The sequence below is a fragment of the Loxodonta africana genome, chromosome 19 (genome assembly GCF_030014295.1).
Source record: "Loxodonta africana isolate mLoxAfr1 chromosome 19, mLoxAfr1.hap2, whole genome shotgun sequence".
Taxonomy (NCBI): domain Eukaryota; kingdom Metazoa; phylum Chordata; class Mammalia; order Proboscidea; family Elephantidae; genus Loxodonta; species Loxodonta africana.
The window spans coordinates 48,235,289-48,307,377 of NC_087360.1; the positions used below are offsets into that span (position 1 = coordinate 48,235,289).

At 41.0% G+C, this 72,089-nt stretch overlaps 1 long non-coding RNA gene across 2 annotated transcripts; it reads right to left on the bottom strand.

The window, feature by feature from the left end:
- Positions 1-7,313: 7,313 nt before the first annotated feature.
- Positions 7,314-15,704, bottom strand: LOC111751275 (uncharacterized). Of its 2 annotated transcripts, XR_010318628.1 has the most exons (6): positions 13,655-15,704; positions 13,423-13,456; positions 11,330-11,434; positions 8,529-8,598; positions 7,970-8,196; positions 7,314-7,413 (listed from the first exon to the last, which is right to left on the bottom strand). It is a non-coding gene; the product is annotated as an uncharacterized LOC111751275 (long non-coding RNA). The 2 variants fall into 2 exon arrangements; XR_002786356.2 differs by lacking the exon at positions 13,423-13,456 and having other exon boundaries at positions 13,655-15,307.
- Positions 15,705-72,089: the final 56,385 nt, after the last annotated feature.

A 72,089-nucleotide genomic window follows, 5' to 3' on the forward strand; every position in this document is an offset into this window, starting at 1 on the left:
TCTTGGCACTTGAGCTAGCATCTTACCTGCTGATCTTGGAATTCATCAGCCTCCACAGCTTGTGAGCCAGCAGCCTGCCATCTGACCTGCTGATCTTGGGTTCGGCAGCCCCTACAGCTATGTGAGTCAGGAGAAGCATCCAGCCTGATACCTGACCCACAGACTTGGGACTTGCCAGCTTCTACAACTTCGTGAGCTTTTTCTTGAGATAAATCTTTCTTTTGCTCTGTCCGTATATATTTGTGTGTGTGTGTGTATACATATGTGTGTGTGTGTGTGTGTGTACGCTTCACTGGTTTTGCCTCTCTAAAGAGCCCAACCTAAGACAGTGACCTAGGTAGTATGAGGACAACCATCAGACCATGACTCAGGAGACTATTCACCAATGTCTTAGTCATCTAGTGCTGCTATAACAGAAATAGCACAAGTAGGTGGCTTTAACAAAGAGAAATTTATTTTCTCATAGTAAAGTAGGCTAAAAGTCCAAATTCAGGGCATCAGCTCCAGGGAAAGGCTTTCTCTCTGTTGGCCTGCTCATCAATCTTCCCCCAGACTAGGAGCTTCTCTGCACAGGGACCCCAGGTCCAAGGGATGCACTCTGCTTCAGGCACTGCTTTCTTGGTGGTATGAGGTCCCCACTCTCTGCTTGCTTCCCTTTCCTTTAATCTCTTGTAAGATAAAAGGTGGTGCAGGCCACACCTCAGGGTAACTCCCTTTACATTGGATCAGGGATGTGACTTTAGTAAGGGTGTTACAATCCCACCCTAATCCTCTTTAACATAAAATTACAATCACAAAATGGAGGACAACCACACAATACTGAGAATTGTGCCCCACCCAAATTGATACACATATTTTGGGGGGGACACAATTAAATCCATGACAACCAAGATTTGTGCTTCAGGAGTAGCAAAGAGCTTCTTCCAGAAGGTTCAGGGGCTTGGAGGAAGAAGAGCAAGAAAAGCAGATAAAAGGCAATGCTGTAGAGGAGTGGGAGAAAGGGCGTAGTCATGGCTCTGGGATTAAATGGATTTGTTTCTTCTGGAAGGCCAGGATACTTGGCAGAACAAAATGGAAAGTAGAAATGGATTAGTGAGGAAGGCATCTTCTAGGTACCCACTGACTGCAAATGAAGTGGTGCTCGTCCCTGGTTTGTAGTCTGCACATTAAATAATATCATATATGATTTTTGCTATTAATTAAGGCTCTTTCCATAACTACAGTTTAATAGTCTGTGCATGCAGGGACTTTGGACTGTCCATTTAATGCAGATCATGCTAAACAGATGAGATGGGCTAATGCTAAATAAAGTGAGATACCCCAAACAAAAACTCTTGTGAAAGAGGAGATGTGTGACTTAGGATTATTTTTGACTGCAAGCAAGCTCCAATAAACCTAACAAACAGTGTTTAAATGGTAAGGCACATAACAAGTGTCAGGATAGGCAGTTCAGGGCTAGTGAGGTGCTATCAGGGAATCAAGCTCTCCCCTCTCCCTGTCTGCCAGGCTTAGAAATGCCTGCTGTGCCTCAGCCACTACACTCATTCCAGGCAGGAGGAAGAAAGAAGGCAAAGAGGTCCCACTTCTGCTCATGTTTCATTGTCCACTGTTGTCAGAACATGGTCACTCCTGGCTACAACAGAATTTGGAACATTCATTTATACCTTTCCAAACCCTATATTAAACTCACTGCCATCTAGTAGATTCTGACACATAGCAACCCTATAGGACAGAGGAGAACTGAACCACAGAGTTTCCAAGGAGCAGCTGGTGGATTCAAACTGCCAACCTTTTGGTTAGCAGCTAAGCTCTTAACTACTGCGCCATCAGGACCCTATATTAGACAAAGGGAAATGAAAAGTAGATTTGAAGTGAGCTAACCTACCATATTTGCTACAGTTGGGTTGAAACAAATTTTAGAGTCCTTTTTTTTTATAGTCTGCTTTCATAATGATTTACAGCCTTTGAAACCCGGGGGGGGGGGGGCGCATTTCTACTCTATCCTATAGGATCACTATGAGTTGGAATCAACTCCACGGCGATAGGTTTGTTTTTTTTTTTTCTTTTTGTCTGTCTCTCCTCTGATTACAAACTCCTTGGAGGCAGGGGCACTTGTTTAGTCATCTCAAAACAAACAAGCAACACTAGAAACCTAATACATGTTAATGTTCAACAAATATTCATTGAATTAATGTCTCGTTGATGGTAATGTTTGGAAATAGCCCTAAAGCTGAAAGCTGATGGCCAGCATGAATACTGAAAGCCACATAGCAAAGGCTAGGGTGAAATACCTATTTAAACAGTCATTTATTTTTACCTAAGCCTACTACTCCTCTATGATGCATTGGTGGTTTGATTCCAGGCCAATACACCTCATACACAGCCATCACCCACCTGTGGGTAAAAAAAAAAACAAAGCCATTGCTGTCAAGTTAATTTTGACTCATAGTGATGCTATAGGGTAGAGTAGAACTGCCCCACAGAGTTTCCAAAGAGAACCTGGTGGATTTGAACAGCTGACTTTTTGGTTAACAGCCATAGCACTTAACTACTACGCTACCAGGGTTTCTTCCTATCTGTTGGTAGAGGCTTACATATTGCTGGATGCTGAACAAGTTTCAGCGGAGCTTCTAGGCTAAGATGGACTGGGAAGAAAGGTCTACAAATCTACTTCAGCCAACAAAAGCCCTATGGATCACAATGGTCCAATCTGCAACTGATCATGGGGATGGCACAGGACGGGACAGTGTTGAATTCCATTGTGCACAGGGTCACCATGAGTCTGGGGCCGACTTGACAGCAACTAACAACACAAACCTACTCCTGAAAGGACTGAAGTTATGTTACATAATTAAAACAATTCAAAATAAGACAAATCAAGATTTAAACAAGGTAGAATTATCTGAGAACAGCTTAGGAAGAAGTGCAATCACTTTGCAGGTTAATATAGAAAAATACTGAGCATGAGCCATGCAAAGTGGATGGTCAAGCATTAAGAGGGGTATTTGTAGCTATAGTTTCTGGACATAATGGAAATGTGATAATGCTAAATGAGAAAGGACAAATAAAGGCAAAGAAGCCACATAATGGAGCCTAATGTGGGCATTGAGGCTCCATAATGGACTGTGGCCCAACCAAGATCCAGTAGCTGAAACAGTTTCCTCAGTAAAGAGGTCCATGTTCACAGGAAGATATCTGATGAGTGCCTTGTTCTCCTCTGTGCTTCCTCTCACTGGTCTGGGAAAAGACCCCCACCTTGAGGGATTCAACAAAGTTTAAGAATCTACTATGTGCCATGCATGGTGATAGGTGTTTTCACATATCTCGTGTCATCTGATTTATGAGGCAGCAGATCAGTTGGTAAAATTAATTTTAGTTCTGTACTGGCCTGCCTGAATATTATGCTAGGAACAGGCCTGGACAAAGAACGCAATGAAGCTGCCTTGAATAAAAATAACAAAATAATATAATTATTTGGTACTTGAGTTTATAAAGTACTTTCACTAACACTATCATATTAGTTCTCAAAACAAATGTATCTTGCTAATGAATAATATACTGCAACACTCCTTATATTCAGCATTGATTCATTCATCCATTAAACCAGCATTTATTGAACGTAGGGTGACCTCTGACGTTTGCAGGCCTAGGGCAAGAATATGAACAGAGCCCCGCATACCATATGTCTAAATATTTAAACGTTATAAATCAAGCTAACAAACTGTTAAATAAAATATTGTTTCTTTCTAACTTGACTAGTATATCTTCATAAGAGCCTGGAAATCTGGGTTCAAATTTAGAATTCTTGGGCTACTTAGAAAGCCCCCTGGCCCTGATCCACCCCCCTTCTCTTTCTGCCCCTGACCTGGTCTACACTACAAGGGGCTTTGCACACCTATACACAGACACTGCTATCTGCATGTTCAAGCTTCAGCCACCCTGTCCGCCGAGTGTCCCCGTCAGCTATACCCCAGACCTCAGGGTGAACATACTGACAACAAAGGACACCCTCAGTAAGACTGATTCACAGAGAAGCCTGGAAATGGGCTAGGAACTTGGGCATGGGAATTCCAGGGTCTTAGGTACCCCGAGAAAGGACTATTGGGAGGAGTAACAAGGCCTGAGGGGTCACATTGCCTTGGCCCCATGGACTTCTCACCATGGGGCAGGGAATGGCCAGAGAAGAGGCAGAGCCAGGCTGTCACCGGTGAGGGCCGGACTGACAGTGCACATTTCAGGTATCAAGGGCTATCTAGGTGGATCCTGGTCTCAACCATACAGAACACAGCCCCTACCCGGAGAAGGGGTATGCAGTTGAGAACTCCTATTGAACCCTGAACCTAAGGATGATTGCTGTTACAAAAGCCAAGTATTTTACTTCATGGGAAAGATACACATTTGTGAAGTGTATGTTTTACTAGAGAAATCAAACATACAAACCATTATTTATTATACAAAATAAAACAAGTGCCATAATAAAGGTGAGAGCAACGGGCTCAATAGCTGAAAGAACAAATTCTCACTGAGACACTGGTGGAGGTTTCTTTGAGGAGATAGGTGACTAGGACTTGGATAAGAGTCCCCGAGTGGCACAAATGGTTAAGCACTTGACTACTAGCTGAGACGTTTGTTGGTTTGAACCCACCCAGAGGTGTCTCTGAAGATAGCCCTGGCGATCTGCTTCTGAAAGGTCACAGCCTTGAAAACCCTATGGAGCAGTTCTACGGTGTACACATGGGGTTGCCAAGAGTCAGAATCGACTTGATGGCAACCAACAGGATTTGGATAGACAAAGAAAGTTGGGGACAAGGAGGGAGTTTCTTGGTGAGAGAATAACATGACTTAAGATCATCCAGTTGTTAGGACCTGGTACATCAAGAAATTACAATTCATAAGGAAGACAAGGGGAGAAATGGCTGAGTTGGCCAAATCATAACACTGTCTGAGTCCATTCCACAAAGGGCCAACAGCCCTGAACACTTCCCTGAACCCTGAGGTCTTCACTATATTACAACTCCCAACAATAATTATCTGAATTTAGACTTCACATCATTAAGGAAAGATTAGATTGTGATAAGAATTTCACAAATAAAAATTTGCACTCACTGAGTTAAGTTCTATTAACAGAACAATTCACTTGAACGGAAGATTCATTCTCCAAAACTATATGAAGAATTACTGAATCCCCATCTCTCTATCTGCATTGCACACACAGACAGGCTGGGCCTCAAACTTCCAGGCAGCCATAAGACTGCTAGGGATGAAGCGCATACCCACTGGCACCAACGACTCCATGGATGCTATGTTATCTGTGATCGAGCCAGACATACAAGACGCTTGCACAGTGCTGGCAAAGTGAAGGCCATTATTATTATTTACATAACACAAGTGGTAAACAATAACAATAGATTCCCCAAGGTGAAACGATTACCCTTCCCTATAATACCCATATTCATTCTTATGTAGCTGGGTAGCCGTGCCGTGGTTCAGGTCAGGTGCTGTTTTCATGTCACTGGTGCCTCCACCTACCACCACACTGCCTGGGGAGCCTACATGGCTTGAGAGGCTTACGCTTTGCCACTGGGCCTCGCTGGGCCTTGCCTCACAGGCAGAAAGATCCCTGCACGGGATTTTCTGAGCCTCCGCCACTGGGTCTTTCTAGGCCTCTGCTGCTTGCTCCCACCATGCTACCTACGTCCACGGGGTTCTCTCTGTTGCACTATGCTACCTGGGCCTGCGCTGCCTGAGGTCCCCCATGGCTCCCTCCCTGCTGCCCAGGGGCGAGGCATATTGCACAGGGCACACTCAGGCCTCTGCCGTGCACGAGCAAATGTTACAGCTCTTTACCCAAACCAAACCAAACCCATTGGCCGTCAAGTCAATTCCAACTCATAGTGACCCTATAGGACAGAGTAGAACTGCCCCAGAGAGTTTCCAAGCAGCAGCTGGTGGATTCGAACTGCCGACCTTGTGGTTAGCAGCCAGGCTCTTAACCACTGCGTCACCAGAGCTCCACTATAGCTCTTTAAAACAGACAAACCTCTTCCCTCTTGCCCCTTAAACCTTTCTAAGAGGTGCTGAGGTACTCCACCCTCTTACCCAATTTCCATCACCCATTGCTCTCCATCTAAATTGCTCTGCTCCTCACTGATCCATATTGCCAATCTACCCTCACGCTATTGAAACATCATTGCCCTGTGTCCTTCTCTTAATGGCCAAGCTCCAAATTCTCAAGGAGTTAACTGAGCTAACTGGCTAATCTTATAAGCTAACCCATGCAAATATGCTACTGAAGACTAGATAGCTCTTTTCCTGATAACACATGTATACTTAATTGTATTAGCAAAGAGCAAAAAATAGAATTCATCCATAATCCTATTACCCAAATATACCCACTGTTATGCTTTTTATAGTAGGCACTTCCAGGCTGTATGCAACAGAAAAAAAAAAAAAAAAACCCGTTGCCGTCAAGTCGATTTCAACCCATAGTGACCCTATAGGACAGAGTAGAACTGCCCCACAGAGTTTCCAAGCAGCACCTGGTGGATTGGAACTTCCAACCATTTGGTTAGCAGCCGTAGCACTTAACCACTACACCACCAGGGTTTCCATATGCAACAGATAAGTAGATATATTTTACTTAGCAAAATAGGATCATGAAAAACAAACTATAACTTGCTGTTTTCACAACTGTATTAGTAATGCTTGCTTCATTGCAAGTAGTAGAAATAAACTTCAAAATAGCTAAAGCAAAAAGGGAAAATAAGGCATGAGATGGAATTCAAGGAAAAACTTAACAGCCAGGCTGCCAGAGTGGCAGGAACAAGGGCCTGGCTTCTCCCTCTCCCCCATCCGCCCTTGCGTTCTTGGTCTCTTTCCCCACATCTCTCTCAATGTCTGCTCCATCCTTCACTAATAATGAAAAAGTTTATTTGTGTTTATATCTCCTTTCTCAGGCCTAATGTTAAATACTTTTCTTTGTCTTTTTTTTTTTGTTACTTAGATTTTCTTAGTGGTTTGCCTTTGCCCCCTTTTCAAAGAACCAGTTCTTGGATTGTTTTAAATCACTTCTACCATTTTCTGTTTTAGAGTTTTTTTTTAACTTATTGAAATTTATTAATTTCTTCCTTCTAGTTTTCTTGGGTTTATTTTGTTATCTTTTTTCTCTTCTCAGTTATTTCCAATCTTCCTTTAAAAAAAATAATAATAAAAGGCACATGTGAATGAAGTTTAATCAGGCACCTTCTCTAGATGACATTCAGTCTTCACTTTCTGACTCAAGTAATGACTGATGTGGGATTGCCGAAGGACATTTGAGAGGCAGCTAATGTGGAAGCTTCTTACCGGTTGGGCTCCTGAACACAGACTCAGAGTTCTTCAGATTCTACTTCCTCCTTATGGTTCTGGAAGGTTCTGAATTTAAAAAGGAAATGACACTAGCAATTATCGCAGGTCTACTATTTGCCATACATTGTGCTAGTCACATGGATACATCTCCACAAAGGAAGATAACGTTATCTCCGTTTTACCAAAAGAACTGTATATGGTGACCTAGCTACTTACATGGAGCCCTGGTGGCACAGTAGTTAAGAACTCAGCTGCTAACCAAAAAGTCACAGTTCGAATCCACCAGCCGCTCCTTGGAAACCCTATGGGGCAGTTCTACTCAATGACAACAGGTTTTTTTTTTAACCACTTGCACAGCTAGTAAGTGACAGAGTTAGAGGGTGAACTACTTCTCTAACTCCAAATTCCAAAATAAATAAATAAATAAAAATTCTTTCCACTATCACATGACATCTTCCAAAGAATTCTGAAAAAAGACACAATAAAACCATACAGGAAATACCTCCTTAGAGCAGCACTGAGGCCAGTAAAACTTTTTAGAGTACTTATGTTTAAGGTTTTTTTTATGTTTAAATCTCAGGCATCGAAAAAGCAAGTATTTTGTATCTGTGTCTATACCCACCTCCAAATATATAGATAGAGGTCTCTGTGTATAAAATAACCATCTGTCTTTCCATCCTCTCTCTCTCTCTCCGTATTTTTCTTGATTTGCTGATAAGATGAGCTATGAGGATGCAGTAGAAGCAGCTGTTTTGGAAATATTGCCTTTTCTTTGTTCTGAATGCTATTTAAACATTGGCAGGGGGCCTCATTAAAGATGAATCGTTGAATTAGCAAGTAGTGTTGTAGCTAGAAGAGACAGCATGTGCTCCTGTGGTGAAAACAGATTTGCACAAAGGAGGGAAGGTTCTGGGGTGTGTGGGGGCGGGAGGTAGACAGAGGATGAAAAGGCCAGAGACATGGCAAAGTCAAGTGCTTTACAGTGTTCTCCAACCTGTCCCCTACAGCAGGGAGGCAGAAGAAGGCAGAAAGGGGGCTGTGAGAAGCTCCATCTTTTTAAATATGAAAGAGAAAACGGAGCCCATTTCCCCCACTTTATACTGACTGGTATCCTGTAGTCTCAAATATTCTAAGACTTGGGCACCAATACTCCTTTGTACTATGCCAATAGCACTACTTACCAAAAAAAGGAATGAATGAGTCTAAGATAATCTCTCTCCCTGCTCTCCTTCCTTCATGCCTTCTCTGTATCTGGGAGATGGCAAAGAGGTATTAGCAGTTTTATTTCTGTGAATCTGTGTCACAACTTCTACAATGTTTTCTCACATTACAGTGGCTTCAATTTACCTATGGGTTTAGAAATGAGACAGTCATACTAATGGGGACTCCTGTGGGATTGAATTACCTAACCCATGAGGTGAGCAATTGTCCTGGATACTCTCTGAAGTTGAGACTAACCCCTCAATAGCGTTTCACAGAGGGTGTCATGTATTCTTTCCCTTGAATTTTTGATGCCTCTGAATTTGAGGAGGTAGAAGGGAAGAGTGGGAAATAGACTAAGGAAGAAGGGGTAAAAGGAACTAACCATTACTGATTCTCTAACACATATTGGTTGCTGTCCTAGGGGTAATGACATACATTGTTTATTCCTCACAGAAACTCTGACTAGAGAGTTTTAGTCCCATTTTACAGGCAAAGAAACTGAGACTCAGAGAGAATAACTTGCCCAAAGTCACATAGCTTAAAAATAGCACAGCTAGAACTCAAAGTCAGATCTGTCAGACTCCAACACTGTGCTCTTGATCTGATAATTCTCATACTCACGGATATGCTCAGAAAAAGAACTTGTGTATATGAAGCAGTTGCCTAAATTAAGAATCCTTAAAGACCTCGTCTCCAATTAACTCTTCCCCATGGGCTGAGACTCTAATAGGAACTCATCTTGCTCCCTTTCTTTAACTCTTGCAGTCCCAGATCCTGAGGCCACTATCTGTTTGGGCAGAAAGGCAGAAAGTACAAAAGAATCAAGGTCGGAATAGCCAGGGCCTCAATAGCAGAGGCATCCAGAACTGTTCCACTTGCAGGATTAAGCTTCCTGCCTTGCTGACCTTCTGGGCTCCAGACCTTTAGCTTCTCCCAGTCCCTAACACATGCTCCCTCCCCTACCAACCTGAAGGAAACCTAGTGGCGCAGTGGTTAAGAGCTCAGCTGCTAACCAAAAGGTCAGCAGTTTGAATCTACCAGCCCCTCCTTGGAAACTCCATGGGGCAGTTCTACCTTGTCCTTTAGGGTCATTATGAGTTGGAATCAACTCAACAGCAACGAGTTCAATTTTGGAGCCCTGGTGGTACAGTGGTTAAGAGCTTGGCTGCTAACCAAAAGGTTGGCAGTTTGAATCCACCAACTGCTCCTTGGAAACCCTATGGGGCAGTTCTATTCTGTCCTATAGGATTGCTAAGAGTCAGAATCGATTGGATGGCAACGGGTTTGGGTGTGTTTTGGTTTTGGTTTTTACCAACCTGGCTACCCTCTTGGGTTTCCCCTCCAGAAACCCAGGCACTCAAAGTACAGACAGGGCTTGATCTACAAAGAACAGAGTGAGTAATCTGTATCAATCACCTGAGTTGAGAGAATGCCGGACAAGGACCCCTGTCCCAAAATATCAAGCATACTGTCTATCATGCTCCCTTTATATCTCATAGGCTTGAGACTAGCAGCCTTTGGGTAGTGGTATCAAGCCCTGTGTGTTTATCTCAGTGCAAACACAGCTGTGAGACAGATCACACCTCAGACTTTCATCCAGGCCCTTGGTTCATCAGAATTGAGCTGGGGTTATTGAAGTGGCTGAAAACAGAGACACAGACCAAAAGACAAATCTTGATTTCCTCACAATTGTGCTCCGAGATGGCCCCACTAGTTACAACTCTCTTTTGAGGCTCAAGCATGAACCCCAATCAGTATTACCAGTCTGTTCTCAACAGCAGCAGGAGTGAGAGTGGAGGGTGCAAAGGAAACTCTCTGTTGCCTCTGGTAGCAAAGCCTTCACAAACCTGTGGAACTCTCTTCCCTTTGTCAACTAGTAAAGCCCACTTCCGATCAGCAGCGTCAGCGACTTCAAGGCCCTTTAATCACGCCCACACCCCACTCAGGTCATACCAAGGAGCCAGGAAACACAGATGACTAGCTTGCCAACCGTTCAACAGAAATATCCCAAATGGCCCTGCACATCTGAAACCCTAAGGCCTTCAGTGGATGCAACTCAATGTATTGCCTCTGATTCTGGGACTTTCTGCTTTCTGCCATTCACAGGTATGCTTTTGAGGGCTTTTCTTTCTGCTCGCCCACTGCAGAACTCCTATCCCTGAACTCTCTCTTTTCAGGCTACCCAACACTTAATGGTGCTTTCTTGGGGCTCCAGGTGCAGACCGGCCAGGAGTCTGCCTTCCCCCAAATCCTGGGGAGTTAACAGAGTTTCCTGGCTACTGTTTGTTATGATGTTCTTACTAAAAGATATTCTAAGAAGGACCTCTCTGCTCTGAGTCTGTGCACTCCTTGAAGCTCACTGCCCTTTATCATCTGAAATGTAAAATGAAACCATGCAATATACTCCTCAGACCAAAGTAGAGAGATTTAGGTTGAGTCTTAGTTCTTAACACTTTATTAGCTGTGTGACCTTGACAAGTTTACCTGTTTGAGTCTCAGTTTATTCATCTTGTAAATGAGAGGCAGTACTACACAGCCCAGAGTACATCTTAAATGTACTTAAACACATCTGACTCAGCATAAGCCTTCTGGTTTGTTTGTTGGTTGGTTGGTTGGTTTTGAGAGTAAACTACGTATTTAGGAATTTTGCTGAGGTTATGTAGTAGAAATAGGGAAATTATTTGTCACAGCTTTGGTAGTTGGTATAAAGATGGAAAAATCAAAATGTTCTCCTTTTGAAAGCAAGTACAGTATTAAACTTGTCCTTCGATTTCTTTACCTGAAAACCTTTCGCCTCTGTGTCTTGAGTTCACTATTGCTTTAATTTTTCTCAGTGTTTCAATAAGTGCTTGCTCTTATTTTTGAAATGCAACCAACTCATTTTCTGTATATAGGGAGAAAGGAGAAGGAAAAAGGTCACATACATAGAAATAAGTATACACATTTATCTTCTTTCATTTTAGATTGAATACCACATAACTTTACAGCCAGTAATAAATGAAGGTGCAACTTTAATCAGGAGACATGGAAAGGGGAAACAGTTGATGATTCAAATGAAAAGGCTTTACCAGTGACCAAAAGCATTCCAGGATGACAATCTTGCTCCAGCTGCACTGTTTTGTTGCTCCTGTAAAGAACTTGTCTCTCATAAACTGACATTGCACGACATGTCTGAGCAGACAGGCCTTCGGTTAGGAAGGTTTTGTTTCATACTGTTCAGTACTTCTGCAGGTTGGGTCATAAAGAAATTTTTTTTTTTAAATTGTACCAAGAAAAAATGTACTAGAAACTATTGATTTCTGTTGTGCTAAAGCCCCTGACATTCTGGTGCGATGAAGATATTGCTCTGGACCCTATGAGCCTTCTCATACTTCTCTTCTGCTTATGACGGTCTCTGAGGATGGTATTAAAGATATTGTAGTTCCCACTTTCTGACTGTGGGATATCAGCAGGGTCTCTCCTGTGTAAAGAATAATTATCAGCACTGCTGTTACCTCTAGTAAGTGTGTAATTACATGCTCGGTTTTGTGGGCTCTAGGCTGTGCAATTTTAAATTATACAATAATGTCAAATTCTCTCTCATACACTCTCCTCCCCCCCCCCCCACACTTTTTTTTTTATTTGAAAGGGGAGGTGGTAGTTTTTTTGTTTTTTTAAGAGACAGAAGGAGGAGAGAGTGTGAGAGAGCCTTTCTACCCACACCGGCAGAATTGACAGTGTGGTAATCAGGGAAGGTCAAATGCTGCCTCTTCACACCAGGATTTCAACCTAAGAGGACACCTCTAAAAACCAGAACTTATTTGGCAGAGAGGGAATGGGGTGAAATGAAAGGGGAGGGGATGGCCTGAACAGGGAGCCAGGAGTAAGGAAGGCAAGGGAGACAGTTGGAGGTGGGTGAATACAGAATCCCCAGCAATATCTCATCCAGAAAATGAGCATGTGGGAAGCCTTGTCTAATCACTGAATCCCAGCCAGAAATTAAAGTAGCAGGAGTGTGCCTCAGTGTGAGGTTTTGAGGCCGATAAGTATCAGCTGTCCACTAAGGAAATTATCCTGACCGTGATAAACAATCTGCGGTGTAAAGGGCAGGCAATCAGAGGTGGGATCAGGATTCATGGTCTCCCCACCTGACCCGCTGAGTGGCCAACCAGCAATGAAGGTTTACGAGCTGAAGATGCCCCAGGCACGTGGGCCGCTCCAACCCTGGGCTTCTGCATCCCCACATGGGGAAGCGTAGCCCTCAAGCAGAGAAAATGGGCCATTTGGACACTAACAGTCCGAGTTCTGGTTCTTCTGGAATCTAGTCCTCTCTTCTCTCACTCCTCTCCTTCCCAGAGCCTCAGGCACTAGGGCCTAGTCCACAACCGTGAAGGGGTGGCAACCTTTCTGTCCACCTCAATCCCTGGGACCATCCACAGAATCCTCTTGGTCAGAACACTGGTTTATAGACACCTATTTTATAATCAATTCAGTCATCCGTGATTTATTCCACAGACCTTTTTAACAACTGTTACTATCTGGCATCTTCCATTCCTCCTACACCTCTAAAAAGGCTGCCCACAGTCCCCAGTCCTGCACCACCCCCATACTGCCCTGTCTCTGAAGGTCTCACACATGCCTCACTTCACCTCTGCCAATCTCCCTACCAACCCTCCTCCCCTCCCCCACATTGGCCATTGCTTCTGCTGTCCTCATTTCTTTGTATTACCTATGTGCCTTGAATATCCCGGATGTCCAGTACATATTTGGTTGAGAACACAGCAACCCACATTTCACAGATGAGAAAAACAGGACCAAAGAAGCTAAGTGACTTGCTCCAGGTCACAGAGCTGTCTAGTGGTAGAACGACTAGAACCCAGGTCCCCCACCTACCTTCATGACTTATTCCAATTTCACCATACTGCTTCTGCAAACACCAAGAATAGAAAATGCCAATAATCTCAAGCAACTGAAAGAGTTGGACTGACATAGGAGACACTGCACATAATAATAATATCTAACATTTATGTCTTATTTGATCTTCACAATATTCCTTTTAGGTACATATTACTATTATCGCTATACAGATGAGGAAACTGAGTCACAGAAAAGGAAGGTAACTTACTCTGGCCCCTGGGTAGTTAGGATTTGAACTCAGGTTTGCCTGACTCCAGAATCCACATGTTTAACTTCTATGCTTAGGGCTTCCACAAGGTACATCAGTATTATGTTGAGCTGATGGTTAAGAATAAGTCCAGGGCCTTCAGTGAATATTTCTCTCTTTGTCTGTCCTGCTTTCTTTCATCCTGCAAAGTATAGTTCACTAATTCTCTCCTGCACAGTCCCAGATTGATTTTTTTTTTGTTGTTTGGGGCAGTTCAAGTGCATGGTCATTAAATCATCTCAAACTGACAAGGAGTCATTCAGCAGGCTTAACAAAAGCTAGGTTTCCATCTCCGAATGCATAGCCTGTCATCAGACTCTAACACACTTCCTCCTCACAGTCCATCCATAAAGCTTCCTCAACCTGAAACAAGATAACTATATCAAGAGATTGCCAACCAAAACAGATTGGGTCAGATTGAGTTTCTGAATTTAATCATCACATTCTGTGGTTCTTTTACTCCCAGCAGTTTCTGTGGAATGTGATAAAGGTAGGCAACTGGAGCTGGGCAAACATCATTTAAAACCGTAAACAACAATCTCTTGCATTTAAATAAATCTTTTCATTTCATAGTGCTTTCACATATATTATCCCAGTTGATACATCATCAACCCTGTGAAAAGAAGAAGGCAGTTATTTTTATTCACCTCTATTCCCACCCAACCACCATCATTTGCAGAGAAAACAGAGACAAAAAGAGATTTAGATACTTGGTAAAAATCCAAAAAGGAATGGAAGACTGGATCCAGAACCCTGGGAAGTATTGAATATCATATGACTTCTCAGAAATGACCACCCTCTACCTGTGTATAGCGGTGTGTAGTTTACCCAACACCAGCACATTCATTATATCATGTTAAAGAAAAATGACTAAAGCTCAAAGAGCTAAAGTGACCCTTCATGGAATGCAGACAGTGTGGAATTAGGAAAACCCACAAGAACATTTTCCTACCTGCCACCTCATCCCAGTGCTGTCTCCAATCTATGTACTATTTTGAAGACCTTATCCCAGGTTGATTTTTTTTTCCTTTTATTTCTCCTGCCACTTTTATCTGCAACTCTGACCTTCAATGATAACATTTCTCCTGCACATGTCTTATTGACTCTCCTTTGTAGGTGACTTTTCATTTATCCCTAGCTGCTCTTAAAGTTTTATCTTTAATTTTGAGAAGTTTGATTAGAATATGTCTTGGTGACTTTCTTTTGGGATCTACCTTGTGTGGGGTTTGATGACCATCTTGGACAGATATCTTTCACGATATCACGGAAGTTTTCTGGCAAGAAATCTTCAACAATTCTCTCTGTATTTTCTGTTACCCCCTCTCCCTGTTCTGGTATTCCAATTGCTTGTAGGTTATAATTCTTAGGGTTCCTTCATTTTTTTTTTTTAACTCTTTTATCTGATTTTTCCTCAAACATGTTGATGTCAAGGGTTTTATCTTCAATCCCCCTAATTCTGACTTCCATTTCCTCAATTCTGCTCTTATGACTTTCTCTTTAGTTGTCTAATTCTGAAATTTTATTGTTAATCTTCTAGATTTCTGTTTGCTATCTCTCTATGGAGTCTTGCAGCCTATTTGTCATTATGCTCTTCTCTAATCTGCTTAAGTTTCTCCAGTGCTTTGTCTGTGTGTTCCTTGGCTTGTTCTGCGTTTTGCCTGATCTCTTCAAGAGTTCTGTGTATTAATCTTCTATGTTCTACCTCTGTAATTCCAGGAAATTATCTTCACCTGGGAGATTCCTTGATTCTTTGTTTTGGGAGCTTGCTGAAGCCATAATGGTCTGCCTTTTTATGTGATTTAATACTGACTGTTTTCTCTAAGCCATCAATAAGTTATTGTATTTACTTATTTTATGTTTTCTTACTGTGTCCTAGCTTCTTGTTTTGTTTTGTTTTGATATACCCAAGTAGCAATCTAGTTTTATTATTGGTGCCTTTGTAGCTCTAATGTCCTGTCACCAGGTGGTTAGAGCTGTTACTAGGTATATGAGCCCAGGAGTCTCTTTACTTTTCTTGTACAGATTCAGCTCGGGTGTTCACATAGTTGGTCACCAAGTGTGTGGTGCAAGCTTTCACCTATAGTCTTAGATGAGCAGGGGTGATTGGTGTAGGCACAGGTATCTGGCTGCAGTAGGGGGCCACGCACTGAGCAAAGCAGGGGGCTGACTATTGCCCCTGAGTGTCTGTGAGGAAAGCATGTCTCTGTTCCCTAGAGCACGTGGGTGAGTGGATTTTGCTGTCGGACTATCAGCACCCAATACTGTTGGCCGTAAGGCCTGGGAGGCACCATTTATCCTTGGACTCCTGTTGCAGGTGACTAGGTGTCATGGGTGGAGCTACCAGTCCTCAGGCCCCTGATGTGGGTAGGTGAGGACCCTGCTTAATAGGCAGAGCAGTGTCAAATGTTACAGACCTGCCTTTCCACCATATAGCTGAAACAGTTGAAGTTAGATTTCAGGCATATACCCTGTTATACTGTGTTAACGAAGGCCTGCCCTGCTGCAACGGGCCCATATAGGTCTATAAAGGGGTGAAAGGCATTCAAAGTACATGGACCCCTTATGCTTGTACCTAGGCTAAGGAGCTGTTTCTGTCCTGAGTTCCTGGCTTAGAGGAGCCAGCAGATTATTTTTTCTCTGTTTGTTAATTTGTTCCCTCTCCAAGGCCAGGAGAATGGCTCAGGGCATGTGACACATCCTACTTCCACCCAGGAAAAGTGGCTATCACTGAAGCCAGCCTGGGACCTAGTGCAGAGGGGGGAGAGGTCAGGTAAATGGGAGAGTTTTTTTTTTCAAAGGGGTGTTTTTTGGTTCGTGTGGTAGATTAGACACATGTACTTACCTTTTGCCAAGAGCACCACTTTTTGTTGATTCTGGAGGTGTGGGTGGACTTTCTGTTACTCAGTCTCTCCCAGTGTGGAAAACTCATCCCGAAATGCCACTGCTTGCCTTGCCATGCTCACACCAGCGAATCCGGCCTGCACAGTGCTGGTTCTCGCCAGGTCAAGTCTGGCAACCCCTTGCTGCTTCTGAACTATCTCTCCCTCCCCCTGGTGCTCAGTCTGATTCCTCAACTTTGCCTTTGATATTCAGGGCTCCTAGATTGTCATATATAATTGATTCACTTGTGTTTTTGGGTACATCTTGTAAGAGGGACAACAGGAAGCGCCTGACTACTCTGCCATCTTGGCCCCACCTCCTCTCCTGCATGTGTAATACAGGAAGATGTTACCTTCACAGTTCATATGATATAAACTCAGACTAATTATTAAATCATATCCCTAAAGTTTGAAAATCAAATCAATGCTTTAAAAAAAGAAATAACAGTGCTGGGAAATTTTGAAGTTACGAGAAAAATGGCCATCTAATACAACTATTGGTCTCTACTTGTATGGAACAAAAGAGAATGAAGAAAACTAAAGGCTATAAGAAGACATTTTTTCATAGGACTAATAGCCCACACAAACCACGGCCTTTTCTAAACTGAGACCAGAAGAACTAGATGGTGCCTCGCTACCACTACCAACCATTCTGGCCTCAGACATAATAGACGTTCCAGGATAAAATGGGAGAAAAATGTAAAACAAAATTCAAATACCTAAAAAAGGTTAGACCTACTGGACCAATAGAGATTAGAGGAATCCCAAGACTATTGCCCTACAGATACCCTTTGAACATGAAACTGAAGTTATTTCTGGAAGTCACCTTTCAGCCAAATAATAGATTGCCTTATAAAATAAATAATAGTGCTCATGAGTAAAGTGCTCCCTTAAATAATCAACTATATGAGACCACACAGTCAAGATTTACCCAAAAACAAAGATGAGAAGGCGAAGAGGGGAAAGGAAGCTAGACCAATGGAAACAGGATAAAGAGAACGGAAATAATAAGAATGCTAATGTTGTGAAAATTGTAACCAATGTCATGGAACAATTTATATAAAAATTTTTAAATGGGAACCTAATTTGCTGTGTAAACTTTCACCTAAAACACTATAAAATATTATTTAAAAAAAAAAAAAAGGAAAGAAAAAAGAGGGGACAGTTCCTATCACCAAGGAGGCTGCAGACTAGTTGAAGGGAAAGAGGCAGTGATGGTTCAGTGGTAGAATTCTTAACCTTCCATGAGAGAAATCCAAGTTTGATTCCCAGCCAATGCACTTCATGGGCAACCATCGCCTGTTTTGGGTGTTGCTATGATGCTGAACAGGTTTCAGTGGAACTTCCAGACTAAAACGGACTAGAAGGAAGGTCAGCAACTGAAAACTCTATGCACGTTCTGATCTGCAACAGTCATGAGGATTGCACAGGACCAGGCAGCATTTAGTTCCATTGTCCATGGCAGCTAACATCAACAGCGAAGTAGTTAGGATTTATATAAAAATGCAAGAGAGTAGGAGAGGTCCCAGTGAGTACACAAGTGGTACACTACTAGACCTTCAGGAATATAATGGTGAGCAGGAGAGACCCAATCCTGCCCTCCGGGGAGAGGCAGTCTGGGATCAAATCTTCACTCAAATAAATACAGTTACAAACGTGCTAAGTGGGATGAAAGACAAGTATGGGGCACTATGAGCGCTTATCAAAGGGGATCTGATCTATCTGGTAGGTCTGGGAAGATCTGAGATCTGAAGGGGATATCAGAGTTAATTAGGCTCTATAGGGAGTAGGGAGGCTATGCATAATAGGTGGAATGCATCCCAGAGGAAGGGAAAACCACTTAGCCTGGTGATCTTAGAAGTCTGAGGAGATAAGATCGGAACTGGATCTTGAAGAATGGGCAGATGTAGAAAAGGGGTAGGTGTAGGAGCCATTTCTGGAGAGAATAATGATTCCAGTGGAATACGAAAGCAGTAAAACACAAGTACTTCTAAAGTGTAGTATTATACTGGTATCCTGTGAAGGCTGTGCAAGCCCTATTTCCTGACAATAGCAATATGAAGGTGTCCTTTTATATCCATTTTCTTTCTCCTTGTCCAACCGCTCCTCTACCACCCTAACTTACCTATGCCACCAAGGACAACCTAAACTTTTGTCAAAAGTACCTCAAAGTAAGTTCACAGTGAAGCTGGTTACATGAGAAGGGCAAGGACCCAGGCACAGTCGATGGAGGGAAGCAGGACAGATGTCCAGAAAGCATGTGACTAATAGACATTCAGCTGGGGAAAAGCATGGCCACAGGGAACCTGGAACCCACAAGGGCTGGAGTTCCAGGCATACCAGGTAGCAGAGAGCAGACCCCACTGGGGACCTGAGGTTCTGGACAGGACTCCAGTTCCCAAGGGAGAAGCCAGTACCTGTTGCCAAGTAGATACCAACTTGTGGCGATCCATGTGTGTCAGGGTAGAACTGTGTTCCACAGGGTTTTCAATGGCTGATTTTTCAAAAGCAGATCACCAGGCCTTTCTTTTGATGTGCCTCTGTGTGGACTCAGACCTCTAACCTTTTGGTTAGCAACCTAACACATTAACCGTTCGCACCACCTAGGACTCCCCAAGGAAGGAACGAGTTAACAATAACAAGGAGGAGCTGGAGCAAAGAAAGGAGCCATAGCTGCTTATTAGCAGTAAGCTTTCCCCCAAGGAGGTATATGCTAATGTCTATAATGGCATGTTGAATAAGGAAGACCATATGAACAAGGAAGACGGAAGAAGAATTGATGACTTTGAATTATGGTGTTGGCTAAGAATACTGAATATACCATGCACTGCCAGAAGAACAAACCAATCTGTCTTGGAAGAAATACAGCCAGAATGCTCATTAGAAGCAAAGATGGTGAGACTTCATCTCACATTCTTGGGACATGTTATCAAGAAGGACCAGTCCCTGGAGAAGTACATCATGCTTGGTAAAGCAGAGGGTCAGTGAAAGAGGAAAACCCTCAACAAGATAGATTCACACAGTAGCGGCAACAATGGGCTCAAGGATAATGATAGTGAGGATGGCACAGGACCAGGCAGTGTCTCCTTCTGTTGTACACAGGGTTGCTATGAGTCAGAATGGCACCTAACCACAACAACAATAATGGCATATGTAAATAGGCCATTGAAAGGTGCTTGTGACAATAGTAAAGGTAAAAATACAAATGTTTAGACACCCAAACAAGTACTCCTAAAAAGCTCATTTAGTTATTAAACTTACATCCTTTTAGAACTAATAAGGACCTTAGAGATTATCTGATATACTCTCTTTTAACAAATGAGGAAACCGAGATCCAGAAAGGTTAAGTCACTTGGCAAGGTCACATAGCTAATTAGCTGCAGAGCTAGAATAAAAACCCAGGTCTCTTTACTGTGAGTCCAATTCTCTTTTCGCAATATACTTTTAATTTTTAATTAAAAAAAATTAAGTTCAAATTAGTAAAGAAGCAATCTATGATCAATCCTGTAATGAGCAGTGAATTTCTTTCTCAAAGCTGACATGGACTTTTATTCTGAGAATAGTTCACTTTTAGTCTATGATAAGTTATATCTCATTTTGTAAAATTGTGTAGAGAATTTGTTCCAATTATTAATAGAATTGCTTTTAAATATCATTAGAGACTGTTTGTGTATCTATAGCCAACTTTATTAATGTTTTCATTTTGCCATGGCTTTAGGAAGATGAAATATAGACACCTATATCCACATATGTACATTCTCATTGTGCGTACCTGGGTAGAGACACAACTATGCATAGACAGAGTGTCCTGGAGAGTTCAGCTCGTCCTCTATCAGAAGGTCTGTTTTTGAATCCCAGCTTTGCCACTTTTACCAGCTGAGTGAACTTGGATAACTAACTAAACCCCTCAGAACCTCACCCCATCGTCCCCAAGTTAATGGTGATAGGAGTCTCTGCCCTGACTAACCCATGGAATTATTTTTAGGTTCAAATGTATATGAAAATGCGTGTTTGACCATGACACTCTCTTCTTTTGGAGAATCCCATAGTCTAGGTCTCTGTGGAAGACACTAAGGGCAACTCTGCCTTAGAACAAATGGATGACATCAGTGCTCCAACAGACCACCAGTTCTGCATCAAGGCCATCAGGTCCCTGATACACAGGTAGACACTTCAGAAATGTGCCCCAGCATTCCTGTATTCCTATGCTGCCAGAAAAGATCAAGAAAAACTTGTTTATGCATTGAATTTCAGCAGAAATATATGTATGAGCCAACCCGTTGCCATTGACTCAATTCCGACTTATAGCAACCCTATAGGTCAGAGTGGAACTGCCCCATAGAGTTTCCGATGAGCGCCTGGTGGATTCAAACTGCTGACCTTTTGGTTAGCAGCCATAGTTCTTAACCACTATGCCCCCAGGGTTTCCATGTGTAAGTTAGGCCGTCATTATATAGATTTGTCCAGGGTCTCTTATATCTTACCAAAAAAATCTGAAGTAACTGAGAAACACCCTAAAAGAAATTAAAGGTCTTAGACATATGTTTAATAGAATAACTATGGTCAGGATCAGCATCTCCAAATCCTTACAGTGGCCACTGCCTCCCCAGCTTGCTTCTCAGGATCATACTCACATGATTTACTTGAGATGTGTTCAGTCATTAATAATTAGGGTTTGTGCCTCAAATTCCTCATATTCTGGTATAGTGAAGTGGACCAAATCGGAGCCTGAAAGGCCCCATTTTCTCTTTTGCCTAAAGTCTTGACTAGAGACAGGCTTTAAAGACTTATTCCCTGCCTCCATTCCAGTAGACCTGTATGTTCTACAGAGCACTAGTCCTGTGAAATGATACTGGGAAAATGCTTTTGTGATTGAATAACATTGGGAAAATGGATTTTTTTCTGATTACTTTTTCATTTATTCAATAAATGTTTATTAGTTTCTTTCTAAAGAGGTCCCCAGTGGTGCAAACAGTTTGTGCTCAGCTGGTAACTGAAAGGTTGTTGGTTCGAACCCACCCTGTGGGATCTTAGAAGAAAGGATCTCACTGCTTCCATAAAGATTACAGCCAAGAAAACCTATGGAGCAATTATACTCTGTAACACATTGGGTTGCCATGAGTCAGAACTGATTCAACAATACAACAAAAATCATCTCCTTCTATGTGTCAGGGCCTATTCTAGATAATTTGCCACAAAGAATGAAGCAAAGTTCCTTTCCACACAGAGTTCAGCAGTGTCACTATGGCGGTCCAGGGGTTATGAACTGCATTGTCAGAGGGGGTGACACCAAAATGACTGTCTATAAAACTTTTGTGCACTGTTTCAGCAGAAATTTATTGTTTTTTATTTAAAATATCCCTATAATTAGTTATAACAACAAAAAAATTTTTCATAAGCCCAGCTTACATGTATCCATATACCTACGAGGTTAAAACTCTAAGCTAATTTATTTTTTGAGTTGGAACCGATTCGATGGCAACTAACAACAACAACAATGTGCACTGGTCAGAGCTGTCATTATTATCCAATTACAATGAAGTTTCAAATCACATGGTGTGGTCTACACGCGCTACAAGCATGCGCTGTTGTTTTCATTGCTGCCGGTGTTTTTATAGTTGCTGATTCTGTCAAATTTCCTGGTGTTTTAGCTACAGTATTGTGGTAATTAGCATGGTGAGGTGATACTGCAAATTCCCAAACTGAGTCATACCAATCCTAGTGATGCCACTGTAGAGTTTATATGATAGCCTTCAATGCTTAGCAGCATCTACAAAGGTTTGAGAAATCCTGCCATAAAGAAATGTGCCTAACTTGGTATAATCCAATATTTCTCCAAATTATTTGAACATAGAACCTTTTTAACATTTTGTGGACACAAATTAAGAAAAGCTGTCCTAGACCCCATTTTTGTTTTCACTTGACTTTCTAAGGACAGGGGCATTTTGCCAACAGAAGTTAGTTGCCTATAGATCTAAATTATTGCAGCTGTAGCATGGAAGAAGGGAGAAGGGGAGAGATAGATGGAGAAGGAGGTGATCAAAGAAAGAGAAACACTCCTGTCCATTTCTACTTATAACCTCTCCAGTCATATGTAAGTTGGCTTCAAGATTCCTTCCTTCCTCAAGGACTCTTTCATGACCACCCATCACCTGGATCCCATTTATTACCTGTAGTAGCAATCTCCTCCCACTCTGTCTCAGGCTTCTATTCCTTCCGTCTTGCTTGGTCCTTCACTTTAAATCTGCTTCTAGCTCTCAGCCTCCTCCCTTGGATTTGATGTTGTAGATCTCTGCTGAGCCCTCTATCCAGGATGCAGATTCCATCTCCTCCTTCTACTACATCTGGTAGGCATAGTCCAATCCCACTTTCTCACTGTAAGGATCACTGGGACCTCACTGGTGTTGAAGAGAAAGGCTGGCATGGCTCCTGCCCACCAGGGCATCCTCTGGTCTGGCCTCATTGCCTAGCCTGGCCAATTTTCATACAGGTGTAAACACAAACTCTCACTTTCTCCCAGTTTGGTTCCTACCTGGCTTTTGAGGGAAGGTTTCAAACTCTAGGCCTGGGCTTCACAATTCTGGGCTACCTATAGTCACCTCCCAGCACCCTCCAATGGCTCTTGATGGAGGCAACAACTGGCAATAGATTCTAGTCTCTTGTCCACTAACAATACTTCCATTCACAGGTGATACAACCACAGGTGAAGGAGCTGTCATCTGAACTCAGGAACTCAACATATCCTGGTCTCAGCAGCATCCTCCAACCCCATCTCCTTCACCAGAGACTCTCCTGTCTGTTTCCCGCAGATTCACATTTATCTAGAGGTTCACAATAGAGAAGCACAGGTGGCTTTCTGGGTTCTATACTGGATAGGAAAAGGGCAGACTTTCTCCTCAGCCCCTGTTCTGATGTCCCACTAAATGTGATGAGATCTAGAATATCAAATCCAAGGGAGGAGGCTGAGAGCGAGAAGCAGATCTAAAGTGAAGGGCCAATGCCACTTCACTTATGCTTGACAACACTCCTGCAAAATTGGTATTGTTGATCCTATATAAGGAAACCCAAAATGTATACACAGGTGCTTAGGGACAGGACTGCCATTCGAGCCCAGACCCCCTGATTCTGTGTCATGCCCACTCCAGGACACTAAGCTGTATACAGCGAGAAAACTGCCTGTTACAGGGCCTTGTCTGCAAGGGTTTCCATGTGCTAAATGCACCCTAGGTATAGGATATCATCCCCAGGTTCCCTATTCCAAAGCTAATTCTAAGCAGAGGGAGTTACTGTCTGCTGCTCATGGGAGACTTTCAAGCTGGTAGAATGACTTCCCTAGAGAAACCCAAGGAAATCCCACTGACTTGTGCATTTAAAGTGCGATTAGCTAAAGCTTCCAGAAACATTCCAAAGGGACAAATCTGTAATTGGGAAAGAAAGAAACAACCAAAATGGCCCTTCCAAACTCACGTATCTGTCATTAAGTTTCTCCTGGGAGAAAGGTGCAGAAAAAAGCAGGACAGATTTGGGGAAAGGTTGATCTAATTCTTTTTATTTCCTCATTATAGAAGTTCTCTAGTTCTAAGTCAGTGGAGAGATGCCACTGTTAATTGCCAGTAGAGGAACTTGTTCACCACTGTGCTGCCCCTCCACATGCAAATTTCCAAGAGGAAATTCAAAGTGAGGATGACTTTGCCAGCCCAGAGAATGGAAAGAGGGTTACTCCCCTGGCCTAGAACGGTAGTTCTCAAATGTGGTCTCAGGACAGTCATACACTAATCCACCGTGGTGTATGTGAAAAGTAATTTGTTACTGTTAATGTATACAAAGGTTTGCAAATATTTTTTCCTATAAATTAGAACAAATTCAAATTTTTTCCATCATTCTCACTCTAAAACACTTTCAAGAGTAGGATAGAAAGGGGTAGGGTAGAAGTCAATGACAAGAGATGCTCATGGCTTTGTCATGAAAATATGTTGGGAACGTGAATATATCATTTCAATCTACATGGGAAAACATTTGAGGGCTACATATGCCTAAAATTATTTCTTTCCCCAAGACCATTAACAACCTCCTTTAGTTTTCGTATTGAATGTAATTATCAGTATAACTTCTTTATGTCTAAATAAATAAAATTCCAAGAGTAGACATTTCCGTCTACGGCCAAGAAACATAAAGACAATATTTTAGACTCACTTCCTACCAATGGATTCATTGGATGCCTTTGGATAAGTCATACATGCTTCTGACTGTATAAAATGAGTATAAAATGCCTGCTCTGTGTATGCTATGGGGAGGATTGTTTGAATAAGAACTGGTGTTTGTTAAGCACTTACTGTGTGCTAGATGCAAAACATATATCATCTCAGTTAATTCACAGAAAAGTACTATGGGATAGCGGTTATTACTTCCCTGCACAGAGGAAAACTGATGCTTAGAGAGGTGACCCATGGGAAAGTACTTTGACATGTATAAAACCAAAAATCCGTTGCCACTGAGTCAATTCCAACTCATAGTGACCCTACAGAACAGATAGAACTGCCCTATAGGGTTTCCAGTGAGAGGTTGGTGTATTCGAACTGCTGACCTTTTGGTTAGCAGCTGAGCTCTTAACCACTGCACCAGCAGAGCTCCTTGACAAGCATACAGAGCTGTAATTAAATGTACCAGTACCAGTTAGCATCAAGTAAAATCCAACTCATGGTGACCCCAGGCATGTCAGAATAGAACTGTGCTCCACAGGGTTTTCAATGGCTGGTTTTTCAGATGTAAATCACCAGGCCTTTCCTCTGAGGCACCTCTAGGTGGATTTGAACTGCCAACTTTCTGGTTAGTAGCCAAGCACGTGAACCCCTTGCACCACCCAGGGACTCCAATCAAATGTAAGCTCTGTCCTTATTAGCACTGTCAACTACATGCAAGTCTAAAAAGTAAGAATTAAATATAGAATGAAGCCATCTCAAAATGTAAATTAGACTTGTCTGATGATCCAAACACACACACGCACCATCTTTGGAAGAATATTTTCAGAGGTTAAGAGAAGCTTCCTTCATCCACACCTTTATTCTTGGCACTGGGGTAGAGTAGTGACCAAAAACAGCTTACAGAATTTACATTTCTGTGGTAGAGAGAGACAACAAACAAGTACATATGTAAAAAGCAGAGTATGTCAGATGGTGATAAAAGCTAAGGAGAAAAATAAAACAGGAAAGGATAGGAATTATGGGGGAGAAGGGAGTTGCAAGTTGAATAAGTGGTCAGGGAAGGTCTCACTAAGAAGGTATCATTTGAGCAAAGACCTGGAAGAGACAAGGACTGATTCGAGCAGATATCGGGGGAAGAACCTTCCAGACAGTGCTGTAGACCAAGGGATGAATAAGCCACCAACTCAGCCCAACCAATTTGAAGTTCCTGTGGACATTTCTGAGGGTAAGACCACACTGCTAAAGCACTCGAAGGATCTTGAGCTTAGTAATGGGAAGAAACAGTTTAGCCATTCAAAAGCCTTGACCATCCAGGAAGTTAATTTTTTTTTCTTGCCCTCATATTTTTAATACTGATATCAACCCATCTTGTTATGCACAGATGCTATTAATCCTCATCTGGAAAACACCCAAATGCAAATGACTCAGATTGGAATCCTATTTCAAAGGCCCGTGCAAGAAATAAACATTTTTTTAGGAATACACAGAAGCCGCTACATTTTTCCTGCAGCTCTCTGGTATCTACAAAACTGAGTGCAAGAGTTTGCCCTTTGGGGCTGACAAAGCTACCCCTTTGAGATTCTGTTGCTAAGCAAGGCAACCTGTTTTCAAATCCTAAGCATTTCAATCCCGAAATGAAAGCCCAGCACATAATTGTCCAGCCCGGCCATAGCCTGGCTGTCCTGGAAGGGGCAGAGCCACTGTCCTAGGCTGCTCCCCACCCCTCTGCCCAGCCGCTCCCCGTCTTTGCCCCTCCCCCCACTCTGTTGTTAGGTATGCATTTCAGATTTTGAATGGATCTCCTTGTCTGGTGTTAATTGACAGTGAAAGCCCGGTTTTCAAAGCCAAGGTACAAGCGCTGAAGGTAAGTGATCAGAGGACTGCCCTCGTAATAAATCACCGTGGCCCAGGTCACTGTTTGGAGTGTGAATGCAGTGTTCAATAAAGAAACACACTCCACCTTTCAGCTTCAAGCCGACCCTGGCTAATTGACCTCATTGTAGTCCCTCCATTAATCATTCTGGCACATGGGGCAAGAGGCGGTTTCACTGCTTAGGTTTGCAGGGAGGAGGGGGACCGAGTCCATGTGGGGGTGGGTAAGGGTTGAGGGGGCACTTATAATGTAAAAGCAAATCATAGACAATTCTGCCTTAATTAACTCATTGGATTTCCAGGTTGGCCAGATATGGTTTACTTTGCTAAAGGAATGTGGGTAATAATGCAGGGGCCTTCATTAACTTCACACCAGGATGCAGGAGTTTGGGTCTGTAACAAAAGCAGATGTGAGCATCTGTACCCCATCCAGAGAACAGCTCTGCCAAAGGACCAGGGGGTTAGCCTAATGCTACATAATCATTCAGTGTCATCGATCTCCCCAGCCCCTGATTAATAAATTGCAGCAGAAGTCTTTTACAGGGGTGACTACAATTTTATTTCACCTATTAGAAGCACGTCACAGCACACACCAGCCATGTGGGACTGGCTTACTTTCCCCTGGACTCCATCCCTCCCACCCTTGCTGTCCCGTTCATGGCTCTGCATTTGCTTTACCAATGTATCCTTCATGGATCTGTTTTGTTGGACAGATATGGGGTACTTTTGGTCAGGCCCCTCCATCCTGCCAAACTCACCCCAAGCTGACCACAGCAAACAGAATGGGAGCTTCAGCATGGGGCCGGTTTAAATTGCAGCTGAAGACTTGTTTTTTCAGTGCAATTCAACAACGATTTGGGCACCTGTTATATGCCAAGAATTGCATTGCACTAGAATAACACACACACACACTATGACTTGGTCCTGATCCTCAGGGAACTTAGAGTCTGCACTGATCCCTTTGTATTTCCAAAACGCAAGATCTGCCTTTTTGTATCAAGCTGCTTTAAATTATGCCTCTTTGAAAGGTCTTTTCTTACATGAGATTAGTTGCTATTATTCAGGAACGCAGTTAGTTCACAATTCACAGGGGTAAACAAAGCCCAGAGGGTCAGCAACTTTAATTCTGAGAGAAAGAGAAGGGGAAAAAAGAGAGGAGGGAAAGAGGATGGAAGGAAGAAGGGTGGAGGGAGAGCTATTGCTCATTTTACTCTTGTGCTTTTTCCTGCTGCTTATCTTCCCTGTGTTCCGTTACTCTTAATGAACTTAATTGTTTGGTTTCAAAATCCCAGCCTGAAGGCATCACTCTCCATCCCCCTCAGTGTTGAGATTCAGTCTTGCTGATGTCCAAATTAACTTGTAAGCAAATTCTTCAAGCCCCTGTCCTTCCCTGACAAGTACCTGGAGGGGAAATTCAGGCCAAGATTCCAGGACAAAGTCAGATGGAGCTTCGAGAAAGACCGTGAGCGCTTTCAGATCCCCCATTTGATATTGTGTGCAATCCAATTCCACTTAAATATATTTATTGTGTGAAACTCTATGGGGCAGTTCTACTCTGTCCTATAGGGTCACTATGAGTCAGCATTGACTCAACAGCACTGGGTATCTACTATACGGTCCAGTAATTATGCTAGTCATTGGGTTTAGAAAGTTGATAAAACACAGTCACTGACCTCAAGAAGGTTGTTATGGATTGAATTGTGTCCTCCAAAAATTTGTGTTGTAAATCCTAACCTCCATGCCTGTGGTTATAATCCCATTTGGAAATGGGTTGTCTTCGTTATGTTAATGAGACAGTATTAGTATAGGATGTGTTTTGAGTCAATTTTTTTTATATATAAAAGAGGTTCAGCAAGCAAGCAAGAGAAGCAGAGATGTGGGAAGTGAGATGCCAGGCCACATGAAGAGGACTCAAGAGCAGAAGCTAAAAGAGACAAGGACCTTCTTCCAAGGCCAACAGAGAGAAAGCCCTCCCCTAGAGCCAGCCCCCTGAATTCAGGCTTTTAGCCTCCTAAACTGTGAGAAAATAAAGTTCGGTTTGTTAAAGCCACCCATTTGTGGTATTTCTGTTATAGCAGCACTCGATAACTAAGACAGAGCTCCTGGTTTATTAAAACCCAGCCCCAAAATAGATCAAATTTCCTTGGCTCTACTATCAACAACAAAACCACACCTACAGTATCCAAGACTTAAGGCAGCTCAGTGTAGTCACCAGATTTGGAGTCACACAAATGTAGATTAGAACCCAAAGTTTGTCCATTCACAATCTGTGCACACTTGTCCACATTACTTGTCCTCTCTGAAGATAATGTTATCTCCCTCCTCGTGTTATTGTGAAGATTAAATGAGTTGATATGTGCAAAGTGCTGGTACTGTCCCACTGTGAAGACTATGCTTTATATAGGAAAATTCTGAAGGACTATCGCAGAGATTGCCTGCAAAGACAGTAATATACCAGACAAAAATAACAAATCCATTTTAATATGCCCATTACCTTACTCCTTCTGCTGGAAACAAACCACTTTGTCACCTTAGCACGTGACCCAGAAATGGCACTCTCCAGCCCCCAACAGGAACTCCCTTGGGACACTCACCATTCACACTTGACTTGCCTTCCACCTGCTTCCAGCAGTCTTTGATTTCATTCAGTGTCTACACCATCCATTTTTACCTGTGGAATAATCAAAAGCAAGAATGTCAAGACAATGAGAAGAATAAGAGGTCATTAACCTCAACCTCCTCACGTAAGGAGACTGTAACTTAATAAAGTTACAGGCATAGCTTGTTTTATTGCATTTTGCTTTATTATATTTTGCAGATATTGTGTTTTTTACAAATTGAAGGTTTGTGGCAACCCTGCATCTAGCAAGTCTATCAGCATCATTTCTCCAACAACATGTGCTCACTTTTTGTCTCTGTGTCTCATTTTGGTAATTCTTACAATATTTCAAACTTTTTCATTTTTGATTTGTGATCTTTGATGTTACTGCTGTAATTGTTTTGGGGTGCCACAAACCATGCCCATATAAGACGGTGAATTTAATCAATAAATGTTGTATGTGTTCTGACTGCTCTACTGACTGGCCATTCCCCACTCTCTCTCCCTCTCCTCAGGCCTTCCTATTCCCTGAGACACAACAATATTGAAATTAGGCCCTGGTGGTGCAGTGATTGAGAGCTATGGCTGCTAAACAAGAGGTCGTCAGTTCAAATCTACCAGGCACTCCTTGGAAACCCTATGGGGCAGTTCTACTCTGTCCTGTAGGATCACTATGAGTTGCAATTGACTACATGGCTATGGGTTTGGTTTTTGGCTTTTAATCACCCTACAATGGCCTCTCAGTGTTCAGGTGAAAGGAAGAGTTGCAAATGTCTCACTTTAAATAGAAAGCTAGAAATGATTAAGCGTAGTGAGGAAGGAATGTCGAGAGGGAGACAGGCTGAAAGCTAGTCCTTTTACAACCAGTTAGCCAAGTTGTGAATGCAAAGGAAAAGTTCTTGAAGGAAATGAAAAGTGCTACTCCAGTGAACACACGAATGATAAGGAAATGAAACAGCCCGATTGCTGGTATGGAGAAGGTTTTAGTGGTCTGGATAGAAGATCAAACGAGCCACCACATTCCCTTAAGCCAATGCCTAATCCAGAGCAAGGCCCTAACTCTCTTCAATTCTATGAAGGCTAAAAGAGGTGAGGAAGCTGCAGAATCGAAGCTAGCAGAGGTAGGTTCATGAGGTTTAAGTAAAGACACTATCTCCATAGCATAAAAGTGCAAGGCAAGGCAGCAGGTGCAGCAGGTTTTCCAGAAGATCTAAGATTACGGTGACCACACTAAACAATAGATTTTCAGCGTAGATGAAACACTGCAAATATTGGAAGAAAATGCCATCTAGGACTTTCATAGCTAGAGAGGTGAAGTAAATGCCTGGCTTCAAAGCTCCAAAGGACGGGCTGTCTCTCTTGTTAAGGGATAATGCATATATGGCGATTTTAAGTTGAAGCCTATGCTTATTTACCATTCTGAAAATCCTGTGCTCTGTAAATGGAAAATCAAAGCCTGGATGACAGCATATCTGTTTACAACATGGTTTACTGAATATTTTCAACCCACTGATGAGACCTACCACTCAGAACAAAAGATTCCTTTCAAAATATTACCGCTCATTGACACTGCACCTGGTCACCCAAGAGCTCTGATGGAGATGTAAAAGGAGATTAGTGTTGTTTGCGTGCCTGCTAACACAACATCCATTCTGCAGCTCATGGATCAAGGAGTAATTTTGATTTTCAAATCTTATTAGTTAAGAAATACATTTCATAAGACTGAGGCTGTCATAGATAGTGATTCCTCTGATGGATCTGGGCAAAGTAAATCGAAAACATTCTGGAAAGAATTCGTCACTCTAGGTCCCATTAAGAACATTCATGATTCATGGGGGGAGGTCAAAATATCAGCATTAACAGGAGTTTGGAAGAAATTGATTCCAACCCTCGTGGATGACTTTGAGGGGCTCAAGACTTCAGTGGTGGAAGTAACTGCAGATGTGGTGGAAATAGCACGAGAACTAGAATTAAAAGTGGAGCCTGAAGATGTGACTGTGTTACTGGAATCTCGTGATAAAACTTTAACAGATGAGGAGTTGCTTCTTATGGATGAGCAAAGAAAGTGGCTTCTTGAGATGGAATCTACCCCTGGTGAAGATGCTGTAAATATTGTTGAAATGACAACAGAGGATTAAAAATATTACATGAGCTTAGTTGATAAAGCAGCAGCAGGGTTTGAGAGGACTGAAAGAAGTTCTACTGTGGGTAAAGTGCTATCAAACAATATCACATGTTACAGAGAAATCATATTTGAAAGGAAGAATCAATATCGATGTGGGAGACTTCACTGTTGTTTTATTTTAAGAAATTGCAACAGCCACCCCAACTCTCGGCAACCACCACCCTGATCAGTCAGCAGCCAATAACATCCAGGCAAGACCCTCCATCAGCAAAATGATTAAGACTGGCTGAAGAATCAGAAATAAAGTCTTTTTTCCCCATTCCTTATACTTTTATGTATTTATTTTAGTTTCTTATTCAAAAATTTATACACAAATTGTTTTGTGACATTGGTTCCAATCCTCTCATTGTGAAAGCACTCTTCACCTTTCCCTTTCCACCCCAGGTTCCCCGTGTCCATTTGTCCAGTTTTCCTGTTCCTATCTTCTCCTCTGCTTGGGCAGGTGTTTCCCATTTGGTCTCGTATACTTGATTGAACTGAGAAGCACGTTCCTCATGTCTGTTTTTGTTTGTTTCGTAGGCCTGTCTAATCTTTGGCTGAGAGGTGGACTTCAGGAGTAGCTTCAGTTCTGAGTTAGCAGGGTGTCCAGGGGCAATAATCTTGGGGGTTCCTCCAGTCTCTGTCAGACCAGTAAGTCTGGTCTTTTCGTGTGTGTGTGAATTTGAATTTTGTTCTACATTTTTCTCCTGCTGTATCCAGGACACTTTCTTGTGATCCCTGTCAGAGGAGTCCATGTTTGTAGACAGGCACCATCTAGTTCTTCTAGGCTCAGGCTGGTGGAGGCTATGGTTCATTTGATCCATTAGTCCTTTGGGCTAATATTTTCCTTATGTCTTTGGTTTTCTTCATTCTCTTTTGCTCCAGTTGGGATGGGACCAATAAACGTATCTTGCTGCTTGCAAGTTTTTCATACCCCGGATGCCACTCACCAAAGAAGGATGTAGAACATTTTCTTTATGAACTATGTTATGCCAATTGACCTAGATGTCCCCCAAGACAATGGTCCCTAGCTCTCAGCCCCAGTAACTTGGTCCATCAAGGTGTTTGGGTGTGTCTAGGACACTTTTATGACTTTGCCTTGGTCAAGTTGTGCTGACTTCCCCTATATTGTGTGTTGTCTTTCCCTTCACCAAAGTTATCACCTGTCTGCTATCTACTTAGTGATTTCCCCTCCCACTCCTGCCTTCCCTTGTAACCATCAAAGATAGTTTTTTTCTGTATGAATAGTGGTCTCGTAACAATATTTGTCCTTTTGTAATTGACTTATTTCACTTAGCATAATGCCCTCCAGATTCATCCATGTTGTGAGTGGTTTCATGGATTTATCATTGTTCTTTATCGTTGTGTAGTATTCCACTCTGTGTATGTACCATAGTTTGTTTATCCATTCATCTATTGATGGGCACTTAGGTTGTTTCCCTCTTTTTGCTATTGTGAATAATGCTGCAATGAATATGGGTACACAAATGTCTATTCATGTGATGGCTCTTATTTCTCCAGGAAATATTCCTAGGAGTGAGTTTGCTGGATTGTATGGCGTTTCTTTTTCTAGCTTTTTAAGTAAGGGCCATATAGTTTTCCACAATGATTATATCATTTTACATTCCCACCAGCAGTGCTTAAGAGTTCCAATCTCCCCACAACCTGCCCAACATTTGTTATTTTCTGTTTTTTTGACTAGTGCCAGTAATGTCAGGGTGAGATGTATCTCATTGTAGTTTTGATTTGCATTTCTGTAATGGCTAGTGATAGCAAGGCTTTCTCATATGTCTGTTAGCCGACTGAATGTCTTCTTTGGTGGTGTCTTTTTATATCCTTTGCACATTTTTAATTGGATTATTTGTCTTTTTGCTGTTGAGGTATTCTATAGATTTTAGAAATTACACCCTTGCTGGATATGTCATAGCCAAAACTTTTTCTCTTTGTTTTTTTTTTTTCTTTCTACTCTTGGTGAAGTCTTTTGAGGAGCATAGGTGTTTAATTTTTAGGAGCTCCCAGTTACCTAGTTTATCTTCTCGTATTTGTGCATTGTTAGTTATGGTTTTTATTCTATTTATGCCATGTATTAGGGCCCCTAGCATTGTCTCTTTTTTTCTTCCATGGTCTTTATCATTTTAGGTTCTACATTTAGATCTTTGATCCATTTTGAGTTACTGTTTGTGTATGGTGTGAGGTATGGGTCCTGTTTCATTTTTTTACAGATAGACATCCAGTTTTGCCAGCATTATTTGTTAAAAAGACTGTCTTTTCCCCTTTTAATGGAATTTGGTCCTTTGTCAAAATCAGCTGACCATAGGTGTATGGATGAACGTCTGCATTGTCAATTCTGTTCTATTGGTCTATATGTCTGTCACTCTACCAGTACCAAGCTGCTTTTACTACTGTGGTTGTACAGTAGGTTCTGGGAGCAGGTAGTGTGAGGCCTTCTACTTTGTTCTTGTTCTTCAATGATGCTTTGCTTATCCAGGGCCTCTTTCCTTTCCATATAAAGTTGGTGATTACTTTTTCCATCGCGTTAAAGAATGTTGTTGGTATTTGGATCAGGATTGCATTACATCTGTAGATCTCTTTGGGTAGGACTGACATTTTCACAATGCTGAGTCTTCCTACCAGTGAGCATGCTATGTTTTTCCATTTACGTAGGTCTTTTTTGGTTTCTTGCAATAGTATTTTGCAGTGTTCTTTGTATAGGTCTTTTACATCCTTGTTAGATTTATTCCTAAATAAGTTGGATATAGGAATCCAACTGATTTTTGTATGTTGATCTTGTATTCCGCTACTCTGCTGAATCTTTCTATAAGTTTCAATAGTTTTCTTTTGGAATCTTTGGAGTTCTTTATGTTTAGGATCTATCATCTGCAAACAGGGATAGTTTTACTTCTTCCTTTCCAATTTGGATGCCCTTTATTTCTTTTTCTTGCCTTATTGCTATAGCCAGGACTTCCAGCACAATGTTAAATAGGAGTGGGGGTGATAAAGGGCACCCTTGTCTTGTTCCCATTCTCAGGGGGAATGCTTTCAGCCTCTCTCCATTGAGAATTATGTTGGCTGTTGGTTTTGTATAGGTGCCCTTTATTATGTTGAGGAATTTCCCTTCTACTTGTAATTTTTTTAGAGTTTTTATCAGGAATTGGTGTTGGACTTTATCAAATGTCTTTTCTGCGTGGATTATTAACATGCGATCTTTTTTCTTTTGTTCTATTTTTGTGGTGGAAATCCTGGTGGTGTAGTGGTTAAGTGCTACGGCTGCTAACCAAAAGGTCGGCAGTTCAAATCCACCAGGCGCTTCTTGGAAATTCTATGGGGCAGTTCTACTCTGTCCTATAGGGTCGCTTCAGCAATGGGTTTGGTTTTGGTTTTGGTTTTATGTGGTGGATTATGTTGATTGAGTTTCTAATGTTGAACCATACTTGCATAACTGGTATGAATCTCACTTGGTAGTGAGATTGATACTGAATTCTATTGGCTAGAATTTTGTTGAGAATTTTTACATCTATATTCATGAAACATAGTGGTCTGTAATTTTCTTTTTTTCTGGTGTCTTTGCCTGGCTTTGGTATCAGGGTTAGGCAGGGTTCATAGAATGGATTTGGGAGTATTCCTTCCTTTTCTAGGCTCTGAAATAGTTTTAGCAGTAGTAGTGCAAGCTCTTCTCTGAAGGTTTGGTAGAATTCTCCAGTGAAGCCATCCAGGCCCAGGCTTTTCATTTTGGGGGGGAGTTTTTTTTTATTACCTCTTCAATCTCATCTTTAGTTATGGGTCTGTTCAGATTTTCTATCTCAGTTTGTGTTAATTTAGGTAGATGGTATGTTTATAGAAATCCATTTCCTCTAGGTTCTCAAATTTTTTGGAGTACGATTTTTCATAGTATTCTGTTATGATTCATTTTATTTCAGTTGAGACTGTTGTAATGTCCCCCATCTCATTTTTATTTGGGTTATTTGTTTCCTCACCTGTTTTTTTTTTGTCACTTTGGCCAGTGGTTTGTCAATTTTATTCATCTTTTGAAGAACCAACTTTAGTCTTATTGATTCTTTCTATTGTTTTTCTGTTCTCTATTTTATTTATTTATTCTCTAATCTTTATTATTTCCATTCTTCTAGTGCCTGTGGGCTGCTTTTGCTGATTTCTGCCTGTTCAAGTTGTAAGGCTAACATTTTTATTTTGGCCCATTCTTCTTTTTTTGATATGTGTGTTTATTGCTATAAGTTGCCCTCTGAGCACTGCTTTTGCTGTGTCCCAAAGGTTTTGGTATTATGTGTTTTCATTCTCATTTGATTCTAGAAATTTTTTGATTACCTCTTTGATTTCTTCTATTACTCAATTATTTTTAAGCAAGGTGTATTCAGTTTCTATGTATTTGATTTTTTTTCTTTGTGAATTTTCTTTTCTTTTCATTCATTATTATAGGTTTTGTATTTACTGAGTCTTTATGTTTTTCGGAAACCCTGGTGGCATAGTGGTTAAATGCTATGGCTGCTAACAAAAGGGTCAGCAGTTCAAATCCGCCAGGCACTCCTTGGAAACTCTGTGGGGGCAGTTCTACTCTGTCCTATAGGGTCGCTATGAGTCGGAATCGACTCGACAGCACTGGGTTTGGTTTGGTTTTTGGGTTATGTTTTTCTTCTTTTTTATTCTGATGAGTAGGTTTGTTAACTTTCGTAGTTGTTACCTTGAAATTTATCCCTGTCTTCCTAATTTGAGCCAGTCTTTTATTGCCTTGACTTCCTCTCCATTTGTAAGTTTTATACCTACATCTTTTATTCCTCCTTTAATTGTTTTGATGTTGTCAACATTTACAGAGTGATGTCTCTGTTTCTCTGTGTTAATTCTTTTAGTTTTGTTTCATTATTGAGAATTCTTTACCTAGGTTGGTATCTGACTGATGTTGGCCTGTGTTTTAGACTCAGACTGTTGTCTGATGTTGTTGGTTCTCTAACCAAATGACTCCCTTTAGTATTTCTTGTAAGTCTGGTTTGCTTTTTACAAATTCCCTTAATATCTGTTTATCTGAAAATGCCCTAATTTCACCATCATACGTGAGAGATAGTTTTGCAGGATATATTATTCTTGGTTGGCAGGTTTTTTTAATGCATTTCTTCCCATTGTCTTCTTGCCTGCATAGTATCTGATGATTAATCAGAACTTAGCCTTATTTTTTCCCCTTTGTATGTGATTTTATGTTTTTCTCGAGCTGCTCTCAGGATTCTTTCTTTCTCCTTGGTTTTGTCAAGTGTGATTATGATATGTCTTACTTCTTTTGGGGTCTATCCTATATGGGGTTATTGAGCTTCTTGGATAGTCAGCCTTTCTTCTTTCATATTTAGGAAGTTTAGGAAGTTTTCTACCAGCAAATCTTCAACAGTCTTCTCTGTGTTTTCTATTTTCTCCCCCATTCTAGAACTCTGATCATGTGCAAATTTTTACTGTTGTGTCTCACATAATTCTTAGGTTTTCTTCATTCTTTCCTCTGATTTTTCCTCAAACAAAGTGACATCCATGGACAGATCTTACTGATTCTGTATACCATTGTTTCATATTTGCTCCTAAAACCTTCTGTTGAGTTCTCCATTTCTGAAATTTTGTTGGTTATCTTTTAGCTTTCTAGTTGCTGCTTTTGTATGATTTCTAATTGTTTATTTTGACATTTTGTTCTTGTTTTATTTTCCTGAATTCTTCTATTGCTTTGTTGGAGTTTTCCTTGATCTCTTTCCTAATCTCTAAGAGAGCCCTAAACATTAGTCTTTTGAATTTTGTATCAGGTAGTTCCACTGCCTTTCCATCTACCAGAAGATTACCTGATTCTTTGTTTCGGTCACTTGCCAGAGCCATCTTGTCCTGTTTTTTAATATGTTTGGATATTGTCTGCTGTCTCTGAGATATTAAGGTATTATTTTCTTTCTTTATTGATTTTATTTATTTATTTATTTTATCCTGCTTTTTTGTTTTGTTTTGATATGTCAGGGCAGGCCGGACAGGAATGCTTTGGTTCTTACTCATTTGTGGGCACAGTAGCTCTCACCACCTTGTCCTGGTGGGCTCAGCAGCAGCAGGAAGGGGAAGCCTGCTTCCCTGTTCACTGGTTTAGCGATGCAGCTGAAGGTGGGTTGGGTGCTGTCGGCCTTCTGATGTTGGCTCAGTGGTATGGGAGAGTTTACAGCCCCTCACCAAATGAAAGGGCGTGTCAGATGGGGAGCAGTAGGGGCTTGCTTCCCACCATTCAGCAGCTGGTCAAGAGGTGGAAGGTGACGGGCAGTGCAGGCCTAGTGCAGCAGCAAGCCTAAGCACCAGGGGTTGTCTAGCTGTAGTGACATGGCAGGGGCTAGGGGAAGGGGGTAGAGGCGGTGTATGGGGCTAGGGGGAAGGAAGAAAGAAAAGAAAGAGAAAGAAAAAAAGGGGCAGCATGGGAGTAGCTGGTGGGTGGGGACAGAGCAGATCCCAGGGCCAGTGGAAAGGGGAGGGACAAAGAAAAGAAAGAGAGAAAATGGTGACACAGTGGGGACTGGTGAGTGGGTGCAGGTTGGACCCGGGTTTGGTGGAAAGGAAGCGGAGGTGATATATGTGGCTAGGTAGGAGGGAGGAAGAAAAAGAATGAAAATAATAAAAAAAAAAATGGCAGTACAGTGGGGGTGAGGCAGACCTGGGGCAGCAGCGTGTTGGTGCGTAGGTGGGTCTCTAGCCACAGCGGCACAGTGGAAGCTGGCAGGAGGAGGGGGGGAGGTGGATTGTGGGGTTAGATGAGAGGGAGAAAGAACAGGAAGAAAGAAAAAAAAAGAAAAAAATGGGTGCCCAATGGGGGCCAGTGCATGGTGGTGGGGCAGACCCGGGGGCCAGTGAGATGGGAGGGGAGGTGATATACAGAGCTAGGTGCAAGGGGGAAAAGAAAGAAAGAGAAAAAAGGCAGCCATGGTAGGATCCGGCAGGTGGGAGCAGGGCAGACCCAGGGCGGTGGTGGGCCAGTGGCTCTCTAGCCCCTGCAGCACAGCAGGGGTTTGGTAGGGGGTGGGAGGAAGTGCTATATGGGCTTAGGTAGGAGGGAGAACGGGAAAAAAGAAAATAAGCAAATAAAAATGGCACAACAGGAGCTGGCAGGTGGTGGCGGGGTGGCCCCAGGGTGGCGGCAAGTAGGTGGCTCTCTGGTCACAGCAGTGTGGCACGGGACTGTGGGAGGGGAGAAGATGGTGTATGGTGCTAGTTGAAAGGTAGAAGGAAAAGGAAGGAGGGGGGGAAGTCACACAGCAGGAGGGCATGGGACAGACGGGGGTTGGGGGGGAGCGGTTCTTACTGCTACTTACCAGAAGGGTGAGGCATGGGAAAGCATGTTGCTCTGGTTACCGGGTACTCTGTCTCCTGTTGGGAGCTCCATGAAGTTGCCTTACCATACTCCCTGTCTGGGGTCATTGCTCGCTATGCTCCAATATGGCAACGCTGTGCCCTGTTAGTTGGCAGGGGACTTCCATTCCATATCGCTCCTCGTTCTCTGTTTTCCATCCATTTCTTCTTTCATTCCGTGTTTGATCTAGTTCTTTATCCTTTCATTTGATGCTTCGGGTTCCAGGATTCATGTTTGTATCTGTTTCACTTAGTTTTTCAGGTCTTTGCTGCAGAGGGATGGCATGGTGAGGCCATCTAGGGTTCGATGTTGGCTCCACCTCTCCGCAATAAAGTATTTTTTAATTAAGATATGTACGTTGTTTTTTTAGACATAATTCTATTGCACACTTAACAGACTACAGTATAGTGTAAACATAACTTTTGTATACACTGGGAAACCAAAAACTTCAGGCTACTTGCTTTATTGAGTTATTCACTTTATTGCCGTGGTCTAGAGCTGAACCCACAGTATCTCCAAGGTATACTTGTATAAATAAGAGTTTTTCAAGTTCGCACAGCTAGCTAGAAACAGAACTAAGGTAAAAGCTCTGATATCCTGATACCAAATCCGGTAATCCTACTACTACATCAGGTTGGTTACATACAATTATATTCAGATTAGTGCTTTATTTTATGCTGCATTAAAGTGTTTTCAATAGTTTAATGTACTGTAATAACTTCCTTACTGGTCTCCTTGTGTCCCCTCTTGTATTCCCTTTTATCCAAAGCTGCATGTCACTCTCCTGATATCAATGTTCAAAGAACACAAAATTATATTAGATTTCCAGTTTAAGATGATAATTGATTCTGGTTTTCAGTGCAGTCTCTTTCAACTTTCCTCTAAAATATCTATAAATAAACTTTAACAAAAGGAAAACTCACAATCAGAAGAAGAAAAAAAATCTAGCAGACAAATAATGCCAAAATCTGGGAGGAATCCCCAGGCCCTACACAAAAATGGAGTTTTGTTAAATAACATTTTCCCAGTTATTGCCTCATGAATACCAGTCTTTGCCTCATAAAGAGTAGATCATCTTGAAGGAAGGAAGGAAGGAAGAAAAGAAGGATGGGAGAAAGGGAGGGAGGGAGAGAGGGAAGAAGGAAGAACAGAAGGAAAGAAGGAAGGAAGACAAGTTATATCTCTCTCCTGAATCAGAGACCATGAAGTTGTAAGATCCAGAAAACTAAGGAGTGGCCCTCCACCAGGGCCTCTTAGTCTGGCCAGAGTACTGTTCCTCTCTCTCATGCTCTCACCCAACATTTGTTCGACAACCATTCAGAGACAGAAAACACCTAGAAAGGAGATGTGAAGACATGCTGCATCCTAGGCCAAGTCTCCACAAATAAAGCCCTCGAGGTAGGAGCAGTAGGAAGAAACAAGGTGGCTGTGTCTTCTAGTTGCAAAGCAGTCATGTACTCCATCAGTTCAGAAAACCATAGAACCAAGTGGAGGGAAGAAGATGGCACCTTTATAAAGCAGTATTCACCAGGTGAAACCTGAACAGAACTGGGAACTGGACTGTGAATTATGCAAATCACCAACCTGCCTCAGGAGATTCAGCCTTAACCCAAAAGTTACAAGGACAACCCAATCTATCTGTCAACAAACTATGAGTCTGGTTAAAATCCATCTGGGAGGAATAAATGGGCTAGGTAAGATGGCCCTCAAAATGATCAAGTGAAGGATACAGAAAAATATTTTCAGGAAATTGTTTGACATTCTCAATAAATGGCAAGAAAATATGACCTCTATAAAATAAGAAGAAAAAAATTCCATGAAAAATTAACATTTATTGGTTGCTGGCTATATGCCAAATTCTCAGGTAAGAGCTTTTGCATGGATTATCTTTTTAATCTTCACAGCAACTATATAAATATCATTATTGTTTTCATTTTGCATATAAGGAAATACGGTTTAGAGAAATTGGATAACTTACTCAAGGCCATACACCTGAGTGGGAGAGCAGGGATTCAAGTTCAGGAGTTCTGACTTTAGAAACTTTTTAACTCACTCAGAGGATGACATTAAAAGAGAGACTGATGACATTAGCGAGTAATGAAAAAAAAAAAGTGAAATATTTTAGGCAGTAAAAAGCATAACTAATAGCACAAATGATTAAGCACTCAACTACTAGCCAAAAGGTTGGCAATTCGAAACCACTCAGAGGTGCCTCCGAAGACAAGGCTGGTGATCTGCTTCTGAAAGGTTATAGCCTTGAAAACCCTATGGAGCACAATTCTACTCTGCACACATGGGGCCACCATGAGTCAGAATTGATTCAACAACAAACAACAATAATGGTGTAAAAAACTTCAGGTCAGTGAATTTGAGGACTAGCCTAAGAAAGCTCTCAAAATACAGAGAAACAAGATTAACCCTATAAAATAAAAGAATGTGGACAAATAAGAGAGTTTGGAGACCCAACATATAAATAATTGATATTCATATGGTAAACTCTAAAATGAATACAATAGAAGTAATGGTCAAAAACACAATAGGGGAAAAAAAAAAACTCCTAGACTGGCAAAAGGGTTGCCAAAAAATGCTCAATAAATTATGAAAGGGAAAATTAAAATTCCAATTGCAGATTCTTTAGAAAGAAACAAATGAATGAATACAATAGAATTTTAGTAAGCTGGTTTATACCAGTGGTTCTCAATCTTTGCTTCACTTTAAAATTACCTGGGAAGCTTTTTAAACCTACTAATACTGGAGGTTTACCCCAGAAAGTCTGATTTAACTGGTTTTGAGTGGGGTCTGGCTCTGTGTATTTTTTTTTTTTCTATATGTTTCCAAAGCTCCCCAGATGATTTTAATGTGCATTCAAACTTGATATAAACATATAAAATAAAAAAACCAATAGATTTTTCTTTATGTCATCATGAAACAATTATAAAATATGATGAAAAGAAAATTCAAACAACAGTAATATAAAATACCTAATAATAAATTTTACAAGAAATGTTACATGACAAATGTTATACCTATGTTAACAACAATTGAAATCTTTATTGAATTACATGAGAAGAAATTTTCTAATGGAAAGATAAACTGCATTTTTTTCATGTGATGTTCAGTATCAAAAATGCTCATTACCTTTAAATTAATTTATAAATTAGATCCAATAAATCTCAAGCATATTTTTGTGTGTGTGACTAAGCAAAATAATTCTCTAGTTCGCTGAAAAGAATAAACACCTGTCACTAGACAAGAAAAAAATAGGACTATGAGTTGACTTGAATTACCCAATATTAAAATGTATTAGAAAGATAAACTACTTAAAAGAATATGATAATAGCACAGGGAATGACAGATAGATCATTAAAATGAAATAGAAAACCCCCAAACTCTCCCATACACATAACAATTTATGATAAAGTTAAAAATGGAGTAGGCAAATTATTTTAATAAGCTATATTTTTATAATTGATTAATCATTTAAGAGAAAAGTAAAGCTAAATATCTACCTCACTGCTGAGTGAAATCGGTCAGTTGCAAAAGGATAAATATTGCATGAGACCACTATTATAAAAACTCAAGAAAATGTTTATGCACAGAAAAGAAAAAAATCTTTGTGGGTTACAAGGGAGGGAGGGAAAATCACTAACTACATAGTGGACAAGTATGGAATGGAAAAACAACACACACTATGGGGAAGTCAGCACAACTTGACTAAGGCAAAGTCATCGAAACTTCCTAGACACATCCAAACACCTTGAGGGACTGAATTACTGGGGCTGAGGGCTGGGAGCCATAGCCTCAGGGAACATCTAGGTTAATTGGCATAACATAATTCATAAAGAAAATGTTCTACATCCTACTTTGGTGAACAGCATCTGGTTTCTTAAAAGCTTGCGAGTGGCCATCTGAGATACATCCCTTGGTCTCCTTCCATTCTGAGCAAAGGAGAATGAAAAAAACCAAAGACACAGGGAAATATTAGTCCAAAATATGAACCACATGAGCCACAGCCTCCACCAGCCTAAGCCTAGAAGAACTAGATGGTGCCCAGCTACCACCACTGACTGCTCTGACTAGGATCACAATACAGGGTCCTGGACAGAACAAGAGAAAAATGTAGAACAAAATTCAAATTCACAAAAAAAGTCAGGCTTATTGGTCTGACAGATACTGAAGGAACTCCCAAGACTATGTCCACTGGACACCGTGCTAACTCAGAACTGAAGCCACTCCTGAAATCTGCCTTTCAGCCAAAGATTAGACAGGCCTATAAAACAAACAACAATATACATGAGGAACATGCTTCTTAGTTCAGTCAAGTATACAGACCAAATGGGCAACACCTACCCAAAACCAAACAGACGAAGGCAGAAAAGGACAGGAAAACTGGATGAATGGAGATGGAGAACCCAGGTGGAATGGAGTAAATTTCATATGAGCTAAAAATAATAAAGTAAAAAAAAAAGAATAACAAATTTAGAAAAAATATAGATGGATATTTTAAAGGAACTCAAGGTAAGAAACACCTTTCTAAGCAGTCTCTGGAAAAAAAAGAAAACCTAAAGATCAAACAGAAAGTTCAGGCCTGGATACGGGGAAGGAGAATGTCAGAGGGGACTCAAACAATTATATAGACCTAAGAGCTAAGGGTGGGGCTTTATACTAAGATCTTTTATATTTTAAAAGGCTATGGAAGCAGCTGGTGGCATGGTAGTTAAGGGCTATAGCTGCTAACCAAAAAGTCGGCTGTTCAAATCCACCAGCTACTCCCTGGAAACCCTATGGGGCAATTCTACTCGGTCCCATGAGTCAGAATCAGCTTGACTGCAATGGGTTTTTTAATGAAAGGAGAAGTCAAGAAATCAAATGACGTACTGCATTGGGCAAATCTGCTGCAGAATGCCTCTTTCAAGTGTCAAAAAGCAAAGATGTCACTTTGAGGACTAAGGTAAGCCTGACCCGAGCCATGACATTTTCAATCACTTTATATGCATGTGAAAGCTGGACAATGAATAAGAAAGACCAAAGAAGAACTGATGCCTTTGAATCATGATGTTGGCGAAGAATACCGAATATACAATGGGCTGCTAGAAGAACAAACAAGTTTGTCTTGGAAAAAGTACAGCTAGAGTGCTCCTTGAAAGCAAGGATGGTGAGACTTCATCCCACATACTTTGGACATCTTATCAGGAGGGAACAGTCCCTAGAGAAGGCATCATGCTTGGCAGAGTGGAGGGTCAGCAAAAAAGAAAAAGACCCTGAACAAGATAGACTGACACAGTAGCTGTAACAATGGGCTCAAACATAGCAACGATTGTGGGAATGGCACATGACCAGGCAGCCATTTGGTTGTATCATAGGGTCACTCTAAGTCAGGACCGACTCAACGGCACCTAACAACAACAACCTCTTCAGTGAAGAGGGGACTTTAAAATTTCACTCAGTAGCCTAGAGAAGAAAATTCATTATTACCTATGACTAGGTTTCTAGCGGAAAAAATTCTCCTAAAAGAGTGAAACCTCAAGTCAATGCCCTATGCAGGCATGGAATACAGATTTGCATTACTCTGTTTGTGAAAGAAATTCCAAGTCAATGATTTAAAAAAAAAAAAAAGCATATGTGGCTCTTGTAAGAATTAAAAAAAAAAAAATTCCTCACTATAGATGAACTTCCAAAAATATTAAAAAACCACAAAAGAAAATAATACTCCATAAGCAATAATCAACAGACTCAAAAAGGTGTAGGATTACCACTCCTCAAAACTTCAGATAATAGAATCATCAACTGAAGAATATAAACTATGTTTAAGACTGTTAAAAGATTAAAGAGTGAAATAATTGAAATGAATAGAAAGAACAGGACATTAAAAAAAAAACAGAAAGATTTGAAAAGACAATAAAATAGAACTTCTAGAATTAAAAATATATATAGTCATTGGAATAAAACTTCAAAGAGTGAATTCAACAGCAGATAAGTCCCAGATAAAAAGAGAATTGAAGAGTTGGAAGAGAGTTCTATGATAATTACCCAGAACAAAGTATGGAGATTTAAAAAAATGGAAAATATAAAAGTGATTATGAGATAGGGAAGATGGAATGAGAAAGTCCAACATACATTTAATAGGAGTTCCAGGCAAAGAGAATAGGCAGACTTTTTCTTAGGTGTCGTTGAGTCAGCTCTGACTCATAGTGACCCTATGTACAATGGAATGAAATACTGCCTGGTCCTGTGCCAAGGTAGACTAGGGAGAGGCAATAGTTAAAGAAAAAATGGCTAAGAATTTTCCAGAATATATTCATTCATACCACATATATTCATGAAGCTCTACCATGTGCCAGGAACTATTTTAAGTGCCAGAAAAAAGAATAATGAACAAAGCAGACAAAAGTCTTGCTTGAATGGCATACACTTTCTAGAGGAAAAAAGATTTTTTTCTAAGTACAATATGCTGTTGTTGTTTTAGCTGCCATCAAGTTGGCACTGACCCATTATGACCCTATGCACAATGGAACAAAATGCTTTCTGATCCTGCACAATCCCCATAATTGGTTGCAGATCAGCCCATTGTGATTCATAGGGTATTCGTTGGCTGAGTTTTCAGAAGTAGCTCGACAGGACTTTCTTCTTAGTTTGTTTTAGTCCGCAAGCTCTGCTGAAACCTGTTCATCATCACAGCAACACACAAGCTCCCACTGATAGACTGATGGCAGCTGCAAAATACAATACATATTGTACGTATTGGTAAGCTTTTTGCTGTGGTAACAAATGACCCCAACATCTCAGTGGTTTACAATGACATGTATTTCTTGCTCATGTCACATAAGTGCTTCAGGTTATCTACAACTCTGCTCCAACATGTGGGCTGACTGGATTTACTGCATGTATCTTCTCATTCCAAGACACAGGCAGAAGGAGAAGCCCCTAACTGTGATATGATTTGTAGTTGGAAAGGGCAATATACAAGACTACAAGACAATTATGCTATTGTATTTGAAGCTTCAGCTTAGATGTGACATATGTTATGCCTGCTCACATTCTATTGTTAAAAACAAGTCATATGCCCAAAACTGACAATGGTATGAACAGTTTATTATACTAGTAACGAGCATGGCAAGGGTGGGTATTTACAATCCTCTTAAAGAGGAGGAAATTAATAATTGTGAACAATAATATAATTTACCATATGTTTGGTAGTGGTAATTTCTATGGAGAAAAATAAAACAAGGAATGGGGATAAAATTCTTAGGGAGGTAGCAATTCTAAACTGGCTGGTTATGGAAGGCACAAAAAAATTAACATGTGATTATGACCTGAGGATTTGAGGAAGTGAATCATGAAAATACCTTGGGGAAGAATGTCTCAGGCAGAGGGATGACAAACGCAAAGGCTCCAAGTCAAGAACAGTCCTGATGTATTTGAGGACCATAAATGAAACCTCTGAGACTGGCATGAAGTGAATGAGAAGTCAGGAAGATACCAGGGGCCAGATTGTGTGAGGCCCAGTAGGTCACTGTAAAAGCTTAGTTTTCACTTGGAGTGAGATGAAAAGCCATCTGAGGGTTTCGAGCAAAGGAATGACGTGACCCGATTTACGTTTTAACATGGCCACAGTGTTGAGAATGGCCTGAAGGTAAGCAAGGGAAACAGTTAGGAGGCTGTAGTAATAACCAGGTGAGAGATGCTGATGGCCTGGACCAGGGTAAAAGTAGTAAAAGTGGTTGGAATTTGGATATATTTTAAGCATGATTTGCTGATGGATTGGGTGTGGGCTACAAATGGAAGAGAAGAGTCAAGCATGATGCTCACAGTTTAGCCTGAGCAACTGGAAAGATTGTTGCCATGAACTATGATAAAGAAGACTAGCATAAGCAGACAGGGAGGGTGGCTGCCAGAACACAAAAGCTCTTTTTAGATATGTTAAGTTTGAGATGCATATGATACATTCATGTGTAGATATCCAGTGAGTGGGTGAATAAACTCACCTGGAATTCAGGGGAGAGGTCCAGGCCACAGATACAAATTTGGGAGCCATACCATACTATAACTCAGAGATCAGCATACTTTTTCTGAAAGGAGCCAGCTGTCTTTGTCTTTGCAGCCACATATGATCTCTCTTGAATATTCTGTAAAAACCATCCTTAGCTCATGACTATAGCTTAGAGTGTAGTTTGCTGACCCTACTATAGATGATATTTAAGACCATGAGACTGGGTGACATGACTATTGGAGTAAATGCAAACAGAAAAGAGAAAATGTCCTGGGGCACTTCAAAGTTAAATAGTTGAGGAGATGATGATAAGTAGACCAATAAGTAGACCAAGGTACACAGAAGTACAATAATAAGTAGAAGGAGCTTTCAGTGAAGTAGGAAGAAAGCAAGGAGAGTGCGATGTCCTGAGAACCCAGTGAAGGATGGCATTCAACCAGAAACAAGGATTAACTGTGCCAAAAGGTCAAGTGGGTCAAGTGTGATGAGAACTGGGAAATGGCCATTAAATTTAACAACATGGAGGTCATTACTGACCTCCTGATTAGAATATGTACAAAGAAGAATGGTAGAATAATTTTGTCAAAGAATATTGACAAGTGTTTCAAAGAGTTTTTCTGGAAAGGGAGAGAGGAGAATGGGGTACCAGCTGGGGGGGAAGTGCAGTCAAGAGAAAGTTTTTGTTTTGTTTTTCAAGATGGGATAAATAAAAACATATTGCTAATAGGGAACTCCAGTAGAAAGGTGTAAGCTGATGATGTAGGATAAAGAAGGGAGAGTTGCTGGAATGGTGTCTATGAGCAGGCAAGAAGGGATGACATCTAGAGCACAGTTGAGGGGTGGGCTTTACTCAGGAACATGGACAGTTCTTCGAAGATAACAAAAAAAAAGATGGTGTACATGGATAGCGATGTAGTGGATGGACAGGTTGGGAAGAGCTTGGGGAAGTTCTCTTCTAACTGCTTCTGTTTTCACAAAACACAATGAACCCCAAAAAGAATAAATGAAAATAAATCCACACTAAGATACTTATAGTGAAAGTTTAGAGTTAAAAAAAAAAAATTAAAGTTATCTAAAATCAAAGACAAGTTAGATTCACCGTTCAGCAGCAATATTAGAAGCCAAATGATAATGGAGTATCTTCAAAGTGAAATAGTAATTAAACTTTTATACTGAGTCAGGGTCAACTACTGACACTTTTTTTAAGGAGCCCTGGCGGTGCAGCAGTTAAGCACTAGGTTGCTAACTAAAAAGCGGTCGGTTCCAACTCACCAGCTGCTCCACAGGAGAAAAGACCTAGTGATCTGCTCTTGTAAAGATGACAGCCTAGGAAACCCTCAGGGCAGCCCTACTGTGTCCTATAAAGTCATCAAGAAGGGAAGACTAGGAGACAAGAAACAATGGTGAGCAAAGACACTAAGCATTAAAGGTAAGAATTTTGTGAGCATCAAAAACAAGGTGGAAGTTAAATACCAGGCCTTACTACCAGAAAAGAGGGAAGAACAATCAGAGTCAAAGCAGTTTATGATACCTGATTATTCTGAAGGACAGTAGGTAAAATGATAAACCTAAGATTTTCTTAAGTCAAAATGAACAACTGGATCTCTACATTACCTAACACCACACTCAAAATTTAACTCAAAATGGATAATAGGTCTAAATGTAAGAGCCAAAACTATAGAACTCTTAGAATGAAATACAGGAGTAAATCTTTGAGACCTTGGGTTAGGTAAAGACTCTTAGACATGACACCAAAAGCACAAATGACAAAAGAAAAAGATAAATTGGACTTCATCAAAATTAAAAACTTTTGTGATACAAATAATACCATAAAGCAAGTGAAATATATCAACCCATGGAATGCGAGAAAATATTTGCAAATCATATATCTGATAAAGGACTTGTATACAGAACATATAAAGAGTCCCTTCTGAACTATATAAAGCCTTCATGCACAGAGATGTTTATGACAGTGTTGTTTATAATAGCAAGGAAAAAAAAGCTAATTTAAAAAAAGAGAGAGCTGCTACAGCTTAATAATAAAAGGATAAGTAACCCAATATAAGAATGGGCAAAGGATCTAAAGAGACGTTTTTCCAGGGAAGATAAACAATGACCAAAAAGCACATGAAAAAAAGCTCAACGTTATTAGCCATTAGGGAAACAGAAATTAAACCTACAATAAGACACCAACTAGGATGTCTCTGTCTCTCTTTCTTTCCGTGTATATGTATGTATGTATATGTATATATATAAAATCACAAGTGTTAATGAGGATGTGGAGAAATTGGAATCCTCATATTTTGCTGGTGGGAATGTGAAATGGGAGCTGCTGTAGAAAACAATTTAGTGGTTCCTCTAAAAGTTAATCATAGAGTTACCATATGATCCAGCAATTCTACTCCTAGGAATATACCCAAGAGAAACGTACCTGCATGCTTATAGCAGCATTATTCATAGTAGCCCCAAAATAGAAACAACTCAAACGTCCGTCAACTGTTGAATGGATAAATAAATGTAGTTTATCCATACAATTTCATTGTGCTCATGAGGAACCTGTACATAGACTGTGAGGCAGTCATTTGAGCAGAACAAAGGGGTATTTAGTGTGCATCAGGGCTGTATCCTTTCACCACATTTATTCAATCTGTATGCTGAGAAAATAATCCGAGAAGTTGGACTATATGAAAAAGAACTCGGCATCAGGATTGAAGAAAGACTCATTAATAACCTGCAATATGCAGATGATACAACCTTGCTTGCTGAAAGTGAAGGGGACTTGAAGCACTGATGAAAATCAAAGACTGCAGACTTCATTATGGATTATGCCTCAACATAAAGAAAACAAAAATCCTCACAACTGGACCAATAAGCAATATCACTATAAACAGAGAAAAGATTGATGTTGTCAAGGATTTCAATTTACTTGGATCCATAATCAACGCCCACAGAAGCAGCAGTCAAGAAATCAAACAACATATTGTATTGGGCAAATCTGCTGCAAAAGACCTCTTTAAAGTGTTAAAAAACAAAGATGCCACCTTGAGGACTAAGACACCCCCAACCCAAGCCATGGTATTTTCAATTGCCTCATATGCATTTGAAACTTGCAAAATGAATAAGGAAGATCAAAGAAGAATTGACCCTTTGAATTACGGTACTGATGAAGAATATTGGATAGACTATGGACTGCCAGAAGAAAAAAAAAAACCTGTCTTGGAAGGAGTACAGCCAGAACGCTCCTTAGAACGAGGATTGCGAGGCTTTGTCTCACATACTTTGGACGTATTATCAGGAGGGCCCAGTTCCTGGAGAAGGACATCATGCTTCGTAAAGTAGAGGGTCATCAAAAAAGAGGAAGACCCTTAATGAGATAGCTGCAACAGTGGGCTCAAACATACCAAAGATTTTAAGTACGGCGCAGGAATGGGCAATGTTTCATTTTGTTGTACATAGGGTCGCTATGAGTCAAAGCTGACTCAATGGCACCTAACAACAAATAATAACAACATCTGTACAACAGATTATTATTCAGCCATAAAAGAAGTGAAGCATGGATACATGCTACAACATGGTTGAGCCTCGAAAACACTACGCTAAGTTAAAGAAGCCAGTTACAAAAGATCACATATTACATGATTCCATTTACATGAAATCGCCAGAATAAACAAATCTGTAAAGACAAATTGGATTAGTTGTTGCCAGGGGCTGAGGGGAGGGAAGAATGGAGAGTGACTGATAATGGGTACAGGGTTTCTTTTGGTAGTGATACAAGTGTTCTAAATTTAGACTCTGATGATTGCACAATTCTGTAAATATACTAAAAGCCATTGAATTGGACACTTTGAATGGGTACATTGTATGATGTGTAAATTATATCTCAATAAAGTTGTTTTTAAAATTGTAAGGGTAATGCCTAAAAGGATACAGTTATCTGTATAATTTCTAAACCCGTATAAAGAAAGGGGGACTGACAAAAACTGTTCAGTTGAAGAGATGGTAGGAAAAGAGAAAAAAAAGAGTCAAAGAAAACACAAAATAAGGTGATATAAATAAAATTTTAAAGAAAATTAAAATAACTCTGTCCAGAAAGGTGATCCAACAGAATGTGGAAATTACAGAACAATATCATTAATATCACACACAAGTAAAATTTTGCCGAAGATCATTCGAAGGTGGCTGCAGCAGCATATCAACAGGGAACTGCCAGAAATTCAAGCCAGATTCAGAAGAGGACGCGGAAACAGGGATATCATTGCTGATGTCAAATGAATTATGGCTGAAAAGCAGAGAATACTGGACGTTTACCTGTGTTCTATTGACTTATTGACTATGCAAAGGTATTCGACTGTGTGGATTGTAACAAACTATGGATAACATTGCAAAGAATGGGAATTCCAGAACACTTAGTTGTGCTCACAAGGAATCTGTACTTACACCAAGATGTTTGAACAGAATAAGGGGATACTGCATGGTTTAAAGTCAAGAAACAAACAACAGGTGCACCTGCCCCAAGCCATGGTATTTTCAATCACCGCATATGCATGTGAAAGCTGGACAATGAATAAGGAAGACTGAAGAAGAACTTATGCATTTGAATGGTAATGTTGCCAAAGTATATTGAATATACCATGGACTGCCAGAAGAACAAAGAAATCTGTGTTGGAAGAAGCACAACCAGAATGCTCATTAGAAGTGAGAATGGCAAGACTTTGTCTCGCATACTTTGGATGTGTTATCAGGAGGGCCTAGTTCCTGGAGAAGGACATCATGCTTGGTAAAGTAGAGCAAAAAAGACAAAAGACCCTCAATGAGAGGGACTGACACAGTAGCTACAACAATGGGCTCAAGCATAACAAGGATTGTGAGGCTGGCACAGGACGGGGCAGTGTTTCGTTCCATTGTACATAAGGTCACTTTGAGTGGGAACCAACTTGATAGCACCTAACAACAATATGTTCAGTATGATACCATTAAATAGGTGTATTTTTAAAACACAAACATTACCATGTGTTGTTTGGATATCTGTAAGTAGTAAAAGTATAAAAATAAGCACAGGAAGGATGCACATCTTTTACAAAATACTGGGAGAGAGAAGGAGATGAGTGGGATGGGGAAGTTCGGGCAGTTGGCTTCTGCTATGTCTATCACATATTCTTTATTAAAAGAAAAGATCTGAAACACTGGCAAATTATTATTATCTGTTAAATCAAGGTACTTAAGTTCACAAGTGCCTATTTTTTCCTGTACTTTAAGTTTAAAATATTTCTTAACTGAAAGGTAATGAAAATAGAACAGGCAACAGTTTAGGGAAATGGTACTCCCCCACTGCTGTAGAATTATGCTGTGGTTGCTGGGTGCTGTTGAGTCCATTTCCACCCATAGTGAACCCACGTGATAGAGTAGAACTCCCCCATAGCATTTTCTAGGCTGTAATCTTTATGGGGAAATGGTGGTGGTGTAGTGGTTAAGTGCTATGACTGCTAACCAAAAGGTCGGCAGTTCGAATCCACCAGATGCTCCTTGAAAACTCTAGAGGGCAGTTCTACTCTGTCCTATAGGGTCACTATGAGTCGGAATCAACTCAATGGCAACAGGTTTTGGGGTTTTGATACTCTTTACATGAGCAGATCACTAGGTCTTTCTCTCAATGATCCACTGCATGGATTCAAACTGCCAACCTTTCAGCTAGCAGCTGAGCTACTTAACTGTTACGCCACCAGGGATCCTTGATAGAAGTGTAGATCTGCACAAATTTAGAGAGGGAATTTTGGCAATATGTAGCATGAGTCTTTAAAACATTCACATTCTTTGATGAAGCAGTAACTCTTCTAAGACTTTAATAATCACGTGTGTGCACAAAGACTTTACACAGATAATTGCTGTAGTGCCATGTATAAAAAAAAATACATATATGTAAATGTATATGTGTATATATATATATCCATTGTCATTGAGTCAATTCCAACTCTTATCAACCTTATAGGACAGAGTACAACTGCCCTATAGGGTCTCCAAGGAGCAGCTGGTGGATATGAACTGCTGAATTTTCTTGGTTAAGAGCTGAGCTCTTAAACACTGTGCCACCAAGGCTCCATATATAGGGTCATTCTAAGTTGGAATCAACTCACCAACAATGGATTTATATATATATATATATATATATATATATATATATATATATATATATACAAACAAAGCAAACCAAACCCGTTGCCGTTGAGTCAATTCCAACTCATTGCAACCCTATAGGACAGAGTAGAACTGCCCCATAGGGTTTCCAAGGAATGGCTGGTGGATTCGAACTGCTGACGTTTTGGTTAACAGCCGTAGCACTTAATCACTGTGCCCCCAGGGCTGCATATATGTGTGTGTGTGTACATGCATATGTGTATATATATATATTAATATGTACATATATAAATAGATATTATATTAGCTATTACATATATAATATATATTGTGTGTATTTGTATATATATATATTAATAGATATTCCATTTCCCCATATATACCCAATTAATAGATATTCCATTTCCCCATATATATATTACGGGGAATATGGGGAAATGGAATATCTACTACTTGGATACTGGTACTATATTTAAAAGTAGTGTGCAATTAATCTAAATAGCTAATTGAGGAAGGGGGGGTCTTGAGCACCTTTAAGAATCTGATGAAAGTTATATATCCTTTCCAGAGAAAGCCAGATGCAGTACATACAGTACACAAATTTGCTGACAATTTCAGTCAGTCCTAAAATACTTAAAATTCACACTTGTTATTGGAGGGAGAAGGGGACCTGCCAACTAACTCCTGATTCTCCTCCAGGAGCCACATCTTCCAGGCAACCTTTGCCATGCCCCTGCCCCTTCCATCCTACCCAGCCTGGGATAGGCACCTGTCTTAGTTATCTAGGGTTGCTATAAGAGAAATACCACAAGTGGATGACTCAACAAACAGAAGTTTATTCTCTCACAGTCCAGTAGGCTAGAAATCCAAATTCAGGGAGTTGGCTACAGTAGAAGGATTTCTCTCCCTGTCAGCTCTGGAGGAAGGTCCTTGTCATCAATCTTCCCTTAGTCTAGGAGCTTCTCTGTGTAGGAACCTTGGGTCCAAAGGACGCACTCTGCTCCAGGCACTGCTTTCTTGGTGGTGTGAGGTCCCATGTCTCTCTGCTTGCTTCTCTCTTTTATATCTCAAAAGAGATTGGCTTAAGACACAATCCAATCTCGTAGATCGAGTCCTGCCTGATTAACATAAACCAAAAAAAAAAACCAAACCCAGTGCCTTTGAGTTGATTTCAACTCATAGCGACCCTATAACTGCCGCTAATTCCATCTCGTCAACATCATAGAGGTAGGATTTACAAACATAGGAAAATCACATCAGATGACAAAATGGTGGACAATCACACAATACTGGGAATAATGGCATAGACAAATTGATGCACATATTTTTGGGGGACACAATTCAATCCATGACAGCAACTCTTTCTTAAGACCTTGTACAAATCTGTACCATGCATGTCACATCACTTTGTTTTGTGGTTATCTATTTTCTCTCTTTTCCACCAGCCTCTTTGAGAGCAAGGCACAAAACTGACGTGGCTTCAAACCCTCAGCATAGCACAGGGCCTGGCACACACTTAAATAAACATTTATTGACCAGATGACCAAATGAATGTTCCTTGAGGAGAGAGACATTGCTGTGTACTGCCTTTAGATGATGGCTTGCAAAGAAAAGCATGTATTTCTCACGTATTTATTAATCCAGAGTCAGCCTCAACAACCTCTGAACAGATTATATACACACCCCAGCTTTAACGAGTTGCCTTTTGAAATAGGCTAGATTTTAAATGTAGACTTATCTCAAAGGATGAGATATACTATATTAAAAAATAATAATAATAAAAAGTTACCATCACATCAACTCCGACTTATGGCAACCCCATGTGTGCCAGAGAAGAACTGTGCTCCATGGAGTTTTCAGTGGCCAATTCTTCCAAAGTAGATGGCCAGGCCTTTCTTCCAAGGCACCTCTGGAGGGGCTCCAACCTTCAATCTTTTTGTTAGCCAAGCACTTTAACTGTTTGCACCACCTATTGACCAAACCAAACCTGTTGCCATCAAGTTGATTCTGACTCATAGTGACCCTATAGGACGGACTACAATTGCCCCATAGGGTTTCCAAGGAGCAGCTGGTGGATTTGAACTGCCCAACTTTTGGTTAGCAGCCGAGCTCTTAACCACTATACCACCAGGGCTCCTTAGACTCCTTATTCTATATGTTGGGTGCAGTCGAGTCAATTCTGACTCATAGTGACCCCATGTGACAAAGTAGAACTGTCCCATAGGGTTTTCTTGGTTGTGATCTTTATGGAAGTAGGTCACCAGGTCCTTCTCCACAGATCCATAGGGTGGGTTCAAACTGCTAACCTTTCCTTCACTAGCCAAGTGCTTAACCATTGTGCCACCCGGGCTCCTTCCTTATACTACATACTATGGGTATATAGGGTCGCTATGAGTCAGAATCGACTCGACAGCATATGACAACAATGTGTGTAAATTATGAATGAAGCGCCTAAGAAGCAAAGTCTCCCACTTCCTGCATGACTCAGCCTCATGTTCAGCTCTACAGAAGCCCCAGCAGTAACTTGGTCAAATTAGCTGCAGCTTGTTTTCATTCCAGAGGACCAGCTCTCCAATCTGTTCTGAAGGTATTTTGCTTCCTTTCCCTTCCTGTTATTACCTATTTCCATCAAGCAGAGCCCTTGAATACTTTTCCCTGCCAGCTATTCAAAAGGCCATTCCCCCCGGAGCTGGCGACACTGAACCTATTAATAAACAAACAGAACGAACTGGCACACACTCCTCATAGTCAAATTCCTCTGCCACCGCTTTCAAACACTTCCCTTTAGGGTTTTCCTGGGGAGCCCCATTCATTTAGAGGAAATGTGGAAAATTGTTTAATGTTTCTTGTTGTAAGCAAATGGTGGTAAATGCGGATTCCATGTGGAGAGTAAAATTCCCCTCTTTACTCGGCTTCCAAACCCAACTGGTGGCCCTGGAGAAGCCTGAACATCCCTCCTCCCGCAAGCGACTGTCATAGTTGTCACATGATTAGCACAGAGGACTGTAAAATGGAAACTTCTTGTTCTGTTAGCAAACCTAGTCTTTATTTTGCACGCCAGTAAAGTCACTCCCCTATTCTTTGCCTTACTTGCCCCCAACTGTAAAATGGCAAAAATTATCTTTACATATTAATTCAGTTTAACAATACTTAGTTTTGCAGCTACGGGGTGGGGAGGGGGGGCTGTAAAGGGCTGTGGAGTATGCAGAGCAAGCCTAGAAGAGTGTCTGTCATGTTAGAGTCCAGGGAGAGGCTGGGAAGCGTCAGCAGAAAACTGCCCTCTGAAGGAAATGATGGGATAAGAGAAATGTGAAGCATTTAGCCCTGCTGCTTTGGCTACTTAGAGAAGAAAAGAGTTAGTCTATCCCATCCTGTCTTGAAAGCCTATATACTTTAAAAAAATTTAAAAATACCATCGTGTTGACACTTCATCCTCCAGCACACTTCAGAGGATAGAGCTGTAGTTGTGTTAATGGTCTGTGGTACTTAGGGTCTAAGGCCCCTGGGTGTAAACAGTTTGCGCGTGACTACTGACCTAAAGGTTGGCGGTTCCCACCCACCAAGTGGCACCGTGGAAGAAAGGCTGGTGATCTGCCTCTGTAAAGATTACCTCCAAGAATACCTGTGGGGCAGTTATACAATGTAACACATGGGGTCACCATAAGTCCAAATCAACTTGACAGCCTCAGGTGGTTTTGGTACTTAGGGTAAACGGGAAAAGAGCCCTTCCTAAGTCCCTCATTCTTTCAGCAAGGAGAGCAGGGAGAAAAATATTTTTGACCTTTTGATAAGCATTAAAAAAAAAGTTAGAGCCACGCAGTTCAACTCTTTCCGTCTATAGATGAACAAATTGAAGCCCAGAGAGTTGGAGGGACTTACCCAGGGACTCACAATTGATTGTGGGCAAAGCAAGAGACGACAGGTTTCCTATTCCAGAGCTCCTTCCACTGTAGGGATTATCAGCATCTAGCCACATAATCTAAACATTAAAAATAATCAGACTATTAGCACACTGGATTTCTTACTCCACCAAATGCTTCTTCTACTTCCTGTTCTACAAAGACCATTTGCTCATTACCGCCCATGCCCTGTATGGCTTCACAGGTTGTGCACTGCACAACTCTAAGAAGACACATTCACACTGTAATCCATGTGTTAGCTCAAGGAGTTCTTCTCATAATCCTCTCCCTATTCAAGGTATTTTTAGGTCATGCTTTCACCAAATGTTCCTTGGTGAGTTTAGACCGCACTGGTTTCTCCTCTGAGTTTCTGAGATTCTTCTTTTTACTAATTACAAGCTGTGAATCCTTAGCAATTCAATGATTCTGAACCTCTGTTTTCTAATAGGTTAAATAGTGGAGTGATCTACGTTTAGGAGTCCCTGGGTGGTACAAAGGGGCCCTGGTGGTGCAGTGGTTAAAGCACTTGGCTGCAAAGTGGAGAAAGATGTGACCGTCTGCTTCTATAAAAATCCACGTTTTTTCCACAGGCCAAATAAGTGAGTTGAATGGAGATGTGGTGGGAATCACCATCCCTGCATCCTTCAAGGCCCTGATGGTGGCAGTAATCTCTGCAACCCCTCCAGGATTGTGGTATTGCTTTTGGATTACAATTTTCCTAGGTAGGAGCTGTTCTAATGGCTTCTACTTGGCTTTTCCTACTATAATAGCCTTTACTCCACATGACAAGGATCCAATGTGTGGGTTCTGTAGGTTGCTGAGAATGTCTCTTCCACTTACGCAATCTGGAACTGGGGAAATCACTACAGGATGGGTTCACAGACTCACTGGACCCACTGCGAGATAAGCCTGAGCTAAGATGCCATTAATAACCTGACCTTCATATGCCCCACTCTGACTGGTGGGCCACAGTGATGCTTTGGGTCTCCTGGAATTAGTGTTAGTTCAGAGCCAGTGTCCACTAATCCCCAAAATGTCTGATTATTTCCTTTCCCCAGTGAATAGTCACTGTCATAATAGGCTATAGATCCCTTTGGGGAAGGATGGGAGAAAGATTAACAATATAAATTTTTGGTAGTGTAGTGGGGCCCTTCCTCAAGGGGACCCTTCCTCAAGGGGTTGTGGGTCTGTAAACTGGCTCAAGTCTGGGAATTGATTGAGAGGCCATGACTCTCTATTCTGGTGATTGAAGTTAGGCTGCTGTTCACTTGACCTAGAATTCATCCACTTGTACAGATCAAGTAAATATTTATTTCACTCCTATCTATTTCACTCCTAGGGACATCATAACTAAGTAGCCAACGCCATAAACCAGATTGCTGTCGAGTAGATTCCAACTCATAGTGACCTAAAGGACAGAGTAGAACCGCCCCCTGGAGTTTCCAAGGAACACCTGGTGGAGTTGAACTGCCAGCCTTCTGGTTAGCAGCTGTAGCACTTAACCACTACACCACCAGGGTTTCCAGCCAACGCCATAAGTCCATACAAGTCAGACTATTCCAATTCCTGCTTTGACTTCACTGTCCATTACAATAACCATGCCCATCTTGTCTTTGTTGATCAAGTACCACTTGGCCCCTACCACTATGGGGTCCAATCATCCCCACTGTAGTTAGATGTCTTAATTCAGTTAGGGCAGTTCCCACCGTCAAATGTGACTTACATAAAATAGTAATCACAGCAGTCTTCAAGGATGCTGGGGCTTCCTTTATAAATTTGCTCCTCACCATTGTGGTAAAAGGTGTGTCCTCTGGGCACTCCATGGGTGAGTTTGTGGGTTCAGCCTGAAAAATCCACTCTAACATGCCAATTTCCATAAGCCTTTTGATACCTTCTTTTACAGTATACCAAGACACGCCTGGCATTTCAACTTGATTTAGTGAAGTTCATCATTTAATCAGTGAACAAACCAAATAAACCATTAGATCCTTTCTAATCTCTCAAGCTGAAACATTGATTGAAGAATTTGTGCTTAGTGGGCCCATATGAAAAAACTCAGACTAGACCAACTTCATATTCCTTTCACCATTATCCCATACCCTTAATAGCCATTCCCACACATATTCCCCAGGTTTCTGCTTGTACATATTAGAAAAATCAAGCAGTTCTTTTGGAATGTTGCATATCTCCTCTTGGGTCACAATTCGTACTTCGTCTCTTGGGGCTAACTGGGACTTAAGTCTAGTTGTAGAGCTAAAAGTAAAAACGGGTGGTGGAAGTGAGTCCATGGGACATTCAACAGTGTCTTGTGAGGCTTCTGCCTCTGATGATGACCCAGGTACTGCCCCATGCAATATCTCAGACAAAGACTCTTCAGGCACAGCTGGAAGGAGTAATGGTTTTACTGGGGAGGGTGGCTATAATGGATTAAAAAATATGTGTCAACTTGGTTAGGCCACGTGTGGTTGTCCTCCATTTTGTGGTTTTCCTGTGTATTATAAATCATAATCTCTGCCTGTGGTTAAGGAGGATTAGGGTGGGATGTAACACCCTTGCTCAGGCCACATCCCTCATCCAATGTAAAAGGATTTTCCCTGGGGCGTGGCCTGTACCACCTTTTATCTCAAGAGATGAAAGGAAGCAAGCAAAGAGTTGGGGACCTCATACTACCAAGAAAGCAGCACCAGGAGCAGAGTGTATCCTTTGGGCCTGGGGTCCCTGCATCTGAGAAGCTCCTCGACCATGGGAAGATTGAGGACAAGGACCTTCTTCCAGAGCTGACAGAGAGAGAAAGCCTCCCCTGGAGCTGACGCCTTGAATTTGGACTTTTAGCCTACTTTACGGTGAGGAAATAAATTCTCTTTGTTAAAGCCATCCACTTGTGGTATTTCTGTTATGGCAGCACTAGATAACTAAAACAGTGGCTTAGCAGACAAAGACAAAATAATCTCTTCAGATGGGAGTAAGAGGCGTTGTTGTGTTGGCAGGAATGATTCAACAGGACTTAGGGGATCAACGTCCTCAGCTTACTGATTATCTGCCCATATGTCACCATCCCAAGATTCAGGATCCCATTTCTTCCCAATCAATGCCGTCATATTAACTTCAGATAGCATTTGAAGTTGGGAATTTAATTGGCATTGTAATCCAGCCACTCTTACGATAAGACTCTGGGTTTGGTTTTCAGCAATACCAGCTGCTACTACAACAAATAAGGCTTTCTTTCAGGGCACAAGTGGCAACTTTCAGATCTTGTATGTAGTACTTGAGCTGTGGCTCTGAAACTTTGAGCTCATCCCTTCCTCTCACCATTTTGTCTAACAAAAGTAGGGCAAATCAACAAGCTTCCTTATATTTCTTACTCTGACAAAATTTTAGAAAAGTATCAAATATGTAGTCACTCAGAGCCTTGTCTCTCACAAATATTTGATCCAGTGGTGGTGATATTTTGTGTACTTCTATTGCCACCTCATGCCCTGAATTAGTATAGAGAGAAAGAGACAGATTTATTTCAGGGAAATGGCTCATGCAGTTATAAAGGGTAATAATGAGTGGTAATTCCCAAATCCATGGGTCAGGCATCAGGCTGTCGGCTTCTCCTGACTCACATGTTTGCAGGGACTGACAAACCCCAGATTGGGAGGTCAGACTGTAAGCTGCTGGCTCACGGGGCTGCGGGAGCTGGAAAATCCCAAAATCTACAGGTCAGGCAGTAGGCTGCTGGCTCATATCCCAAGAACCGGAGGTCAGAGGATGACGAATTGGATGCAGGATCAAGAGCAAGATACCTTTGCCGGAACGTCCATATATATTGGATGTAGGCCGTACCCCCAAGGAAACTCCCCTTTTAATTGATTGGTTGCTCCGCTCACATCACATTACAAAATGGAGTATGATTACATAATATCCACCAAACCACTGAGAATCATGGGCTAGCCAAGTTGACACCTAACCTTAACCATCACAGTGTCAATGTACATGCTGGCACATAATACTCAGTGCTCAGTGTAAAACCCTAAGCAACACTGGTGGCTCAATGCAAAATTAGGGTTATTTTTGTTGTGGAAGTGCCTAAAACTCTTTGCAAAGGACAATATTGAATGGTTTGATGCATAAAGTGTTACAGCCATTAATATAAAAGCTTGATTTTTTTAAAAAAGCCAAAGCCAAACCCATTGCCCAGAGTTGATTCTGACTCATGGCAACCCCATATGCTACAGAGTAGAACGGCTCCATAGGATTTTCTTGGCTGTGATCTTTATGGAAAGAGATTGCCAAGTCTTTCTTCCACAGAGCTGCTGGGTGAGTTCGAGCTGCCAACCTTCTGGTTAGCAGCTGAGAGCTTAACTGTTGTGTCATCAGGGCTTTTTGCTCTTATTTATAGGTTTTGGTTTTCAGAGGGGTCTCCTCTAGGCCCTGGACATATTTCTCCCGTTATCTTGCTGTCATTTTGCAAAGGCTAGGCCACCCTTTCCAAGTGTCCCTCTATCCAAAGTCCAAGGCCCACTGCTCTTGGTCCAAAGAAAAGATACAGAGCTTCCCTCCCCCAGCTCGAGACCTACCTTCTTTCCTGCTCTAAGATGATGGACAACAGATGTGGTCTGGTTCATGTAGCCCATCAGTATCCAACACTAAATTTCCACAAAGTTTGGTTTACTCAGAAAAAACACCTCACAGAGTACTTCAGATCAGAGTAAATTTTAAGCATTTTCATCTGACCCCTTTTGAGTCCTACTGCCAAGTGGTGAAAATATAAGTCCTTGTCTTTCCTCTTATTAGCTGGTCTCCGCTCTCAGTTTCTCGTGAGTAACTTAGATTACACACACATACTTCCCTGTAAGAAAAAACAATAATTTTTCAGGTATAAAACCAGTTGCCAGTGAGTTGACTCCAACTCATGGCAACCCGCATGAGTAAAACAGTTCTCCATAGGCTTTTCAATGACTGATTTTTCAGAAGTAGGTCCCTAGGCTTTTCTACTGAAGCACCTCTGGGTGAACTCTAAACTCTACTCTTTACTGTTACTGTTTGTACTACCTAGGGACTCCTTTTCAGATATACCAAAAAACCAAAACCAAGCCCATTGCCATCAAGTTGATTTTGACTCATAACAACCCTATAGGAGCTTCCAAGGCTGTAATCTTTACGGAAGCAGACTGCCCAACCTTTCTCTCACAGAGCAGCTGGTGAGTTCAAACCACTGACCTTTCGCTTAGCAGCTGAGCACTTAACCACTACCCCACCAGGGCTCCTTCTTTGAGATATAGTACTCTCTAGTTTCCATGTAAACGAAATGTGGTAGATACTACTAGTGTTCACTGGTATCCAGTTCTACTTTCCTTCCTGGGTGTCTTAGTTATCTAGTGCTGCTAGAATAGAAATACCACAAGTGGATGGCTTTAACAAACAGTTTATTCTCTCACAGTCTAGTAAGCCAGGAGTCCAAATTCAGGGTGCCAGGGAAAGGCTTTCTCTCTCTGTCAGTTCTGAGGAAGGTTCTTGTTATCAATCTTCTCCTGGTCTAGGAGCTTCTCCACACAGGAACTCTGGGTCCAAAGGATGAGCTCTGCTTCCAGTGCCACATTCTTAGTGGTATAAGGTCCCCATGTCTCTCTGCTCACTTCTTTCTTTTATATCTCAGAAGAGATTTGCTCAAGATGCAATCCAATCTTGTAGATTGAGTTCTGCCTGATTAACATAACTGCTGCTAATTCCATCTCATCAACATCATACCAACAAAATGGTGGCGTAGTGGTTAAGTACTACGGCTGCTAACCAAATGGTCAGCAGTTCAAATCAACATCATAGAGGTAGGATTTATAACACATAGGAAAATCACATCATATGACAAAATTGTGGACAATCACACAATACTGGAAATTATGGCCTAGCCAAATTGATAAATGTATTTAAAAAAAAAAAAGGGGGGGGGACACAATTCAATCTATGATATTGGGCATCAAGGAAACCTCACTTTCCAAACTCCTTGCAATTAGGCATATCTGAGGGCCTAATTCTGGCTAATCAAATGTATGAAAATGACATGTACCACTTCTGGGCTAATGCAGAAAGATGTCCCTATTCAACTCTTTTGTTCCTTTCCACTGAGACAGCCATCATTCTAGGCGGTAGCGCCTCACTCAGCCTGGGTTCCTGAGTGATTCTGTGGAGCGTGCCTCCACCTCAAGCCAACTTTCACTGTCCATTGAGTAAAAGCAAGAAATAAGTCTTTGCTGTGTAAAACTACCAAGACGTGGGGGTTTGTTATTGCAACACAACCTACCTTCTACTTACTAACTAATCAATCCTTTAAACTCTCAAGTTCATAAACCTACTTCATCCTTAAGTATCTGCATTTAAGTAAACAGCACAGTTTTCCCTCAATCAAAAAGATAATACTTGATGGACAAAATCTCAAAGGGCTGTCAGTATTTTCCCTCAAAAAATAAAATCTCCGCGGCAGACCCAAGATGGCAGAATAGACAGATGTTACCGGCGAGCCCTCTTTACAACAAAGACCCAAAAAAACAAGTGAAATAAGTCTATTTGTGACAAGCTGGGAGCCCTGAGCATCAAAGGCAAGCTTAGACAACGAACTGAGGGGCAGGGGGAAGAAGAGACTGTTCAGAAGTGGAGAGGAGTTACCGGACCTGAATCGAGGGGAGCCCTCAGGCACCATTCCCAGAGCCGCTGCGGAGGCAGCGGGCTGGTACTAGCATTCGGCCACAGTTTCCTCAGGGAGAAGCAGTCAGCCACACAGCCTACTCACACCCCCGGAACCTGAGGAGAACTGCGCTTTCGGCAAAAGCTAAGTACTTGCATATATTTTACCGCGCCACTCCCACCCCCAAGCCGGCCTCAGCGGCTAAATCCCTGGACCTGAGATAGACCCTGGTGAGCACCTAGAGCCATCCTCCCAGCCTTGGGGAAGGAAAAAAATTGCTATTGGGGGGAAAAGATAATCTGCGAGCTGCATTAACCAGGGGAGCTCAGGACAGAAGTGGCTCCTGTCCAGGCATAAACTGCCCGTGGACCTTGAGCACCTTTCCCTTCTGCATGGACCTGTGTGGGCCTATTTTGGAAGAATAGGCCCTTGTTGGCAAACTCCAACCATTTCAGCTGTGTAGTGGAGAGGTGAGTGTTTGACATTTGACATTGCTTTGCCTATTAAACAAGGTCCTTACCTACCCACGTCAGGGACCTAAGGACTGATAGCTCCACTCAGGTCACCCAGCAACCCACGACAGGGGTCCAAAGATAACTGGTACCTCGCAGTCCTTATAGCCAAAAACTTTGGGTGCCCATGGTCCCTCTGCAGAACCCAGACACCAGCACGCTCTAGGGAACAGAGAGGCATTTTCCTCAGAGAGACTTGGGAGTCGGTTCTCAGCCCCCTGCCTTCTTCAGAGCGTGACCCCCTGCTGCAATCAGATACTGGTATATACGCCAATCACCCCTGCCCCTCTAAGACTGTAGGACAGAGCCTATACCACACACTTGATGATCAGCTACCTGGAAACCTGAGCTGAATTCATACAAGAAAACTGAATGGACTCCTAGACTGATATACCTGATAATAGCTCTAGCCAGCTGGGGACAGGACACCAGAGCTCCAAAGGCAAAAATAATCAAGCTAGCTTGCTCAAGCAACCCATAGGGGTATACCAAAACAAAATAAAGCAAGCAGCTACCACACAGTAAGCAAGCATAAACGAATACAATAACTTCTAAATGTCTCAGAGACAACAGTCAATATCAAGTCACATAAAGAAACAGACCATGATCACCTCAACAGGCTCTCAAAATAAAGAATCCAGGCGTCTTCTAGATGAAAGTGCATTCCTGGAATTACCAGATGCAGAATACAAAAGTTTAATATACAGAACCCTTAAAGACATCAGGAAGGAAATGAGGCAATACTCAGAACAAGCCAAGGAACACACAGATAAAGCAACTGAAGAAATTAGAAAGATTATTCAGGAACATAATGAAAAGTTTAATAAGCTGGAAAAATCCATAGACAGACAGCAATCAGAAATTCAGAAGATTAACAATAAAATTACAGAATTAGACAACTCAGTAGAAAGTCAGAGGAGCAGAATCGAGCAAGTAGAAGCTAGAATTTCTGAACTCAAAGATAAATCACTTGGCACTAATATTTTTGAAGAAAAATCAGATAAAAAGAATTTTAAAAAACGAAGAAACCTTAAGAATCACGTGGGACTCTATCAAGAGAAATAACCTATGAGTGATTGGAATACCAGAACAGGGAGCGAGAACAGAAAATACAGAGAGAATTATTGAAGATTTGTTGGCAGAAAACTTCCCTGATATTTTGAAAGATGAGAAGGTATCTATCCAAGATGCTCATTGAACTCCACATAAGGTAGATGTTAAAAGAAAGTTACCAAGACATATTATAATCAAACTTGCCAAAACCAAAGATAAAGAGAGAATTATAAGAGCAGCGAGGGATAAACGAAAAGTCACCTACAAAGGAAAGCCAATAAGAATAAGCTCGGACTACTCGGCAGAAACCATGCAGGCAAGAAGGCAATGGGATGACGTAATTTAAAAAATTGAAGGGGAAATATTGCCTGCCAAGAATCATATATCAAGCAAAACTGTCTCTTAAATATGAAGGTGAAATTAAGACATTTCCAGATAAACACAAGTTTAGGGAATTCATAAAACCAAACCAAAACTACAAGAAATACTAAAGGGAGTTCTTTGGTTAGAAAATCAATAATATCAGGTATCAACCCAAGACTAGAACACTGGGCAGAGCAACCAGAAGTCAACCCAGAAAGGGAAATCCAAAAAAATAAAGCAAGATTATAAAAAAAAAAAAAGCCCAAAACAGGGTAACAGTGAGTTATTATATGAAAGAAGACAACATTAAAATAATAAAGAGGGACTAAGAAATGTAATCATACACCTTCCATATGGAGAGGAAGACACGGCAATACAAAGAAATAAAAGTTAGTTTTAAATTTAGAAAAACAGGGGTAAATAATAAGGTAACCACAAAGGAGACAAACTATCCTACTCATCAAAATAAAATACGAGGGAAAAATACAGACTCAGCAGAAACAAAATCAACAACAACAAATATGAGGAAAGGACAATATATAAAGAAAATCTACTCAGCATATAAAATCAAGTGGGAAAAAGAAACTGTCAACAACACACAAAAAAAGACATCAAAATGATAACATTAAATTCATACCTATCCATAATTACCCTGAATGTAAATGGACTAAATGCACCAATAAAGAGACAGAGAGTGGCAGAATGGATTAAAAAACACATCCGTCTATATGCTGCCTACAAGAGGTACACCTTAGACTTAGAGACACAAACAAACTAAAACTCAAGGATAGAAAAAAATATATCAAGCAAACAACAATCAAAAAAGAGCAGGAGTGGCAATACTAATTTCTGACAAAATAGACTTTAAAGTTAAATCCATCAGAAAGGATAAGGAAGGACACTATATAATGATTAAAGGGACAATACACAAAGAAGCTATAACCATATTAAATATTTATGCACCCAATGACAGGGCTGCAAGATACATAAAACAAACTCTATCAGCTTGAAAAGTGAGATAGACAGCTCCACAATAATAGTAGGAGACTTCAACACACCACTTTCGGTGAAGGACAGGACATCCAGAAAGAAGCTCAATAAAGACATGGAAGATCTAAATGCCACAATCAACCAACTTGACCCCGTAGATATATACAGAACACTCCACCCAACAGCAACCATCTATACTTTCTTTTCTAGTGCACATGGAACATTCTCTAGAATACACCACATATTAGGTGATAAAGCAAGCCTTAGCAGAATCCAAAACACTGAAATATTACAAAGCATCTTCTCTGACCATAAGACCATAAAAGTGGAAATCAATAACAGGAAAAGCAGGGAAAAGAAATCAAACACTTGGAAACTGAACAATACCCTGCTCAAAAAAGACTGGATTATAGAAGACATTAAGGATGGAATAAAGAAATTCATAGAATCCAATAAGAATGAAAACACTTCCTATCAGAACCTTTGGGACACAGCAAAAGCGGTGCCCAGAGGCCAAGTTATATCAATAAATCCACACATCCAAAAAGAAGAAAGGGCCAAAATCAAAGAATTATCCCTACAACTTGGACAAATAGAGAGCAACAAAAGAAACCCACAGGCACCAGAAGAAAAGAAATAATAAAAATTAGAGCTTAACTAAATGAAATAGAAAACAGAAAAACAATTGAAAGAATTAACAAGACTAAAACCTGGTTTTTTAAAAAACTCAACAAAATTGATAAACCACTGGCCAAACTGACAAAAGAAAAACAGGGGAGGAAGCAAATAACCCGGATAAGAAATGAGAGGGGCAATATTACAACAGACCCAACTGAAATTAAAAGAATCATATCAGATTACTATGAAAAACTAAAACAAATTTGAAAACCTAGAAGAAATGGATGAATTCCTAGAAACACACTACCTACCTAAACTAACACAAACAGACGTAGAACAACTAAATAAACCCATAATAAAAGAAGAGATTGAAAAGGTAATCAAAAAACTCCCCCCCCAAAAAAAAGGCCCTGGTCCGGATGGCTTCACTGCAGAGTCCTACCAAACTTTCAGAGAAGAGTTAACACCACTACTACTAAAGGTATTTCAGAGCATAGAAAAGGATGGAATACTACCAAATTCATTCTATGAAGCCACCATATCCCTGATACCAAAACCAGGTAAAGACACCACAAAAAAAGAAAATTATAGACCTATATCCCTCATGAATGTAGATGCAAAAATCCTCAACAAAATTCTAGCCAATAGAATTCAACAACATATCAAAAAAATAATTCACCATGACCAAGTGGGATTCATACCACGTATGCAGGGATGGTTCAACATTAGAAAAACAATTAATGTAATCCACCACATAAATAAAACAAAAGATAAGAATCACACGATTTTATCAATTGATGTAGAAAAGGCATTGACAAAGTTCAACTCTCATTCATGATAAAAACTCTCAGCAAAATAGGAATAGAAGGAAAATTCCTCAACATAATAAAGGACATTTATACAAAGCCAACAGCCAGTATCACCCTAAATGGAGAGAGCCTGAAAGCACTCCCAGTGAGATCGGAAACCAGACAAGGATGCCCTTTATCACCACTCTTATTCAGCATTTTGCTGGAAGTCCTAGCCAGAGAATTTAGGCTAGATAAAGAAATAAAGGGCATCCAGATTGGCAAGGAAGAAGTAAAAGTATCTCTATTTGCAGATGACATGATCTTATACACAGAAAACTACTGAAACTAATAGAAGAGTTCAGCAGAGTCTCGGGATACAAGATAAACATATAAAAATCAGTTGGATTCCTCTACACCAACGAAAAGAACATAGAAGAGGAAATCACCAAATCAATGCCATTTACAGTAGCCACCAAGAAGATAAAATACTTAGGAATAAATCTTCCCAGAGATGTAAAAGAGTTATACAAAGAAAACTACAGTACACTTCTATAAGAAACCAAAAGACTCACGTAAGTGGAAGAACATACCTTGCTCATGGATAAGAAGACTTAACATTATAAAAATGTCTTTTCTACCAAAAGCGATCTACACATTTAATGCAATTCTGATCCAAATCCCAACAACATTCTTTAATGAGATGGAGAAACAAATCACCAACTTCATATGGAAGGGAAAGAGGCCTCGGATAGGTAAGGCATTACTGAAAAAGAAGAACAAAGTGGGAGGCCTTACTTTACCTGATTTTAGACCTATTATACTGCCACAGTAGTCAAAACAGCCTGGTACCAGTACAACAACAGATGCATGGACCAATGGAACAGAATTGAGAATCCAGACATAAATCCATCCACATATGAGCAGTTGATATTTGACAAAGGCCCCAAAACAGTTAAATGGGGAAAAGACACTCTTTTTAACAAATGGTGCTGGCATAACTTGATATCCATCTGCAAAACAATGAAACAAGACCCATACCTCACTCCATGCACAAAAACTAACTCAAAATGGATCAAAGACCTAAATATAAAATCTAAAACAATAAAGATCATGGAAGAAAAAATAGGGACAACGTTAGGAGCCCTAATATGTGACATAAACAGTATATAAAACATTATAAAGGCTGTAGACGAAAAACTAGATAACTGGGAGCTCCTAAAAATCAAGCACCTATGCTCATCCAAAGACTTCACCAAAAGAGTAAAAAGACTACCTACAGACTGGGAAAAAGTTTTTAGCTATGACATTTCTCATCAGCGCCTGATCTCTAAAATCTACATAATACTGCAAAAACTCAACTGCAAAAGGACAAATAACCCAATTAAAAAATGGGCAAAAGATATGAATAGACACTTCACCAAAGAAGACATTCAGGTAGCTAACAGATATATGAGGAAATGTTCACGATCATTAGCCATTAGAGAAATGCAGATCAAAACTACAATGAGATTTCATCTCACTCCAACAAGGGTGGCATTGATCCAAAAAACTCAAAATAATAAATGTTGGAGAGGCTGTGGAGAGATTGGAACACTTATATACTGCTGGTGGGAATGTCAAATGGCACAACCACTTTGGAAATTGATTTGGCACTTCCTTAAAAAGCTAGAACTAGAACTACCATACGATCCAGCAATCCCACTCCTTGGAATATATCCTAGAGAAATAAGAGCCTTTACACGAACAGATATAAGCACACCCATGTTTACTGCAGCACTATTTACAATAGCAAAAAAGATGGAAGCAACCAAGGTGCCCATCAACGGATGAATAGATAAATAAACTATGGTATATTCACACAATGGAATACTATGCATCGATAAAGAACAGTGAGGAATCTGTGAAACATTTCATAACATGGAGGAACCTGGAAGGCATTACGCTGAGTGAAATGAGTCAGTTGCAAAAGGACAAATACTGTATAAGACCACTACTATAAGAACTTGAGAAATAGTTTAAATTGAGAAGAAAACATTCTTTTGTGGTTACAAGACGGGGGAGGGAGGAAGGGTGTGAGAGGCGCATTCACTAATTAGATAGGAAATAAGAACTACTTTAGGTGAAGGGAAAGACAGCACACAATACAGGGGAGGTCAGCCCAATTGGACTAAACCAAAAGCAAAGAAGTTTCCTGAATGAACTGAATGCTTCCAAGGCCAGCGTACCAGGGGCAGGGGTCTGGGGACCATGGTTTCAGGGGACATCTAAGCCAATTGGCATAATAAAATCTATTAACAAAACATTCTGCATCCCAGTTTGAAGAGTGGCATCTGGGGTCTTAAACACTAGCAAGCAGCCATCTCAGATGCATCAATTGGTCTCAACCCACCTGGATCAAAGGAGAATGAAGAACACCAAGGACACAGGGCAATTATGAGCCCAAGAGACAGAAAGGGCATACGAACCAGCAACTACATTATCCTGAGACCAGAAGAACTAGATGGTGCCAGGCTACGAACGATGACTGCCCTGACGGGAACACAACAGAGAACCCCTGCGGGAGCAGGAGAGCAGTAGGATGCAGATCCCAAATTCTCATAAGACCAGACTTAATGGTCTGACTAAGACTGGAAGGACCCTGGTGGTCATGGCCCCCAGACCTTCTGTTGGCCCAGGACAGGAACCATTCCCAAAGCCAACTCTTCAGACATGGATTGGACTGGACAATGGGTTGGAGAGGGATGCTGGTGAGGAGTGAGCTTCTTGGATCTGGTGGACACCTGAGACTATGTTGGCATCTCCTGCCTGAAGGGGGGATGAGAGGGTGGAGGGGGTTAGAAGCTGGCAAAAAGGACACAAAAAGAGAGAGTAGAGGGAGAGAGCGGGCTGTCTCATTAGGGGGAGAGTAATTGAGAGTGTGTAGCAAGGTGTATATGGGTTTTTGTGTGAGAGACTGACTTGATTTGTAAACTTTTGCTTAAAGCACAATAAAAATTATAAAAGAATAAAATCTCTTTCAAAAGAGAATGGATATCTAAAATTATAAAGATATAAACTGCTGTCAACTTTTAAATGGCACTTCTACAACTTTAAAAAATAATATACATAAGCTAGGAAAAAAGACTGAAAGATACATGCCAAAATGCTAACATCTGATTTGTAGAATAACTGGTTATTTTTATTGCCTTCTTTTTGTTTTCCTGCACTTTTAAAGACTCCTACAATAAATATATTATTTTTATACTAAGAATAAAATACAGTATTTTCCAAAAGCAGCCTTTCCCCATCTCTCGACCTTTAAACCCCCAAAGCACTTGGCTTTGATCTGTATCACAACATTTATCACATCCTGCCTTATAGTTATCTCTGACATGCGCTGAATCTCTGCTGTAGGCTGAGGGATATGCTGAACTGTGTGTGTGTGTGTTGTGGGAGGGTGTGTTTTAACTGAAAAGAAACGAATTGAGTAAAACAAAGTGAAGAGTCTTCAAATAATCAAAGTCAGGGGAGATAGTGGATTGGGAAAGGGTAGGTGCTTCAGGCATGGAAAGTGTATAAACAAAAGAATAAAGGAGCTGGTGATCAAGACTGGTAAGTCAGAGGGAACCAGGGGAAGGTGATGAGGACTCAGGGAAATCTGGCAGAGACCCATAAAGGGACAGAAAATAACCACCATCTGAGTTTGCAGTGGATGAAAGCCTATGAGTGTCAGGATGCTCATAAGCATTCTCTACACATTTTTAATTGACATGGAAATATGAGGTCTGCAGCTCTATCATGCCTCAAAAATCAAGTATATAGAACACAAATGATTTCCTAAAAAACATTGCTTACCTGGAAAATGTTAAGACACATTGACATAAAAAAACAAAAAAAAAAACCTATATTGGACTTCCACAGGTTTGCATAAACAGTTGAATGCTGACCTCACTCTGCTGAACTAAGAACACCATTTTATTTTCTTTCTCCTAATGTTGAGTACCGAGATTCATTTAAGAAATAATACAAGTGAGAAGGGAAGGCAAGGCTCTTGGTGTGATCCTTGCTTGGCTGTCAGACCTTACTCAGTTCAGGCCTTGTGTCCCAGGGTTCCTTCCTGGAGCCCAAGGGCACCTACAGAACCATCTGACTCCATTGGTAGGGTGGAGTCCAATGGAAGCAGATTCACCTGTGCCCTTTTATGAAGTAAGTGTTGCTGTTGTTGTCAGGTCCCCTCAAATTGATTTGGACTCATAGTTACCCCGTGTGACATGGTAGAACTGCCCCATAGGGTTTTCTATGCTGTAATCTTTAAGGGGGTCCCCTGGTGGTTCAT